The sequence below is a fragment of the Ruditapes philippinarum genome, unplaced genomic scaffold (assembly GCF_026571515.1).
Source record: "Ruditapes philippinarum isolate M1 unplaced genomic scaffold, ASM2657151v2 ctg2457_1_1_1_1, whole genome shotgun sequence".
Classification (NCBI taxonomy): domain Eukaryota; kingdom Metazoa; phylum Mollusca; class Bivalvia; order Venerida; family Veneridae; genus Ruditapes; species Ruditapes philippinarum.
In genome coordinates, this window is record NW_026861299.1 from 479,005 (window position 1) to 551,093 (window position 72,089).

At 31.1% G+C, this 72,089-nt stretch overlaps 1 protein-coding gene across 2 annotated transcripts; it reads left to right on the plus strand.

Annotated features, from left to right (window-relative positions):
• Positions 1-281: 281 nt before the first annotated feature.
• LOC132715175 (uncharacterized) lies at positions 282-46,088 on the plus strand. 2 transcript variants are annotated; one of them, XM_060698160.1, is made up of 30 exons: positions 282-831; positions 9,195-9,260; positions 12,685-12,912; positions 13,050-13,164; positions 13,591-13,738; positions 15,059-15,179; positions 15,377-15,569; positions 16,020-16,158; positions 16,648-16,873; positions 17,377-17,541; positions 20,066-20,208; positions 23,162-23,293; positions 24,307-24,385; positions 24,953-25,008; positions 25,781-25,930; positions 30,011-30,116; positions 32,543-32,596; positions 33,889-34,168; positions 34,389-34,626; positions 35,117-35,294; positions 35,617-35,754; positions 35,998-36,950; positions 37,158-37,400; positions 37,625-37,704; positions 38,147-38,252; positions 39,202-39,355; positions 40,486-40,677; positions 40,951-41,086; positions 42,074-42,274; positions 43,248-46,088. In XM_060698160.1, the coding sequence occupies exons 1-30, from the start codon at positions 724-726 to the stop codon at positions 45,188-45,190; spliced, it is 7,071 nt and encodes a 2,356-aa protein (XP_060554143.1). In that variant the 5' UTR covers positions 282-723; the 3' UTR covers positions 45,191-46,088. The 2 variants fall into 2 exon arrangements, with proteins under 2 accessions (XP_060554143.1, XP_060554144.1); XM_060698161.1 differs by having other exon boundaries at positions 23,162-23,284.
• Positions 46,089-72,089: the final 26,001 nt, after the last annotated feature.

The window sequence follows — 72,089 nt, forward strand, 5'->3', positions numbered from 1 at the left end:
AACTGAATAAAATAATGCCCGTAGGGCATCAAATGAATATTGTGTTTGTTGTTTAAATGAATTATTTGCACTACTAATTGTGCATTTAACATGTTTTATACGAGCATTTTTAATCAATTTACGGATGTTTTTTACAAAATGTATTTTAATGACTGAAGAATTAAAAAGAGATGTAGCTAAATATAGATAAACGTCGTCGATAAATCATGTGACGTGAATGAACCAATCAGAATAGACGATAGAGAAATGTCAAATGGGCCTGGCGGTTTGATGGATGAACGAAGCGTTAACAATGTAGGCAGACGACATCTTTACGACTGTATTTCTTAACTTATTTCGCATAATCATAATAACTTAAGACAAAACAAGAAGTGAATAATTTTCGGACATTTATTTTGGCACGTTTAAGCTTAAAGTTAAACTTACAAAACAAACGATTAAATAAAACAAAAATAAAAACACATCAGAATTAAGGATATAGTTTTATCATTAAAGATATATTATTTTGTAATTAAATTAAAGTAACATCATTTTAATTAGCGGAGAAGAGACGAAAATCATTTTGTTCAAAGAAACAGAACAAATGACATGTCAAATGGTCATTGTTAACAACAGAGAGTGATAAAAATGGATTTATTTGGATATTTGTGAATACAGTTCTTTATATTTAGCTATTTAGTGTCATTTTGACCCTGCGAAAGGAGTGAGGCCTCCTGATTATCGATGGCTGCAGGTTCAAACCAGCCGGATGACTTGAGCACTCTAGAAGTTCTCGATGAGAACACTATCGTACATGCCCTCCGGGGCCGTTTCATGCAGGAAAAATTCTATGTAAGTATTTCTTCTCGTTTAATTAACAACGTGATATCATTATTTGTCCTTATTCATTTTTTACATGTATTCTTTTATATTTAAAAAGTAACGTTATATGATGGAAAAAACTCTTTTCATTTTTCCATGTATTCGTTTATATTTAAAAAGTAACATAATATGATGGCAAACACTCTATATCGCATACGCATCATTGAATTTAATACTTAAATATCTTAAGCAATTAAACATATAGATAAAAGTGATTAAAATGTTTTAATTTAGACCTCGTTATTACGCGTCTTATACGGTACTTTCAACAAAAGACAATAACAAGCATACGATTTATCTTATCAAAAGCATAAAATACCATAAAAGCCCACTTAAGTGGATCAACCCATTCAATCTAATACACATTAAAACATCTTTACATTATATATAGGGTAAATAAATATGCAAGTATTTTATAATCATTTGCGGAAATAGATGCCGGGATTATTATATTCAATATTTGTATTAAAATGTATCATCAACAAACATTCATCTTAAATGCTCAACAATTATAAAATCTACTGATAAGATTTTTGTCAATTTTGTGAACAAAAACTTTTTGGTTTGATTAGAAATATATTTTATTTCAATGTCTGATTTATAAAAAAAGCATTGCCTGTTACAAGCCAACAGAGCGTGTTTTTCCTGTTTTGACATTTAAAAATACTGCCATTCTTTCCTTGGTCTTCCATTTCTATTTCTATGTAAAATATGTTATGAAAAATTAAGACTAACATCATTGGAATATCATGTTATATCAAAGTTATAATTTCTCATTCACTCATCGTAAGTGACGTATTGTACGAGTTAAATCGTTATTATCAGTTACTATACAATACGAGAAATTATGAAGACTTTTTCTCGTGAAGTAGTATAGTTCGATTGATTGTAAGATGCAAATAATTCGTATTCAGCATAAAGACAAATCCCTCAGTCTAATAAGAAATATTAAAAAGGTGTTCGGAAACAAATATGTTATCAAACATTTTTTATTGATCTCCGGCCAAAATTGTAGCTGGGTATACACGAGTAAAAATGTATAAGTTTAAGATGTGACATGTTTAAAAAACAGTAAGACCCCATCCTATAGTTGACAACATTCTGTCTTTGTAAGATAAAATTCATACGTATCATATAAATACATCCGTAACGTTACATTACGTAACGTACTTGACATAAATAAAAACGTCGCGTGCATCAATGAATAATTTAGTGCGAATTAGTATATACATAATTATCCTAGTTAAACAAAGCGTAACATTTCTTGTATCGTACTTTATTAACTTATAATCTATTGTAATAGATTCCGTCAATTATTATATCAACAATGTAATTTGTTATTTATATAAACTAAAATTAATACTTGTTTTAAATTAAACACACCTTTTTTAAGAATACGTGTGCATTGTATCCAAACAAGAAGGACAATAATATTACCCGCTTTTTTATGTGAATTTGCCAAAGAAGTTTGTGATGAGTCTTTGGCGAATCTGTGTTAAAATATCATTTATCATGTAAAATATGACGAAATTGGCTAGGGTGTTACATATATAAGTGTGGGCAGTTAAGACTTGTCAAGATCTTCGATCTTTTCAAGACTACTTTGCAACTTTCCGGCGTTCACTATAGAGAATGGGTGCTCGGTACAACCCCGTGCATTATTTTGCGGCCAACACCTGAATAGAGCCACCGTCTTCGTGTGTTAATCAATCACAGTTTCTCAGTGTTATTTAATAAATAAATTCAATACTGTTTAAATAAACACATTTTTTAGGAATATTGCATCGTACCACAAAAGACATATATCACTGCCTAATTATTCATTTGTCAAAGAGTTGTAATAGTTTGGCGATCATTTACATGTAAAATATGTCGACATTGGCTAGGGTTACATGTATAAGTGTGGCAGTAAAGCTTGTAAGATCTTGACTTCAGACTGATTGCAATTAGCGTCATATAGGATGGGTGCTCGTACAGCCCCGTGGCATCATCTTCGCTGCGCACACCCGAATAGCCATCATATTGGTAATCAATGCAAGTCTCTACTGGGATTCAAACGGCTGAAGCGATTTAAAATCAGCAACCTCATCTCCAACGTTACAGAGAAATCTTATTTTATGTTAGCAACTTTAAATATATGTCTTTTATATTTATCGTTCGTTTGTAACATGACATTTTAGTCATACACTGTCGGCAATTGGAATTACGTTTCAAAGCTAAATTTTTAAAATGATTTCAAACTTTTTTTGAAAGGCTATAAAAGTAAGTTGTATCGACATTTTAACAGTATAACAGGGATTTACCAACTAACTTTCTTAAGACATTAATTAATTACAAACGGGTTACCATTTTAACACTATCTTTGAAACAGAACAGTCACCCCTTTATCACAGATGTCATCAAGGAAATCGGCATCTGGGTCGGATTACTTTTGCAAAGTCATCCGCACATTATTTTCATATTAACTCCAAGACGTTTTTGAACGGAAAGGCACGTGATTGTTTTAACTTCGTTATCTCATAATGTCAATGAAAATTGTATTAACACCTTACGTGTTTTATTGCTCTAATATTTTTGCAAAAAGTAGTTAAATACTTATTAATTATTTTACTTTATATCTTAACACCCGAATTAACTGGTAAATGTAGACACGGGTAGCTATCAGCGTGCATCAAATTTACACAAAATGATTTAGCCTTACTTATTATAAAATGATTTATTTTCATTTTTATGTTAAATCATTTCACATGTTACCCTACGAAGATTGCAAGATATAAATTAAGAAATTATAGACAAACATTTATTAAAACAATGTTTATTACCTTATCCAGTTCAAATTTACAGTCAATGAACAAATAGCTTTTGTTTTAAAATTAATATTTATGGCCAAAAAAAAAATCATCCATAAAAATGAAAAGAATAAACTTTTTCAAAACAGGAATAAGAGTATTGTACTCAATTCAGTAATTTGATAAAGATATACAGAGAATATCTATACTTAAGTAACGTATTGTAAGAAGTTTGTTTTACGATGTTTAACTTTATTCACTCATCATTAAAGTGTTGGATTTCTTCATATTAAGATGTTTATTATTGTAACTATGATATGTGAAACAACCTTGTTTTTGGTTGTATATAATTCAGATGAACGATTTTCTTTGTGATCACTGCTATTCTACTAATTAAATCACACTTCCAGGATTGGTTATCCAGGGACCATTGCTTTTATTGCCACTAAATTTTGTAATGAGTGATTATTTTAAGACTATAATTTAAGTATAATATCAAGTTCAAACATAATGAAAGTTGGAGATTATTGGACTCATTTAACTCACTGTCAAGTCTGATTTCTTGACCAACTTGTACTAATACCATATGAAGAAACATAGTGTCTTGCCTCATATATGAATTTGCATTTAATTTACTATCCGGGCTGATGTAAGATACCACTTTGCAAAATCAACGACAAGTTATTTAAAGAGTTACTTGATTTCTTTATATTTAAGTTGGCTTTATTAAATATTATACTGGAACATATGAATACTATAGCCAGTTTAATAAGATTGTCTCAGACAGGAAAAGTCTTTATTTCGTAGAAGGTTAGTCTATATATAAATAACTGATTAAAATATATATCAATATGATTTTTGTAACAACGTTATTGTAAAAAAATCTGAAAGAAGGGCAATCCCTCGGGAGCATTAACTTCACAAAAAACTGAAAATTGCAGACTATGTTGAGTGGTACGTAATGCCCTTATTTAGAACAATATTTGAATTCCATTGGTTAGCGACATCTTAACACAGTTTCTTTATGAAGTCAGTGCATTTTGTAAATACTAATCAAATTGTTTTACCCTCAAATAATAATTATAATTTGTGGCACATTAGAAACCTTTAAAGTTAGTAAGTCTCTTCGAATCAACATTTTTATTTTGTTTACTGCGTACAATAAAAACTATTTTGTGGTTACAAAAGGTGTGAACTTTATTTCATTGCCAGTTCATAAAAAAGGATAATGTAAGAAATAACAAATGATTATAAGTATCATAAGTGCGACCGAATGACGTATGCAGTTCTATAATTGTTTGATCTCAAGGCTCATTAAGGATGATATAATTTTATTGCACCAAAATCCTTCTAATTTTTGGTGTCCTACAGTTACCCATTTACCATATATGTAGTTGAAACATCTTTTGCATTTATGCATTAGGTACAGTAACATTAAATGGAAGTTAAGTAACGTGTCTACTTTTGTGACATTTTTTTTCATATGCGATTCAGCGCTCCTTTCTCCAGAAGATAAGTGTTTAGCATGTTCTAAATTCATTACTAAAACAGAATAAACCACGCGGAAACAAATTAATTCGTTTCTTAGGCATAATGTGTCTATTAGTTTAGGTGTTACCTAAGTAATATCTGTACTTTATATATCTAAAACAATTTAAGTGTCTTTATAGAATATTAAAATATTTTGAACGAAATCTACTCATAGTTAAAAACAACATTTATACCATTGGCCCGTTCAAGTCAGGCAAAAGTCAGATCAGTTGAGGTGTTACAGTCAAACTGAAACAACTTGAACTATATATTTGTGTAAATAAAAAGCATAAATTGTATATTTGTAAAATGCTCGTTTATGTGTGTCAACTTGTGATTGTAAATCATCACGGACTCGTTGGATAACACATAGTTCCACTTGTTATTTCCTTATTAAAATTTGAAATTTTATTTGCGGCATCCATCACGCAAAACATTAATAATACTTTAATGTCACTCAACAACAGAGTGTGATCGCAACCCAAGGCAAAAATGGAGCCGTTAAGATTTTAACCATTTTCCTCACGCTGACATTTAAACCTACATTTTCCATTTTATAAACTCGTCTAAGTACATATCATGCAACATTGGTTTGTAAAATTTAAGAACTCTGCTGTCAATGTGTAGTCCTTGCTCTCATAAAATATAATTAATGTTACAAATGACATATTTAATATTGTTTATAGTCTCTCTTAGATGAATTTCTATGGAGAAGAGTAAAATGAAAACTTCTATATTTGGTTTTTGTTTAAGAAAGTCCATTTGTTACAACGGAGCCAAAGGTCATTTATAAAAGCATTGGACATGCTATGACATATGTAATGGACAAAGCTAATGCTTCTACCATTAACTTAACTTATACATAGATAGAAACATATATCAAAGGCAAACCACCTTCAGTAATGCACCACTTCTTTTTTTATATGGTTACTCTGTCCATTTGCAATTTTATACAAACGATTTCACCATCTCTCTTACAAACCAATTAATGTATAAATGAAAGTTTGACCTTGATAAGGCGATGCTTAACATTTTTTGTTGACCTGGATGTTTATCAGCTTTCATTCCATCATTAAGAAGTTGACGTAACGGGATAAACGGCGAAAAAAGTAAGTAAAAGAGCGGGCGAAAAATATCCATACATTTAAAATGACCTGTCTACCTACCTGGGTAATACACAAACAAGATAAATGGTGGTCATGATGCGGACGTCAGCATCCGACAAACTATGTTATTTATCAACATGAATAATGACTTAGTATATGTATATAGACAACACTGTGTGACGACAACGACTTTACTATACATTCTCGCATTCTATGAAAATGGCATATCGTCCAGTTTAATAACTAATAAAACTAACAATGCAATGCTATTATACTGTTCCCTAAGTAGAATATTTGGATTTTTATCAATAAAATACATTAATCTACACAATCTTCATACCACTTCAAGATGAATAAAATCATTGCAATATTTAATATCATAGTCTCAATGGCCGATGCCTGTATATTGGAACTATATATATTAGATCCTGATTGCATATTCGGACATTGTTTATTCGGACTTATATCGTCGATAAATGTATAAGCATTCATGATTAAGGTAGTTGAATAGTCTGACAAAATTTAATCTCATATTTGCTGACAATGTTTCGCTTATTTAGGTCAATGTATGGTGAATGCTGAAGTATTTAATGTCAAACTTTGAAACTCTGCATTTACTGACAACATATATACGGAATGCCGTTAGGGCCATCGCCTATGAATGTGTTGATCTAAAACGCGATAGTCGATAGTACGATGGTGAAAACGCGAAACCACGAAACTACGATGGTGAAAACTCGAAAGCACGATGATGAAAACGCGATAGTACGATGATGAAAACGCGACAGTACGATACTACGATGATGAAAACGCGATAAACTATCGTGTTTTCACCATCGCACTGTCGCGTTTTCACCATCGTAGTTTCATCATCACACTGTCGAGTATCGCGTTTCAGATCAAACCATTCATAGGCTATGGCCCTAACGGCATTCCGGAATGCCGTTAGGGCCATCGCCTATGAATGTGTTAATCTGAAACGCGATAGTCGATAGTACGATGGTGAAAACACGAAATCACGAAACTACGATGGTGAAAACGCGATAGTACGATGATGAAAACGCGATAGTACGATGATGAAAACGCGATAGTACGATGATGAAAACACGACAGTACGATGGTGAAAACGCGATACTACGATGATGAAAACACGACAGTACGATGATGAAAACGCGATAGTACGATGGTGAAAACGCGATAGTACGATGGTGAAAACGCGATAGTACGATGATGAAAACACGACAGTACGATGATGAAAACGCGAAATCACGAAACTACGATGGTGAAAACGCGACAGTACGATGGTGAAAACACGATAGTTTATCGAGTTTTCATCATCGTAGTATCGTACTGTCGCGTTTTCATCATCGTACTTTCGCGTTTTCATCATCGTGCTTTCGCGTTTTCACCATCGTAGTTTCGTGATTTCGCGTTTTCACCATCGTACTATCGACTATCGCGTTTCAGATCAACACATTCATAGGCAATGGCCCTAACGGCATTCCGTACATATAAGTGTAACCGTCTCATTTACAGTGAATGTAATTAATGGCCCTCTGAAATGACTCGTGTGTATTTAATATTTTATGCCTATAACTTGTTGACAAATTGTTTCAAAATTTTGTTGTTTATCATGTCTGTCCCGCATTGATTTGACCTAAAATATGTTTGCCTATAACTTGTTTACAAATTGTTTCAAAATTTTGTAGTTTATCATGTCTGTCCCGCATTGATTTGACCTAAAATATGTTTAATCTTGTTATTCATGTAATATTATATCCAAACATTAAAAAGAAGGTTTATAACGAAAATCATTATAACCATTTTTTACTATTTTTTTTAAAATAATATATGACCAACAAGATAAAACATATTTTAGGTAAAATCAATGTGACTAGCACCTTTGGTCTGTCCTATGTGTTTATTTGCATGTTAGAACGTGTATCATACTAAATAGCAATCAACATTATTTTCAGTTCTCATTTCACTTGCCGAACATATATTTATTACAGTTCTTTGCTGCCATTACGAAAAATAAAAAGCAGCTTTTAATTCTTATCAACATGTGTTACTCATCAATTATTAGACAAAAATAAACGTAAAAATAAATACCACTGTACTTTTATAAATATAAAAACATCCGAATGATCTTTAAGTGTGGTATAGTGTAAAAACAAAAGTTACTTATTAGAGTTATTATTAAAGTTGTGAATCATTCTGACCACGTAACATTAAACAATCATTGTTTTGTTATTCAATCATTATGTATTACATGTCATTTTGATGTTTTACAACATTTTAAAGTATACCCACGCATATGAAAAAATCCTACATTTTTATTCATATTTATTACTATTTTTAACTATGATATTATTTTATTCTCTTATGACAAATACATGGGTTAGGAGACTTAACGCTTTGGTAAATGTTATGGGATGAATATGAAGAAAAACCAAACAACCGAACATACGATAGCGCTTACAACTGGAAAATTAAAAAATGTTGTAGGAGCTGTTTGATTGAAACTGTTCCTTGGGTTTCGCCCGACTTAAGCATATCCAACATTAAAACAAAATAATGATGACAATATGAATAAATACATCCCATACAATTAACAATAAAGTACCATAGCTTTATGTCATTTGATTTAAACTGCTACAATTGAGTTGCAAAATAAAATGCATTTTTCAATATAACAATGTTCGTATGTAAAATAATTTTCTGTAGGACACATATTAATATTCACAGGCTAAATTTCAGATCGTTTTGATTTTTTGCAACTAAATTTTGTTGCTATACGCTTTCAACACTCCCGCATTTCTCCCGCAGAAATGCAAAAGAAGTTAGAGATATACAGTTTTATTAGAAGATTATGTTTATTTATAGTATATTTTCTTTTATATTACAGACATATATAGGAGATATCCTTGTGGCAGTGAACCCATGTAAGCCTATACAGGTTTATAGCACTAAGGTAAGCATAATTGATTGTTTCAAGTTAAAATATTCGCGACATATTGATATTTCCTCGTTCTGTATGGTACATACGTAATTTATAAACGCATATATGCTTAGTAAAATGCTTTGTTTATATGCTGTCTAATCCAAAAATTAGTTTGTAACCAAACAGAACAGAATAGAACGTACATTTTATTTAAGAATTGTACATAGTACATCGCCATGCAAATAGACAAACAAAACAATTATCAAGTCACGTAGTCATTCGGACACAAAACACAATATGACGCTTAATCAGGTAAGAGAAAATAAATTTGTTTACAAAGAGAATGTCAAGAAATGGTATTAGATAAAATTTTCTCAAACATACATTAATAGAAATCCTACTGGCAACCTCATGCAAAGGATATTGTTTATCATTGTATATTCCAAACAAGAGACATATAACTAGATAAACGGGCATAGTAAAATGTACAATTGTACGAAATAAATTTACACTTTTAGTTGACACAATATATTTTTTCAGCTACAATATCAAAATCTTAAAAGTGTGGAAAACTATGTATATTTTATGAGTAAATGATTTTTGACATTAGACTTCCCGAAGAAAAAAATGTTTAATAAAATAAATATGTTAACAGAAATAGCGCAGAGAAAAATTGGGAACTAGTCTTGTCAGACGTTTAGGAATTCACACATTTGAGTAATTACATTTATGACAAATATCATTTAAGTCACTGTTTTAGTTTTTTGCAATAAAATCAGTTAATGACAATAACTAGTTATATCACTCTTATATTATGTCAGATAATTCGTATATATTATTCAAAAGTAGGCAATATTTTTCCGTATCAAAGCTAATGACTATCGTTTTGATACGGACTCTTTTGATAAAAGCAATCTGTGTCGCATTGGTGATAAATTGTAAAAAAAAATGTATCACATTTTAAGACAGATCGGTTTTTTTGCTCTAAAAACTGATTTAAATATACTTTTAGTGATACAAGTAATAAAATTGTTGTCAAACACCATACGTTTTCTATAATTGTGTCACCGATGAAAATAAAAGGCGCGACTTCTGTTCTTACTTAAGGTTTCTGACAAACATGAGTATCTAAATTTAAGGAATATTTCAGATAATAATAATAATACGATTCAAAATAGTGTCGCTTTTCCACCTTGCACCTGGTGGTTTAAAGCTGATGTAATTTGTTTTGAATGCGTTCAATTTGTTCATTTTTGTATCAAAACGATGTTTGTCTGCTGTTTATGTGTAACAGTCTGTGTGTCATAGTGAACTTGTAATATCTGACTTTACACAGTCCTTACATGCAGCCTAGCAGACGCAATCATGGTTCTTACACGCTGTTTTACAACCGTATTCAATTGTTTATTGTGTAATTCAAGCCATATTTACCTTGATTTTCTCACCTATGATCTGTAAGGGCCTAAACAGTGGTAGTAGTATGATTCGCCACTCATGTATTACCTTTTCTTTTTCTTCGTCAAAAAACCTCTTGTCTTTGCCTTTTATGTCTTTATGACAGAGACTGTCATATCTAGTAATTAAACACGTTCCCGTAAGACATCAAATCACTTGTCTTTATTACAATACCAACAAATGACCTCAAGCGATAGATTCATTTGTACCAGGTTTGTTTTTTCCATGCAGTTTATGTAAAGTAATAATCACGTCAAAAGGTGTAACACAAGGGGCTATATTGTGTCATTGTTCATTGTATTTATTTATAAACCGATCAATACTTTTGATATGAAACTGTCATATTTTACAAAAATATCGTTAATTAAAACAATAAACCAACCTAACCTATATTTTTACAAGTGCTGCCCAAGATATTTTGTTAATTTGCTCTTAACTAAAATATGTTAGGGCCGTGTTTAACTTTAATTATATTTATATCAAACAGTTCATAAATTGTATGCAAGTTTAATAAACGTTATGCTTTAAACTTGATTTATACATATTAAGTTAGAATATTTGCATTCTTTCCAGTTTCACAATAATTCCTAAAAATAAATGTTTAAAAAATTCGTCAAAACCATTTATTTCATATAGATTTCAAATTACCGTAGATTTAAGATGACATGAACATGTGGAAAGCTGTACATGTACTATAATTCATTATTTAAAGAGAAAAAAATCAACTGTTGTTTAACATTCATTAGCTTCGATTTATAACTTGAATTTCTTATACATGATGCGAGATAAAATCAATCAATCGTCTTGACTGATTAGTACAATTCGTTATTTTTGATCAAAGCTTTTATAAATGTTCAAGTTTGTACAAAGCTCAGTTCACTCTCATAAATTACACAATGTTGTCATTTTGCGCGTGTAACATTCTATGTGAATGAATTCACTCGCATTATCATAGCTTTACCTACTGACCTATTGTTTGTATTTTCTATGTTTGAACGATACGCACTTTAGAAAGAAGAAAAGAAACTTGTTTAACAAGTTTGGCTAGAAATGGCTAAAACATATTATCACGGATATTTACATTTATTTTATGTTCTTATGTTTCGCCTACTATCTATTCAAAAGTGAATCAGTTACTTTACTTATCATAGAGACAGTTTTAAAATAAGATTTAGAATAAAAGATGTATAAATGTAGTCACTACTTTAAAAAAATCATTTCTAATAAAACTATATACACCGTATATCTAAACTCTTATAAAATATCATAATTAAAAAAAAAAAAAAAAAATCTATTATTTATTTTTATTTGTACTTATATTAATATTAATATAAGACATTTGCATTTTCTAGCAGTCACTTGGCGACTTTCTCTTAGAGCAGTTTAAATAATATACTAATGATTCAGCGTTTGGCATGTGTATATAACATTAAATCGAGATACATGTTCTTCAAAAGCTCTAATTTTACATAATTGTAACATTAAAAGCAGCTAATTAACATAGACCACTGGTTTAACGCTTCAAAGTAAGATAAGCAATATAGATATAAAAAAGACAGCACAATATATTTCAATAGTCTGACGGATATGGGATATTCAAGCTTGTATTTGCCACCTTCAGGCACTGACTTGTTAGCATGGGGTTGTATATGTAATAATTACCTATTTAGGACTTCCGGAATTTTAGCATACAATAGTCAAGCGTATATGATACAATCTTTCATATAATCTTCAATTTATCCGTTTTTTCTATTTTATTCAAAATTTGGTTTCATACCAGGGGAAGGGTTAGGTCCTTCAATAAGTAAGTATTAAGTTTCTTGAAAGAGGCATTCTACCTATATCTTTTGCTCTTCTAAGATATCTTTATATTTTTATATATTAATAGTTGGCCATTGATGTGACCTATGTACTTGTATATATTGTAAATATGTTGCCTTATGGACAGTCTGGTCTGCTGGCTTTGTGAAATAAAGATACATGCTTCATCTGTTTTCAGTATCACAATGACTACAAACATTTATTACTTCGGGACACAAGACCTCCCCATCTGTTCTGGGCTGCTGACAATGCGTTCAGAGAACTCAGGGAGACGGGTAAGAACCAGGTCATCATGGTGTCCGGGGAGTCGGGGGCAGGAAAGACAGAGAGTACGAAATATATGATCAGACATCTTATGCACATAAGTCCGAGTGATGACACGAAACTGTTAGATAAGATTGTACAGGTAAGAGTCAAACAAATATGTTAAATAATAAAATGTCATCTTGCTATTACACAGAATCGATTTAAAATATTCAATTGTTTCATCTTTTGTCTAGGATTTTTACAAGGTGTTATATCATCACATTATTATTTTTGCAGGTCAATCCACTTCTTGAGGCTTTTGGTAATGCAGCAACAGTCATGAACGGTAACTCTAGCAGGTTCGGAAAGTTTGTAGAGTTGTCTTACACGGAGAATGATGTTCTTATGGGAGGTACAGCTGACATATTTATGTTACACCTGTTTTACTGTAATAACACCTGTTTTTGCATGTACAGTACTTAAATTTCGAGTTAGTCTTTATCCAATACATCATTTATTACAATAAGACAAGTGTAGAATATTAAATGCATGCTTTAAGATGTGAGCGAATTATTCAAGATAAAATTGACTTTATTTTTCTTCAAAGCTTGAAGTGTTGAAATATGAAAATGATTGATGCAAACAATCGGAAAGTCAATTTCCTTTTTTCATATGTAAAGATATCTGTATTATCATATGCAAAAGCCATCCATATCCCCCACAAAAACAACAACAACAACAACAACAACAACAACAACAAAACCCACAAAAAACGACTAATGTTAAGAAGTTTGACGTTTAACAATACTTGAATTCTTTATTATTTGTCTTATTTCAGCGAAAATTGACGACTACATTTTGGAGAAATCTCGCGTTGTTCACCGGAGTCCTGGAGAAAAGAATTTCCATGTATTTTACGCGTTATTTGCAGGAATGTCTCGAGAAAGACTACTCTATTACTTTTTAGAAGACCCAGAATGCCACAGGTAAATCAAATATCAACCAAACTAACTACTGTCAAATTTCATGTAAATCACGCGAGTTGACACATGTACAACACTTCTAGAAGTCTTCTTAAACTGCATCAAACAGAGCTTGTTATACCTAACGTTAAAGATTATTTTAGACAAGATTAAATCTTTTTGCAAACAGTTTTAACCAGTGTGTGTATATAGACATCAATTTTTGAAACTAAAGAAAAGCTGCTAACACCTGTATTCATGTCGTTCATTACAATTCATGCTTAAATATGAATTATAAAAATTCTCAAATATGGAGTACAATAATGTTTTATGCCACTCAATCTTCACGCGAGAATGAATTTATACAGGACATATACAACCAGGAAATCGTGATGTTGTAATAGATATGCATACCTGGATAGTTTGTCATAACCCATCTATAGAAACATACTGGAAAATTTGATGCAAATTTATTTTTTCTAAATGTATAAAAATATTATGTAGATGCGTTAAGTGCAATGTATAAAACGTAGCTTGATGGTTATGTAAAATGCGTTTTGATTGGCTACTATAATAGAATGAAAAGTTCAATGTATGTTTTAGCACTCTCGCATTGATTTAAGGGATGAGACAGGTGTTTTGTTTGATTAATGCCTCAATTGATTTAACCAGGAATAGTCATGTGATTGCATAAACCAATTAATATCAGTCCTACGTAAAACAAAGGATTAATGATTCATTATTTAAGGCAAGACACAATGGCACGAACTCTGATATAAAAATTACAATACTGGAAAAATCATAAAATGATAAATTCTATGCCCAAACACAATGTACACAATTATATGGCATTTTCTTTAATATTTATGTAAAAAGTCGACGAAACTTGATTTATTTTCGTCCTATTTCAAATTTGTTGAACGTGTACTTCGTCGGAAAGTTGACACGTCCAGAAGAATTATATCCGTCCGTATCTGTTATACTTTTCAGTCATCCAATTAAAATGTCTTTTTTGAAATGGCGATTAAATGTTAATATCACAGTCCAAAAATTTATGAAGCTGGCTTCACTTTTCCGTTTATAATGACCAGTATTACAATGTATCTCTTTATAAGGATAGTAAAATACATTTAAAGGTAGGTTTATGTCATGCATGTAACCAGAATGGGCGCATATTGACTTTTTTAATATTATTTTCCTGCAACGTTCATGTCCCCATAAATGTACACCAGTATTTATCATAAATAACTACTTTTTTTTATAAAACTATTGCCTTCCTCTCTTCATCTCTGCATAATTTGTCATTATTCACATTTTAATTGTCATAAAAATTGTTTTCTTTAGAATAATGAGAGACGCAGATCCTCGCCTTGGTGTATTCCGTGATCCGGAGGAATTTCAGTTTTACAAACGTATGTTTCACAACCTCACAGACATTATGACAGAGGTTGGATTCTCAGATGAGGTAAAAACAGTCTGTTTTTTTGTTCTATGAATGTTGCAGACTTTCTTTTATTTGTAATAAAACATAACATAAATTGATAACTTCATATGTTACTTAAAAATATCCACCCGTCTTGGCCATTCAAACACTTTTAGACAATTATTTTTTTAGATAAGCAAAACTACATAAAATATATTGTTATATGTTTATTATTTCAGCACATCACACTGATATTCCTGATATTAGCGGCGATTTTGCATCTGGCAAACATAGTGTTTGTGCCATGTGAAGACACAGATGGCGTAACTGTTGTCGACGAATACCCCTTGCATGCAGTTGCTAAGCTACTTGGTATTGACGATGAAGTTCAGCTAACAGAAGCATTAATATCAACTATAAATCATATTAAAGGTAATGAATAAAATAATACTGAAAATTTAACAAACACCCTTTTCCTTGGTTGGGTTTTACATCGCACCAGAACAGTAAAGGTCATCTTTGCGACTTTCCAGCTTTACTGATAAATAAAGACCCCATGTGCCCTTCCATGACAGCAGATGAGCAGAACCACCGACGTTCTGTAAGCTCGTGGATAGCTTCCTCACATAAAGAATCCAAAATCCCTGGAGGGACTCGAACCGTCGGCGGTGAGGGGCACATACATCACATAACTATTTCAAAATTCACTTATACGAAATCCGTTTTGTTTGTTTAGTGATAACTTTTTTTACGATGCTATCAAAGAAATAAACGATTATAAATGCTTTTATAAAAAATCAGCCAAATTGTTATCAATACATCTATTTTTAACGTAAATAAAATGATAACAAGTTGCTGTAATGGAGTGTTTGGTAATTGTAGGGGAGAGGATACAATCCTGGAAGAACTTGCGCGAGGCAAACGATTGCCGGGATGCGCTTGCTAAGGATTTATACTCAAGACTGTTTGGTTGGATTGTTGGTCAAGTCAACAGAAATCTATGGAGCTGTGAAAATGAAAGGTCTGAATGTTATGCTGTATTTATATATAAATTCAAAACAGTTAATATGTCCATTTTGTGCCGAGCTGAAATGTTTATTAGATGAATTGTCGACTGAACACAACCACCATTGTTCTGTATTCGTATCGTTTTATATTACAAAACCAAAGTAGTCCAGCTCGAAATCTATGACACTCGTTGGCTCTTGAAAATTATCAAAAGCCATTTTTCCTTGAACTTTTATATAAAAATCACTTGCAGAAGTTGTCAGGTATGTGTGGATAAAACATACTAGTATAGCTCAAAGATGCAGGGATAGTATTTATACTTTACTGAAGGAAACAAATATTACAGTTGTTACCTTTTGTAATAATCAATTTATTTTGTCCTCTTTGATTTGCTTCGGTATTGAGTATTACTAAGTATTAGTAATAGAAATATTATATTTGTATATATATCAGGTTTGGTAGATATTAAAATAATAGATTTGTAAAATATTTGGTTTTATAGTGTATCACGTGGGGCATCCATAGGCATCTTGGATATGTCGGGCTTCGAGAACTTCCCTAGCAACGGACTGGACCAATTCCTTATCAACGCAACTAATGAAAAGTTACAGATGTATTTCATGGATTATATATTTCCACGAGAACAGAGGGATTATGAAATGGAAGGAATTGCATGGAAGGACATACTTTACCATAGCAACGAAGACGTTCTAAATTTGCTCTTTCAGGTCCGTTGCATTCTCGCTTTAAAAATAATTATATACGATAATTTTCAATACTGAATCGATTAAAGATAAAAGTTTGTTATGCAAATATAAAAGATAAATTAAAGTTCACTTGCCCTTAATTAAAATGTTGGTCAACATTTTAAATTGTTTTACACTATATATCAATGAAATGAAGTTATTGTTATAGGGAATAAAGAATGGAAGTCAAAGTATAAACAAAATTGATTCACAGCATATCATTCGATAAAGTACATCATATTTTGGACAAAAAACTACTTATATATGTACATTGGTAAATCTAATAATGAGTTTAATGTATGACATTAGATGATACGCGTGTTGTTAAAAACAAAGAATACATTTAAAATTAGATTTTGTAGTCAAATGTCGCAATTTGATAAAGTTAACCTTTAATAAGCAATTACAAAAATGTACCATAGCGCACTGACGCGGAACATGCTGGATTATTAAGTGTGTTAAATTTCATTTTTTTATATTTCTAGAAGCCACACGGAATAATGCCCCTCCTGGATGAAGAATCTCGGTTCCCGCAGTCCAGCGACTATACCTTGGTGCACAAACTTAAGAATTATTGCTCAACTAATAGACGATTCATACCACAAATGGGAGACAAAGTTTCCTTCGGAATCAAACACTACGCTGAAGATGTATGTAACATTTCTTAAACCTTTGTGTATAGCGCTGGATTTAACATATCTATATCTTGACTCTAATGTTTAATGCCGGGTCCGACCTCGCATTTTTCTTGCTGGATAGGCCCGATTGTTTTGTCGCTAAACATATGAATGACGTTCGTGGTACATGAAAACAAGATACGTTGGAAGAAAGCGTGGAACAATATCATTTTAAAGATTGTGTTCCAACTCAAAACGCTGCATGGTCTCTTATTCATTCACATTCGTGTTATTTATGAACATCATGTCTTAAAACATTTTTGTAAGGCAAGAAAATAATATTATCTGAATGAACGGAACATTTTATATCAATTCATAATCATGATTATATATTTTATTAAAAGGTGTAATATTTTCATTTTTTGTCAAGTACTCTTTCTTATATTTCTATCTTGTTTCGGTATTTAGATATATCGTATAAATAGATGTTTATTCAAACGTAGGCAAGCCATATACAATAAAACCGACACTTACAAAAGAAAAGGAAACTCACGTTACTTTATACAACAACATAGATATTATTATGTCAACACCGTCTTTATTATAATTTCATTAGGGGTGATAGAATTATTGCATTTTTATAAATAAATGACGGCTATTGAAATCTTAATGACAGGGCATCTGCCTAAACTGTTTATGTATTTTTGGACAGTACCTAAATATAGAAATGTGTTATAATATTTAACGCATTATGACACTCCAACGCGACAGCAGATTGAAATATAAAGTAAATAACTTATAAATGTTTCCACATTTATATATAAATCTGAATTATCATTGTTACGAACATGATTTGGTACACAATTTTCCTTTCTTTAGATACGTAAATGTGTACACTTCTATTAATCAAATATATAAAGTAAATGTGTGTTACATCTATTTTAATGTTGGGAGTTTCTCTTTACTAATAGTACTTCCTACTTGTAAATCAAATACTTAATATGCTTTGGAATTTGCGTCAATTTTGGGCTATTATATTTTGTTTATGTTCTTTTCTTCAATATGAACACAGAAACTAATTATATTATGATGCCATCAATTCAAATGATCAATGAAAGTGAACAAATGAAAGCGAATTGTTCTGTCCAAGATTAAACTAGTGTCCAATAACAATGCCAGTTTTGTCATCACTTTTATCACACGATTTGTTTTTGTCAAAGTAAGTAAAAAAAGTCACAAAACATTTGTCGAGTAAATGCTCTTTTATGACATTAACATATTAAGTTAGCAGTTATTAGTAATGACAGACAATTACTTCAAACAATAATGTATTCTGTCGAAGCCATGGTGTCGGTATACAAGTATTAATAAAGTATAACTGTTCTCTCGAAACTTGATTATCACGTGAATTATACTAAGATAACTCTACATTTAGACGGGCATGTCATTAGTTAAATTCATTTTAATGTTCCCTCGACATGTTAATTTATAATAAAAACACCATTGTAGGAAGCTGGCGATAGCTATCGCATTAAATAGAGGTTTTTTGGTCAGACCAATGACATCTTAAATTGTATTTCAGTGTTTTGCTCATTTTATTTCTTTGACCTTTGCTTGTAATTGTATTAGTTGTTTCAAAATTTTATTTACAAGGTACAAAAAGAAGCGTTAAATATAAAAAGAAACTGAATACATCCCACCTGGTGTCTTTTTTTCTTTTCAAAAGTTATAAATTTATTCAAGAATGAGGTTTATAGTATTCTCTTATAACAAGGTATAGCCAAATCTATATCTTCTTTCATTCGATATAAAACTTCTTTGAAATACAAAAGCGGTGCACGTTTTGAGATTTTTTTGTAATAAAATATATCAAATGAATTAATTATTAACGATAAGTAGATTGATTAATTCTTAATCAAAGAATACAGTGTTTAATATGTGCATATCGTATGCACATTACTGTTATAAGAAATATCTGTGTTGACAATAACGTCTTAATAATTGATTCCTTAATGTTCAATGATTAAATACACATGTCAATCAAATCTGATTTCAAATAACAAATTAGCAATTTTTAAACTAATTTTTTAGTTAATACACTAGCTGGTGCATTACAAATTAGGGTATTTTACTAAAAAAGTAAAATTGAAAGGAAAAGAAACACCCAGCACCTGGATGGTATATGCTCTGAACTATGCAGCTGTAAACGTTTGCTGAAATGAAATGCATAAAATTGTTCATATTTTTGTCAACGATTGCCGTTTTACGTATTGCAGTTCATGTACCATTTTGTTTGAAAGGGAATTCTGATTATTCACCAATCTAACTCTAGATGTAGATAAGATTGAATTATATTAATTATACATTCACAGTAACATTTATAATTTTACAATTGACAACGATTGCCGGATTACATATTTCAGTTCATGAACTATTTTGCTTAATCGGTAATTCCGATTATTCACCAATCTAAATTGATAAGTTCATTGTAAATATGAATAAGATTGAATTACATGTATATCAATTATACATTCACGGCAACATTAATATTTTACAGGTAACCTATGATGCGAACGGTTTTCTCGAGCGTAATCGTGACAATCTCAACCAGGACCTCGTGTCTTGTCTGTTAAACAGCAACAATGAGTTCATCAGAGACTTGTTTTCAGCTTCAATGTCTGCAACAGGATCAATAGCGGAGTATGTACATTATAAATTTAGTCTGAAAGCATGTAAACCATTAATTTAGTCTTAAAGTATGTACACTATAACTTTTATGTCTGAGAGTATGTACATTATGAATTTAGTCTGAGAGTATGTACACTATAAATTTAGTCTGCGCATTACAAATATAGTCTGAGGGTATGTACATTATGAATATAGTCTGAGAGTATGTACATAACACATTTAGTCTGAGAACATGTACATTATAAATTTAGTCTGAGAGTGTGTACATTATAAATTTACTCAGATAGTATGTACATTACAAATCTTGTCTGAGAGTATTTACATTACAAATATGGTATGAGGGTTTGAACAGTGCAAATATAGTCCAAGGGACATTGTCCATTACAAACGTAGTCTGAGATTATGTACATTACAAATATAGTCTGAGAGTATGTGCATAACAAATTTGGTCTGACAGTATGTACATTAAAAATCTTGTTTTAGAGTTTGTACATTACGAATTTAGTATGTGAGTGTATACATTACAGATATAGTCTACGTGAATTTACATTACAACTTAAGTCTGATAGCATGAACATTACAAATCTTGTCCATTTTGTTGGCATATATATGTTTTTATCACAAATTTGTCTTATCTTTACAAATACGAAAATTAATAAAAATGAACTATTTTCTAAAATGTAAACGAACTGAATATCCTAAATGTCTATTTCTGAATACATTACAAATCGTACATTACAAAATTTGTCTTAACATCTCTCTGCAACATTTCACAATGTTTCTTAAGTTAGAATTGGTTTGACTTTTGTATATTATACATCATAATCAGTATCATTGTTTATTAGAATATACTGGTATGATATCTACACACACTACAAAATATTAGAATATCCAGATCAACTCAACTTTTAAGAGGATGATACAGAATTTCACAAAATATTGTTCACTACCAAAATATTTCAAGAAAAATAAACTTGAGTAATATGTACTAAATTTTAAGAAAATCAAAATGATTTAAGACTCAAGTAACAATTTACATGTTTTGTGCGATAAAGGGCTGTTTTGCAGTATTCATCACCATATTTCTACTGTGTGGCTAACGCAGTATGGGTGGATTTTGCTTATTTATACCGCTTTTTGATAATTTACGTTGATTTTAAGTGCTGTTTGCAATGTGTAAGTAAATTGCTTTGTTAACTTCACACTATTTTACTTTTAAATACATATTATAAATTTTCATGAAAATAAGCATGAATCTGTTTTGTTTGTTTCATTTTACGCCTTTTCCCAACAGTATTTCAGTCATATAGGCGGAATCTGGAGGCATGCTACTTTAATCAATAATTATAATGATCCTTTAATCGTAAGGAACATTTTCCTAAAACAAATCTTAAGTGAGAGAAGATAAAGTGAAACATTAATCGGAGTTATTTTGAGGGCATATATGTTTCAGATGTCACGCATATAAACATTTTAACAAATCACGAAATCGAGACAGGAAATTGACAAAACTTCACTTTGCATTTTTCCACCTTTCCGTTTTTCACCACAATGAATTGTTTCTTGTTTCAATTAAACTTTTATATTCTTCCCCTTTTCAAATGGGATATTAACTGATGTTCCGAACATTTTGCGACAAAAAACCAATTTGTTAACTTGTTTTTATAGGTTTATAAAGTATAAAACGTGTTCAACTTACATTCTTTCATTCTAAATTTCTACAATAAATGAATTGTTGTTATTAAGAACAGCTTTACGCCACTTTAAGAGGCTGCTCATAACTGCAAAGTGGGCCACATAAATGACAAGATATGAAAAGTATCTGATGCGTGAGACAGCTCGTGACTGTTATAAAATGACCTCTGACCCTTGCTAAATTAAGACGACGAGGTAAAAATATTATGAATAAGAGAATGTTTGGTAAATCTTTTCGCTGGCATACACATATTTACATTACATTTTCAATTTTTCTTTATCTTTTCAAATGAAGAAAATTAATAAAAAATGAAATCTTTTCGAAAAAGTACACGAAATAAATTCTACAGTTTGAATGAAAAATACTTTTCGTATTTTTATGTTGCGTGGTCAACATAGATGGAAGAAGAAACAAAACATGTTAAAATATAGTTCTAGTGTGCATAATAAATATAATTATTTCGTTGGTCAAGAAAATCACCAAATACATTGTTGATTTTTAACATGACATCACCCAACCCGCATCCGAAACCCCCACGCCGACACACAAACGAAATAAAGAAAGACTGAATACTTTCTCATCGAATAACGTTAACAGATCTCAATCTTGGGATTTAATCTGTTTAACAACAAAATACTAGAGTTCACTGTTCTTAACTTGAGTAAAAAAACTTATTCGGTCATCATTTTCTTCTAACAGATAAAGTAATTAGATTGAGAATGACCTGTAGGACAATGCCTTATCGAAACAAAAATTAAAATCTAGTTAAATCAAATATGTTCAACCCGGCGTTTGACTTAATAAACACCGAAAAATAAAAATGATAGTTAATTCTGACACTGTAACATATTTAATTTGACAGGTCGGTCATATTGCTAGGTTAATTAGCATAGAGCGAAATTTGGTAAATTTAAACTATTTAAAGAAACTTTAAATTAAAGGGGAAATATTCACATACAAAACAACCTATTTGCTAAAGTTTTGTTTATCTTTTTTTGTGAATTATCCATGTCACAGTTGTACATCTTATTACCCAGATTGAGCATTTCAGGTATAAAGATTATGTGAATGGCTTATTAAGCTATCTCCTTTACTGGCTGGTAGTTTTCTATCGATATGTTCTATATGAAATATCGCACGGAATCAATTATTTGTAAATCTTTTAAATGTGCTCACCTGCAATGTGTTGTAATGCCGATATAAATCTCAGTTGACCATCACTTCTGTGAATATATGAACCGCAATTTACTTTTTTCTTGTATTTTGCAGTTTTGCTCGACAATGCACCAGTAGACCAAAGCTGCCGAGTGCCTGGCCATCCTCTCTAGACCTCAGGAAGCAACTAAAAGAGTCCGTTTCGAGGAAGGCGTCTTTACGTATAAAGACGAATAGGTTAGCAATGTAATGTATCGACTGTGGAAAGGTCTATTTATATATATCTTTTTGTTTGCAATTGTATTTCATTGTTTGTTACAAGTTTTTATAAGCTCAGTGCAAAGCGGTGCCTGTTAACTACATAGATAAAAATGGAATGATAATATTTCTTTCGGTCAAATAAATGTATTAGTCTTACCATATAAAATAGAGAACAGAACGCCCAGAACGACGAAATTGAAATTGTTGCAGGCTCGATTTGATTGTGCAGCCTAAATGAACTATGAAATAGCAACAATGTCTACTTAACAAGTTGTAGAAATGTTAAGCTACTCAAACATTTGCTGATTAAAAAATAGATGAACGATTGCTGCTTTATCGTTATTATTACCATCAATATTTAAAAATTTGGAAAAATAAACTTTTGAAAGAACACTTAATTGCACTGAGTTTATCAAAATTTGCCGATTATATACATGTTACTTTATATAACACAGCACTGTTATATGACAAGTGTATTTCGTAAATACAGGTATGTTGGTATGTTTTCTATGTTACATTTACACGTCCACTGCATGATGTATTGTGATATACATACTTGATTATACATGTATATACATACGGATACGGTATACATTTATCAATAACCACAATTCATAGTTATATCATGCATAAACAATGTATAGAAACACAATGCATAGAAAATGCATGGTTCCACAATGCATAATAAATAGACAATGCGTAGACAATGCATAGTTACACAATACATGTTTACATCAAGCATAGAAAAGGTATGGAAACAAACTGCATAGAAAGAAGACTATTACACAAATAATTGTTAACTTTAAGTTGTCATGGCACAGTATACTTTTATCGCAACTTTTACTCTTGAATGTGCCTATTTTGTCATCGTTCTAATTCTATGAAGATACATATTAATAGAATCATATACAATTTAAAATATACACAATTCAATAAAAACACTAAAGTAATAATAGAAAGATATAGATTTTACTCTGACGTTTAATTTTGTATTTCAGGCCCCGGAATCTTTCAGGCGACACACTAGATAGCATGGCAAGTGCAAGGTCGTCTCCAACAGTGACCAACCATTTTAAGGTTCGTACATCTTATTAACGTACTCAAGCCCCAATTGCAGAAATAATTATTTTCAGAAGTAATAGGACTGTTTATGTCTTTAGCTACAAGGTTTTTATTTAAAATATGTACATGTATAAGAACTTTATATTAATGACGTTTGTTACGGTCAATCACGACGCTTATATTAATTATATACACGCTGCAGTAAATTTATTAATTTATTTCCATAGTTATAAAGCAAAAATTGTGCAGTATCATGTAGTAGTTAACAGTATATAAAAGCCCGGGTTATATAAACTAACAACCGTTACATGCAACACACGGTTATATAACCTGTTATAATATCTTATAACTTGTAGTATCATTGCAATTTTGCGTTAATTTCACTAAATTTAAATTCTTCCGTTTTAACAGGACAAAGTTGCGCTATTTTACGGCATTTGCTTAGGAAAAATTATAACAACGTGTAACATATTCAATGTAGTAGACAAAAAGCTGGAAAATCTGTTTTGGTTTATTTTGAAAGACAAACTATAGCTTAAAAGTTCTAAATGTAATGCTGATTATCTAATGTTTTATTTTCAGCGTTCCCTTACTGACCTTATGGAGAAAATTAATTTGGCACAGCCTATTTTTGTAAGGTAGGTTCATTCTGTATTATTTCCGTTCTCTGTTACGGATAAAAAGACAATTAAACACGTGGACAATTTTTTCTGAACATTATTTACCTATATTAATCGAGCTTACTGTTGTAATTAACGATTCAAACAAACTATGAGTATGATTGCATTTGGCAATTTATTTCATGTTTAATTTTGTTTGACATTTATGGCAAATGTTGTTATGACGGTCGTTGTTGCTAAATTTATTGTTCTGCAACAATTATCTCAAAACAATTTGTTTTCATACTTTTTATGCTTTGCAGTTTAATGTTATCATAAATTACGCTAAATGGACAATTTGCATCATTTTTTATGATTCGGGAACTAACACTATTTCAAGTTAAGTGTTGTTATATCCTCGGCTTAAAGTGATAAATCTGTAAAGATTCACATGAAATTAGCAAAAAAAAAGACAATGAAAAATAAATTTAGATGCGGCTTTCATTTGTCAATTATTTCAAAGTTAATGTAATAAAGTAGATACCGCTATTTTTGTTAATGACATGATTCATCAAACAGAGGCGCAAAGGTTTCATTGCAGCGGAACTCCTTGGTTAAATTAGATTGGTTTTTATCGAAATATTTCCACTTGTCAGTAATTGACGTAATCTTGCCTTTAATCGTGTTTTAAACCACACTGTTTTGAATATGAACAATACGTTATAATTACAATGATTTTAATAATGAAGTAGACATGAATGAGGTTTAAACTTGTGCTGGAATTATAATATTTTCGTTTCGTTTATTAAAGATGTGTTAAGCCGAACCATCATTTGTCGGCTAGTAAGTTTGATTCCGAGCTAATTCGTCGGCAATTATCGTGCAATGGATTAATGGAACTTGCACAGCTCCGTCGGGATGGCTACCCTGTGAGAATTGTGTTTGAGGATTTTGTACAGAGGTAAGTCTTTGTTCATTTGTTCTTATTCATGAGTTTGAAACTAAATCATGTTACTGATATTATATTTCTAGTTGCCAAATAAAAGGTGACTTTAACCGGTCTTAGAGAGTTTGACTGAGGTTGCACTTTTCCATTATACTTCACGAACAGACACGGTCAAATCCAAGTCTGCAATTTTCTTGTCGTTTTGCGTTCATTGAACTCCATCTTTCCTTGATAATCTTGTTCATCATATTTTTTTAATTTTCATTGCCTCTAAGGGATCTCCCATTTTCCATATTATGTACTATAATTATTCAGATATTATATAATTATATATGTTTTTCTTTTATTTTTACCGCTATTACTTGTTTACAGTTTTTTCCACATCTTTCATTTATTTTTTGTTAATAGAAAATATTGGTTGAAATTATAATATATATTGCTTATTGGCAAGATTGGCTCTAGTTTCATATTTTTATTATGACTCACTTTATCTAATGCATTTCAATTTACTTCCATCTTTCCTTTGTTACCTGATTTTTCATAATGTTTTTACATATAATAGAATTTCTATGTTTTACCTGCAAGCATTTGTAGATTTAGTTTGTCTAGCTTGATCTAATATTTTGTTCTTTGAATAGATTGCATTTGGGAAATAAATGTTCATTTATTATATAACTTTAACTAAATTGCCTGCTGTTATATATTAAGTTGACTCTCGTGCTTATATTATAAAATTATATTCTGAACGGAAAAAAAACATCACCACAAATAATACTGTAAAGGAGAAATGCCCAATGAGCAATGAAATCACAAACAAAAAGCTCGGCTTATGGAGTGTGTTCATTTATCATAACGATGGTTTATAAAAAGGTTTCAAGACTATTTATTACTGTTTTCTTTAATAACGGACGTACATAATAGGATTGTTCTAAAACTACATTTTGTACTCACAACAACATATTTCATCGACTTACATCAGTATAACAATTATTCAATCATTTTCACTTTACCTGTGGTTAAATGTCGCCATTTTGACACGACTCTTCAAAGGTGGAGGCGGAAGAAATACCAAAGTCTATATCTCAAAAGTTTATTTTTAACTGTCAAATGGTATCATTAAATGACAGAAGTAAAATCTATTTATAGACATTTATAACTTATTTTACATATAGTTTATAAGTAGCTATAAACTTATTGATATGATTGTTATGAAGTGTTTTGGACATGACAAGGTGACGCCTTGATTTCATTTGTTTTTTTTTTTGGTCCTTCGGGATCATTGATTCAAACATTTTCAAGTGAGAAAAATGCAGTTGCGAGGGGGCGTCAGGAATGTTGCACTTATTTATTATCCCTCATATACAGACTCAATCAAACCGACTCTGCAATTTTCATGTATTTTTTGCGATTAATGCTTCCGAGGGATCACCCTCTTCCAGATTTTTTTACCGATTTCCATTTTTATTATTTAAATGCTCTACGACACTGAATACCACAGTCACGTACTTGTTCCGATATAAGACAGTATCTTTTTGCACATGTGTTCAATGACTTTATGGAAATGTATGTTTGATTAACATATGATTAGCATAAAGAATCATTAAAACAAGCTTAGTCGTTTTTCAGGTCAATAATGTCCTGACCAGGGTTTATAATTTATGACATTCTCCGCCTATACAAATCATTTATATTCTGGTATATTAAACGTATTTATTTCCGACTTTACCAACAAAGAAATAGTGTAAAATACTAGTAGAAAAAAGTCGGCTATATAAAGAAAAAAATAATGATCGAAAAAAAAAAAGGAAACACAATGTATCATATAACAAAGAAGATATATCGATAGATCAAATAATATTTATGATTAATGTATGAGAAATCGATATATAAGTCATGCATGAGTCAATATTTTTTCCATAGCGAAAAAGATGGACTTTTTTTATATAATATGAAAATCAAATTATAGAAAATTGCCCATTTTTATCAATTCAAATAACAACAAAAAATGAAGAAAAACGCGTCACTTTATCTCTGAGAAGGCGTCTTACCTAGAAATGTGAAAAAAACGGAAAGTCTCAAACGCATTTCTCACCCAATAAAACGACAAAAAGACGAAATTAATTGCAATAAAATACGTATTTAGAAAATGAATTGAAGTTTTTAGATACATCATATTTATGTTTTGTAGATGAAATGTTGTGATATGAATTGAAGTATATTAATCTACGATAAGAACCGATATTACCACAGAAAAGACAAATGAGAAAAGACAATGTTGAACTCCATTACATTCAGTATCATGCTCTTATGTGTAATGGAAATAAAAATATTCACATGAATCATTCATGTTTGAGTACTCGCCATTACTGGTATTATATGAAGAAACATGGTCAAAACCCGAGTAAGATTTGAATCCACAACCGCCCCTACCATCAAGGATCAAAGGTTGAATATATAGGAAAGGAGAGTGAAATCTGAATATTAAGACATTTGCGTAAATAACTAGATATTATACTTACTTAAAAACTTGATATGAAAATGAAATGGTTAATTGAACGAACCTATAGTCAAAAAGAACTTATCATAAAAATGTAGGACAATTTGCTAAAGTTTGCACTAATATTTTATTGTTCGTCAGTATGTCAAAATTATTTTTACTGTCCGCAGTGTCATCTTTATGGTCATATGAGGTTTTTTTGCAATAAGCGATGTCATCTTACGTCATGTATAATTGATAGGTAGATGAACGCTAGAACTTGACGGTTCATAATGTTGTCATATATAACACGTTCCTTATTCCCGTGCCGAATAGTTTTATTGACACATTGGCCAGTCATAGTAATAAACCAATAAGTAATAATGACAATATCTACTAAGTATCCATTACTTCTACTCAACTACTTTCCTTGAAACATGGTGAGCTATTCAACAAAAAGGATTTAAAACACACAGCTCTTAAACGTGAGTAAGAGTGGACTATTTAAATCTAAATAAATTTAAAATGTTTGTACGTTCGCTATTAAAATAACATAATTCATAAAATGATGGAAAATGTAAATTAACATATGAATTGTTCTGTCTTATGATTGATTGAAATAAATGCGAATGACTTCACTTTTATGTTTAAGAACATTGTTGCCATTAAATATCTTGGTTGTTGCTAATTACTTCGCGTAATCTAAATGGAACACGCACGTACTACGCGTGTGTTTAAATATTAAATATAATTATGATGATATAATATATGAACCAGTTTACCTCGGATTTCCCGAAACAGTCTGTATGTGTCAGGGAATAATAACTCAATCATTTGATAAAGGAAATGAAAATACAACCGTTAAATATGTGTTATTATAAAGACAAGATAAGATAAGATAAGATAAGATATTTTGGCACAATGTACATACATGGTAATACTATTACATATGGAGTGAGACTTAACACAAACATGAGCACAAGAACCATGACATACACATAACACAAAAATGGTTTAAACCTTATTTCCATTACGGTTAATATTAAAAGCACATTGTGTAGACCTTCTAACTTCATACACAGTACAAAAAAGTAAATCCAGGCAAGTTCAATATTGGATCATTTGTTTTCCTTCCAAATTGGCATGCATGAACAAGCTTTTATAGTACGTCTTATTGTATCTTTTTTACATTCTGTGCAATAATGTGTTCTACTTAATAGGTATGTGTTTTAACAAAACGTAAAACAGAATCACAGCAACCAACCATTTAAGGTTTGCTTTTATTATAAAGTCGCATTCGTCATCTAAATATCATTACAACAACAAATCCCATACAACAATCTAACCACGATTCGTATTCGCACTTTCATACGACTAGTTATGATTTGGGAATGGTTACTATCCACTATGATTGCTATATGGTAGATACCAGGTTAACAGACCAGCCTGCCCGTTCATACAGTCCGATAATAATAGAGCAATAGAGCATTACTGTTGTCTAGTCAGCTTTAAAGTTATCAACAAAATTGTATTAACTTTCCCAAAATGACACTTGGGCAAATCGATTTTTAAGGGAATTACGCACGCTAAGGTTATTTCATTTTATTTTATTTTTTTAGATACGGAATTCTTCTTGATGATTGCATATACGCTGGTGATTATGAGAGAGCTATCCAGATTTTAGAAGAGACGGGTATTCAGGGATATCAAGTTGGCAAAACTAAGGTAATATAATATTTAAATGCATTAAAATTAAAAACCTGATGCCTTATTGTTATCCAGTTTATTTCACCCGTAAATTCATATAGATTTTTTTGGATTTAATACCAGTTACGCAATTTGTACAGCTGCATGGAGACAGGTTATTGCTTAATTTAAAAGGACTAATTTTTCCTACCAAGATTTGGGTACTTATTGATGTTTGTCCCAACATAATGCAAATGTTCAGATCAGTTACGTTTTATCAGAATAACCATTTTCATTGTACAAAATTACTCCAAAATGAAAGCATTTCAACGCTTTTCACTTCACTATAATCGGGTAACGAAATGCATTATCTATTGATTTTCAAATTCATCATTTATAGTTCTTTGTTACCCGTTGTAGGATTTTATCCATGTTAAGTGCATTACTTGATGTTTGCAAAAAAAATGAATTTTATGTTTTTGGCCTTTTTTACCACAGAGAAGCTCCTTTAAGAAATAAAAACGACTACGTGAATGAAGTATTGTCATTTGTTTTTTAAAATGACAAATCTTAAATATAACAAATGGATTTCAAACTAACTTATTACAAAATATTTCACTAAATCTTAAGCAAAATAAGTAGAGAATAATTGTTATAAAATGTGAGTGACAATAAATCATATATAGAACATTTTTTATTCCAAAATAACAATGGATGCGATAATTTGACATAATATGTTATATTCATTTTACAAATTAATGATTGTGATTTAATGTGTGTAGAAGTTTGTTGTTTCTTTCTAAAACACCCGGTTAGTACAAGTGTACAACATCTGAGTTTGTTAATCAAATTTAGGCTTGAGTTTGATCCGGGCGGTGTACCAGGGGCAACTTTCCATTATTACACAATGATGTCGTTCTGCTGTCTGCTTTATTATTACTTTGTTTAAATATGGAATTACTATGTTTAAATATGGATAAAATGATGGAGTATGATAGAGTAACCGTTAATAGGGAATAGTGTTCAGTTATTCTAATATTTGTTATATTGATATATGAAATTGATATATTGATATATGACAATAACTGAATTTATTTGTATTTCTTTAACAAGTTATTTTTCTGTTTAATTATGAGTTTCAAATTCATAAGATATAAATGTTTCATACTTAGTTTGTCCCTTGGAAAAAAGTATGTGTGACTTCTTTACACTGCATTTTGTCATATATAATTTTGACTTTATATATATGTTAAATGACTACATATAGACAAAAAAATCGTGTTCACGAGCTAAGATTGATCGATGGCGATCGATTTTATGAGGTTAAGTCAATAAAAACGCGATCAAAGGCATGCCTCAAATATTGGTCGATGACATCATGAACTGTTATCGTGTAATGATATAAAAAAAAGATTTATTAAAAAATTACCCTATTTGTATAACACAATTTTGTGCTGTATAATATGTTGCATGTGGTTTTCTCCCGGGAGATGCTTTGGTAGTTTAGCACGGAGGAAGGTAGTCTAGTACTGGTGTAACTCTCCAGGAACGATGGTTAGGAAACTACCCACCTATATGACTGAATTACTGTTGGGAAAAGGCGTAAAATGAAACAAACAAACAAACAAAGCATGTGGTTTCTTATCATTGATTCAAAAGAATTCTGTCGACTATTTTTCAATGTATTTGTATCTTATCATAAATGCCTCTGATTTCTGAAAACAATTGGTAGAAGATTAAAGTTTGACTTTAATGCGAAAAGCAATTGTCATATCAAGCTTCTAGTTCGTTGAGAAATAAACTATCAACTATTTCTATAACCATAAAAGAGATTCATGCAGTCGATCGTGCTTTTATCTATGATTTCAGTCAGATGAACTTTATTAAATTGTTAAAATATGAATTATATTCATATAAGCCATCTCAGTGTTTTTTTTACTGAAATTTGAAATTATTGTTATTCTGTCCAGTTACGGTTGGATTTAAAATTCCAATACCTTACTTAAAGTGTTTAAAGGTACATATATTTATATGATTACAGAATATTTAGAATGAAAGATATTTGTCGGTATATCTTATCAAAAAACGTGAATGTGAAATAATCACCTAACGTACTTAAAATAAGAGCGGACAATTTTGTCCGGGAACATTTTAATGTTTACGTATAATATTCATATATATTGATTTACATAGACATTCCATGTAACAAATATTTCAAGAAATAATCAATAGGTTATGAAAAGAAAAAGTCCATCATTTATGTATTTTGAATTATTATACAGTTTCTTATAATTTACTCTTAGAAGCTACTACCACCTGCATACCTAATTGAAAGGAGCAAGTTAATATCGTATTACTAACGGTTGACGGAATGTGTTAAGATGGGCTTTCACCTATGTTATGTTTTCATGTACTGTTAACAGTGAATTTTAACTAAACATGTTTCATTTGGTTATATATTTTAGGTGTTTATGAAATCATGGCAAAAGGAAGACCTTGAAAATTGTAGACGAATAAAGGTAATGTTGATCAGTGATGCATTCAGACCTTTTTTTTGTTGTTCCACAGGAGAAAATTAATCATTTTGTTAAAACAACAATTTGATGATCAAAGGTGTTAAGCCGATGCAAACAAGAACAATATCAGCATACAAATTACCATTAAGTGATTTACCCACGATGAAATTAATTCAAATAATTGTATGCTTAACAATGCGTTAATTTTTCAATATGTAAACACTTGCTATAATTATTTATTAGCGTTTTTCTAATTTTGTCAATTGTTTGTTATATCTTAGTTGGATACCTCTCTATTAAAAATGTGTCGAGAGATAAATCGTTTACCTAATTAACTGGAGTGTAGGTATAAGTTACAGGCACTCCACTGTCGGGAATAAAAATAGAGCATGCTCGTTGATTGGCGACATTTTTTGGGGTTTACTTATTGTCACGACAGGGAAATGGATAACGACAGAAAAGTAATTTTTAGATGCTCGTACATTGGTTACTCTTTTCTGAGGTTTCATTTTTATTTCTGCCTACAATACAAAACAGAAAGAACATTAAAACACTCGGCAATCTGATTTATACTGAGGGGGTTGGGGGTGTTGGCAACGCCCCTTCATACAAATGAGAAAGTCTGGTAATTCGATGCTCTTTATATCACTTATTTATAATATCATCAATATCATTAGCGATAAAGTCAAACAATAAACATGATGATCACTAAGAAGCCTAGCATGACTCATTGACCTCTATTTAGGATATAAATTGCAATATGCGGCCATTCTTTTTCATGAGGAGCACAGTTTCCCCTTATACTATTATTAATACATGCACATATAGACAAGGTGTATTCAAAAGTTACCATTGAAAGTTAAATATCTTACATTAATAATTTGTCAAATTTACAATAAATTATATATATTTACAATGTATATGTAAGAATCCTCCCTCCTGACATTTAAAATGACATAGTTGACCATGAGTCTGGCTTATATTAAGTCAATAGGTCATATTGTTCTCGACCTCATTATGTCCATTAGTGTAACATGATCGTGCAAACATGTTACTAAATATAGATTAATTAAACATTAGATATTGCTGAACTAGATCTTTCTTTTTATTTGTTAATTTATTAGTAAACTTGACTCATATTTTAAGATGAGGCATGCTTTTTACCATCAGTAGTATGAATAAACATATTTTTGATAACAAATTTTCATATTCAACACCTTATAGAAAAACATTGGTAGCTTTACAAGGTTTGATTATTACCCGAAAGTTATTACAGATATATTCATATGATACAGGTTGAAGAAATTGAAAGAATTCAGCGTGAACGAGAATTAGAATTAGAACGTCAAAGGCTGTTAGAATTAGAACAGGAACGTCTACAACAATTAGAGATAGAACGTCAACGTATCGAAGAAGAGAACCGACTTGCCATACAGCGACAACAAGAAGAGTTGGAAGAATTAGAACGCCGGAGAGCTTCTCGAGATTCATTGTCGATGACGTCAGAAGATACGTCATATATCAGTGATGACCACATCACAAGCACTCCGAGAAAGCCCGAAGAAAATGATATCAGTACGTCTCAATCAAGAAATTCAAAAACAAACTATATAAACAATTTGGTTACTTAATATACATCCCTTTTTAAGAATAACAAGTGTTATACACATGTTTACAATTGCTCCATAATCTGTGAAAAATACACAGAATCAAACAAACTAAATTTTGATATCAGCAGATGAAATAAAATAAAATTGATAAAGATATATTTCTATTTTTTAAATATATTTTCCAGGTGGCTATATCAGAACGGATGATCTGTTGAAAGAAAAGCTCTCACAACTTCATACAAACGAAGATGGAATTCTTGAAGGCATTGGTGGACCTGTCAAATATGAGGATTGTAAACTCCCACGGTATATACCTACAGGCCAGGATGGGATTCCAACAAAGCGCCAACTTTCAAACACGTCCGAAGAAAGCAAAAGCACAACAACAGGCTCCTATGAATCTGAAATCACCAACGATCAATGGTATATTTTGTTTAATTTCCATATTAAAGCATCATTTTTATATACATTTATAGATAATATTTCAATAAAATTTAACACAAATACATTGTTTCTGAAAATCAAACATATTGCAGCAACTATTAGAAATGAACAAAAGAATAATCAGGGACTCGGTTTTATTTAGTCTGCTTTAAGAGGCAATGAAATGTAGAACATGTTGCAACCTTACCCTGCAGCAAACAAAAGTGATACGCATCTGTCTTCAGTGTAGAGACAGGCCAGTCTGCACATTATGTGGTGCCTGACCAGCCCCTATACTTTTGGCTGGACAACTTTTCAAAATTTCATCTTGATATTAAAAAAATTGATAAAGGACAAATGGAAAATGGAAGTCGGACATGTCAATATGACAAATTCGGCAGATTAAGGGTAAATCTTTTATACCACAAATTAACATAAAATACAGTGCACTTTTCACTAAGTGTTTAATAGATAAGGTTTATCTTTTCAGGCGTCCTTACGACATATTTCAAGTTTCGGAGAGGGAATTTGAAGAAAATGATGCCATATTTAAAGAGATTATGAAACTTGTACGTTTAGTTATGTACGTCATCATGTTCTTTGCTATCCTAGGAGGCGCAGTGGTCAACAAACTTTCTCTGATGCTTCTCATATCTGGGGTCAACAAGGTCAGTTACCAAACGTATTATAACCTGAACAAACAACTTTGAAAAATAACTTCTAATAAAAAGAGAATTTCAGCAGTAGGTTTAAAATCAGATTTTAAGAAATGTTTTCCTCCAATGGTGAAAAAGTCTTGAAGGAAATTCATTTTAATCATTTAAAATAAATGATTGCAATATCACTTGGAACCTGTTTTTGCATTCATTTATGTTACAAATTGCATAAAATTTATCTTTGTATTTCGATTTGCCAAAATGAATATACATTCTTGAATAACAAATGTACGTCCTTGTAAAATATGAAACAATTGTTTTCTCTTTAATGCAGGATGAAGAAAGTCGAGGGGAACACGTGACCACGCTTCTGTTCTGTATTTGCGGACCACTTGCGTTCAATTGGTTTATGTCGATGATGAAAACTTTGTTTGGAGGAAAGGAATGGCCGTCAGTTAAAACATTCTTAATGGTAATAGCAGTACAAATTTCACAGAGTGTTTAATCAATACACCCTTGATTTTAAAGCAATAATATTTAAAAGTGTATATATATTTTTTATTTATATCTAAGATATATTTCAAACAAAAATTTGTTTTATTTCTCATTACACACAGAATTAATTTACATGTATTGCTATTAAGAAACGATTATATTTCTTGGGTACTATGGTTTTCAACTTTATTAAAAACCATTCGTTTTTCCTCATTTTCAGCTACTTGTGTTGGAATGTCTTCAAGCGTTTGGTGCATGTTTAATCATATACCGCATCCTTCCATCGACTGACATGTTTCGTGGAGTTATTATTAGCTTTGCCGTGTGTCAAATCCCAAGTTTGTTGAAAGTGATCGTTCGTGAACGCCGACCAAACCCAAGCATTAGTGAAATCGTTGCTATCGTCCTAAATGTATTAGCTTTCGTCGTTCAAATCGGTATTCTACCGTTTCTAACTACAGGTTTGATCTTGGACGGTAATCATACAATCTTAGAGGGAGTTAACTCTACAACATATGAACAAACGCCTGTTACCATTGTCGGCCATATTGAATGGGAATTGATCGTTGGTTTGCTGTTATTCTCCCTAGGCTATTGGGAAAACTACGTTTCAGGCGACTGGACAATATGTGGAAAGTTTCGAGTACCTTTCAAACACTGGAGGAAGATTTTACAAGATTCAAGAGACACTGTAAATATTCTCGTTATCCCGTGGAAAATAGGTTGCATGATACTTCTCTCAAGATTATTGACGGAGAACACAGATTTTCGATTAGCTTCCACTGCAACTGAATATGATAATACTACGGACACAGTACCAATGGACAGCGTTGAGGACCATTTTCACTCATACAGTTTGATGTACTTACAGATAGGATCCGGCATTGTTATAACCTACCTTTCTGGGTTGGCTTGTAAATTACACATGCAACGAGTAGCGTTTTCCTTCTCAATTACACTTGCCCCACCAGTGACATTGGCTCTAATCTATCTACAATGTCATTTTGAATTCATCCCAGCGCATTGGCACATGGGAGGATGGTTTTGTCCTGGCGAGGATATAAGTGATTTGTTTATACCGTTAGCATGTGCTCTTGCTCTCTGGCTATCCTATTGCATCACAGTGTCTCACATATGGTTCCCTCAAAGTGAAAGAATGGCTAAACTAGAAAAGTAAGAATTACATTTAGTTTTTGTTTGTTTATTTTCATTTTGATACATATTATTTAATATATCAACTCATTTTAATAGTAAATGTATTGCAATATATGAAAACAGTCCAAAAGTTGTAATTTCATCTTAACATAAGAACAGAATGCATCTATAAAAAACTTGAAAGAATACTAATAGAATACATTAAATATACTTTTAATTTCAAAGGTTGTTTGTGACTCCACATTTCGATGGCATATTCCCAGACTTTACACTCACCCTTCGACGCCGGCGCAATGACAAAGAGATCAAACTGACTGGGTTTGACACTTTCCGCTATGTTGGAGAAGAGAGTTACGAGGAAGGGATATACAACACTAAGCCAAACGTTGTTCCGCAGATCTACGCATGCGCGACAATGTGGCACGAGACCAGACAGGAGATGACACAGCTTTTGAAATCAATGTTCAGGTATATATAATTTTGATATTGCAACAGGCAATGTTAATATAATCAACTATGGTTTTAAAATTTGCTTAAAATGCACATATTGCAACTGTTTTATTTCATTACATTTTCGATCTGGATTTGAAATTATAAATACATAACAGTGCTTTATTATAACATTATATATAATTGATGACAATTGTATGTAACATTTCTACATGTATAAAATTGTTTTTATTTCTTTACAGACTGGATTACAATCACTGCGCAAGCCGTCTAGCTCAAGAAAAATTCAAAATCAAGGATCCCGATTATTATGATTTTGAGAGTAAGAATTTTCTTTTCTTTGACAAATTATAAATATTTCTATCTATTTCATTAAGTTTTGACGGAAAATGCCGTCTTCACTCTTTGTGTATTTTATTGTTGACGTCAACGGCGTCATTTCCAGTAAAGATTTCAGATAGCATATTGTAGGAAAAAAGTGATTTCGAAAATAAACAGCAAACTACTCGATAAAGAGGGTTGTAACCCCTCGAAATATTGGAGGTTGACAAACTTTGTGAAATAGATATTTATTAATTGTTTCCAGAGTGTTTTTTAAAAATATTTCATTTTGACATTATTTCAAATATACATATACTCTTAGTAAATTAAATCATTTACATAGCTAATTTTGAAATGTTTCAATAATGAAAATAATTTTCTGCTTTTCCACATAATATATTTTTATGTACACGTTTATTTGAAATAATGATTCTTTTCTTCAGTTCATATAATATTTGACGATGCGTTCGAGTTAAATGACGACGTGGACAAGTTTGTACCTAACAGTTTTGTGAAGCAATTAATGGAATGTATGGAGGATGCTGCACGGTTAGTTATACATGAGCATTAAATAGTTCTATCACTTTATCATATTTGAGCATGAAAAGGTTATACAGCTTTAACTTGTATGAGCATTAAATAGTTATACACCGTTATCTTGTTTGAGCATTTTATTCGCTATTTAAAGAATAGTTGTGTTGAAAGATGTTTAATATGCTAAACAGTTATGTAGTATGAAGAAGAACAACAAAACGACTACAACAACAAGAACGATAGCTTAACAAGGTGTACGCTAATATACCACTGCAAGTTCTTCTTCTTGTGTTTGTAGCGTGACTATAACATAAACATGCCCGATAAATTGACAGATTTTATCACTTTCATTTGCTAGGATAAACGAATTTTGTTGCAAAAGTTCAATAATCGACATATAATTGGGCAAGGTTATCAGCAATTAACCGAGTTGGATAAAAATGAAATACCGACTAAAATGGAACATTGTTCACAAGAAAAATATATATTTATCTTCTAAAATTGGTAAACAAATCAGAGAATTTAATATGAAACTGGTTAGGTTAATGTCTGAAATATACATAACTAGCTATACTAAAACAAGGCGCCGACTAAGATCAGATAATATTTTACAGTAGATGCTCTTATTTCGATTCTTTTAATTCAATCCGTAAATGTTATCATTAATCAATATCTGCGGAAAGCAAAATTAATCATATATTTTGTGCTTAACTCTATGTTTTAAAATGTATTCTCACGTTATATGGATATGTTTAAAATTGACTATTTAAAACTGAAAAGATATAAATGAATGTTTTATTGACAATATGTTCAATATATTTTGCATTACACGATCTTTTTATTAACATAATAGTTATACATTTGCTTAAACTTCTTTCTTATTATTAACTTAATTGGTCAAATGAAAAAGGCGTAGGCAATAACAAAAGAACATCGACATAAAAAATGCCGCATAACATTACAGGTCTGTAGTAAAAGGTCCTATACTAATATCACCACCGACGAAGTTCGTTACCCCATACGGTGGACGACTTGTATGGACCATGCCTGGACATACTAAGATGGTTGTTCATGTGAAGGATAAGAACAAAATCAGACACAGAAAACGGTGGTCACAGGTAATATGTCTTAACGTTTATAAATCCTTAAATGTCCCTTTCAGCCATGACATGTTTTTCATGTTTAAATGTGATTATGAAGAAAAGGATCATATGGTATCAGTCTTCAAATAGCCAAAATAATAGTTACTAGCAATCTTGCCATTCACAAATGAGGTTAATGGAATAAATATTTTAAATAACCGAGTGCTTAACACGTCGGAATATTACTCTAAGAATCGCTAGCAGTTTGGGTTCAAACCCCATCAAGAGCATGCCATTTCTTCCTTGAGCGCAAAACTTTACACTCATTGCTCAGTTATGGCTAGTTCAAAATACAAACTATGACGTGTTGTTCCCATTGCCTTTACAAAATGCGCTTCAAATGCTACTTGCTTTTTAATAAATTGTGTTTTTGCACTTTAATCTACCTTCCAAATATGAAAGTCTTTGTTCTTTGAAGAATATAATGTTTGGAAAAAAAGATCTGTTTTCGTTTCTAAACTGAGATTGTGTTGTAAATAGATGGATTACAAAATGCGAAAATTCCACCGAAGTTGATTTAAAAAATTTAATAAGATTTGTACAAAACCTTCGTCTGAATGTCTGTGAAAAGAACCTTTTTTTGAAAATCTGATTACGAGACGAGATAACAATTTATTCCTGTAGATCCATTTCAACTTGCAAGGATGATGTAAAATTACATTTATAATTGCTGATTGATCGGAGAGGAGGATGAATTTAAATTGAGTTTTATTGATAACAAATTTACTAAAGTAAGAAATGGGGAAAATGCCATTGAATCGATACTTGATATAAAGGTTTTGATAACAGCTTGATAGAATAAATACTAAGACAAACAATCTTATTTATTTAGCCAATTTAAGAAAGGATAGCAACTTAAATAAGTGGATTTCTGAATCAAAATTAGAAAAATTCAAACCCCTTTATTATTTATTCTACTAGTGAATGGCCAAGATGCTGTATTTTGCTGAATAGGCTATATATTCTGCTAAACTAATATGAATTAATTACATTGATATCACGAATTCAATGTCATTCAAAGTCTCCGACAAAGTTAATAAAACTTTCAAATCAATAATTTATGTATTTTTATTACAATATAATATTATTTCATTACAATTTGACAGTGTATGTACATGTATTACCTGTTGGGATATCGGCTGTTTGGATCAGGGGACAATGAAAAGGCATTCACTGAAGAGACTGAAAGTCGTATCTCAAAGGCTCGAAACCGTAAGAAGGGCAAGTCCAAGAAAGATAATCTGTCTCGTCCTGTCAAATCACTTTTCAATAAAATGGACAGCGAAAAATATGAAAAGGTTAGCAATTTTTTTTTCGTTTAACCTTCTTTGTCTGAAGCAATATAGAGCGGTATGTGTTTTAAATTACTGATGCCTCTTAACTACATTCTTATATGTTATAAAAACTAAAAGAACTATTTAAGCACGTAATCACATTAACATTTCCAAACAAGTTAATAGTTTTGTTTTTTTCATAATAAGATAACATGTTTGATACGAAATTATATTCATAAAAGACATTTGTCCGAGATATGTTGTAGAAATTTATACTATTGGTACTTCTTTAAATAGGCTGAAAACACCTTTATTCTCACCTTGGATGGTGATGTGGACTTCAAACCCGAATCTGTCAAATTGCTTGTGGATCGAATGAAGAAAAACAGGAAAGTCGGCGCTGTATGTGGGCGTATCCATCCAATCGGCTCTGGTATGTAGACAATTATGGTCATTACTGAAAGCATTGTAATAAATCTCAATATTGCACGAAAAGAGGCAGAAAGTCTATAAAATATAAATAATTAGAGTTTAACAACAAAATTTATAAGTAGAACATGATTTATTACTCAAAATGAATCAACAGAAAATGAAAGTTTATGTATTTTTGTAAAAACTGATTAACCAGCGTAAAATTAGTTATGATATATAGCGTATAAAATTTAAGTGAAATAAACCTGTATTTATGGCATTAATAAACCTTTAATGTTTTCCAAATATCACATTTTCTACCATGTGCACGTCTTCATATGTCTGCTCGTTTTCGTTTGACAAGAAACATGTGCCCGTCGTCCCGTTTATTAGATGAAGGAAAATATATGATAAACTAAACTCTTTTGAAGTATCAGATAAAGAAGATTGATATATAAGTTTCTAGAATTTCAGTAGTCAGAATATAACTATTAAATTGTTAATTGAGGAGGCTAGTTTGTTCATATCCTTCAATTATTTTGCGAAGTTATACTTGCCAAATATGACATATAGATACGGCGGATGTAATAGATACACGTGATTATTGACAATTCTTGCGCCGCGACATATACATTTGACTTATAAAAATTGGTCTATCATATCATTTCATATTTCCAAGTACACCTCCGAGATTTTCAGTGATTTTTTAAAAAATAAGTGATATTTTGTATTTTTCAAATATATTAATGATTCTGAAAATCAATTGTTTTTTTCATATTGCACTAAAATGACTAATGGGCGATACATTGTAGAGTGTTAAAGAGAAAACATATTAATAAATTTGCAGAGCGATTTCAGTGAACAAAACAAAACAAATTAATGATTTGAATGTATTAACAACATAAGTTGAATAAAATTGATATATGGATCAGATAGAGACGTGCATATTAGTATTAAAATACTTTTATTGATGAAGAAAATCTAATTATGGGGCATATTACTATTCAAGGTCCTATGGTATGGTATCAACAATTTGAGTACGCAGTTGGTCATTGGCTTCAGAAAGCGGCCGAGCATGTGTTCGGTTGTGTACTATGTTGTCCTGGTTGTTTCTCTCTGTTCCGTGGTTCTGCTCTCATGGATGACAATGTGATGAAAATGTATACAACCAAACCGACGGAAGCGCGGCATTACATACAGTTTGAGCAAGGTAATTGGTGAACAGAACTTTCACAAAAAAAAAATTAGCATGCTTTTACAAGCTTTTCCTTTCTTGTAGGAAAGTAAAATTAAATCTTTGTCCGTAATTATTTTCTTTACTTTTAATTCTGACATTTGAATGCATTAAATACAGATGCTTTGAGTATAATGCAAATTGCATAAGTTTTTGTCTCTCATTGTGGGAAATTAGATAAATTGTTATTTGATTATATCTTTCACAAGGATTTCTCATTTCTAATCAAAGGACAAAAAAATAACATAAACAAAATTTCATACTTAAACGTGATTAAGTAGCTTTAGAACTGTCCTAATTGGAATAAATCATTTAAAGTAACATTTTTCGATGTTAAATACTTTCACGAAATCATTTTTTTTCTAAATTCAATATTATGACATTAACAAAGATTTCTGTGGTATTTCGATTGCAAAATCTAAACACAGAGAAAACATATCCCATAAATTGTGAGCATGCTTCATTACACTGAAACTTTCTCTGAAGTTTGATTGATAAGTTCATCAATTAATGTACATGATAATTGCATATGTAACCCTACTTAATCAATGGACTTTTTAATTGTTGAAATCAGCAAAAATGAATGAGTGATAAAGATTCATTGAAAATTCTTAAAGTAAACTCTAATGAACTTAAATGAAAAAGAAAAACTTAATCAAAAGGTTTATGTTTTGGATATATAAAATGACCGATACTTTTTCACTTGATTCGATTAATAAATAATATTATTCCTTTGGAATTGTTTTGTTGTCATTAACTGAAAAGTGTTAATCAGATTTGTGTATGATTTGTTTCATAAGAAATGTCCAACTTTAGATTGATTCATATTGTATTCCATGGAAGGAGCAAATTGATGAATACCATAGCCTTACATATAACCTTTTTCTTTTTTTAACCCGCCGAAACAAACTTATTATATTCATCAATACATATTTTTATATTTTTTCAGGCGAGGATAGATGGCTTTGTACATTGCTCTTACAACAAGGACACCGAATTGATTACTGTGCAGGCGCAGACGCTCTTACGTTTGCCCCGGAGACTTTCAATGAATTTTTCAACCAACGTCGTAGATGGGCTCCCTCAACACTTGCTAACATGATGGATCTGTTATCTTCTTGGTATGATACAGTTCGTATCAACGACAATATCAGCCGACCTTACATTCTGTACCAATTTATCCTAATGGCTTCAACAATTTTAGCTCCTTCGACAATCATCCTGATGATAACTGGTTCATATCACTCAGTACTTGGTCTTGGTATTTGGGAATCTTACCTTCTGTCAATTTTACCAGTGGGTGTGTACATTACAATTTGCATGACGATGAAGAATGATCACCAGATCACAGCTGCCGCAGTTCTCAGTGCCATATTTACAGTCGTGATGATGATTGCGACTGTCGGTACTATTATCAGCATTGTAACGGAAAATTTCGGAAGCCCTAACGTCGTTTTCCTGACAGGCCTTGTAGGAGTTTTCACCATAGCTGGTATACTTCACCCTCAGGAGTTCTTTTGTTTGGTGTATGGTTTGTTGTACTTCTTAACAGTACCCTCTACATTCATCCTTCTGACAGTATACTATCTGTGTAACCTGAATAACGTCTCATGGGGAACTCGTGAAACACCCAAGAAACTTAGCAAAGAAGAACAGGAAGAAAAACAAAAATTGGAAGAGGAAAAGAAGAAAAAGAAAGAAAGTAGATCTCTATTGAACAGAATTGGTTTAACGAAGTTGGTAAATGATTTTAGAGAGCTGATTCAAACAATGGTCGGTATCAAGGTTGAGCGAAAGGAACAGAAAACGGCTGCGTCGCAAACGGAAGATACTAAACCTCCAACGCCTATACTAAAAGACAAGCCTTCTCGATTTGAACGACAGATTAGCAAACCAGTTACTATTTTCGAAGATTTGACACCGTCAGGTTGGGAACCAAATCCCGATAGACCCTACTGGGTACACCTTGAATATATGGGGAATGGCAGCGTAGAAAAACTAGACGAAGATGAGATCGACTTTTGGCGTTTCATTATCAAGAAATATTTGCATCCATTGGACGAAGATAAAAGTCACAAAGAGAAAATTGCAAACGATCTTATCAGCTTGAAAAACAATGTTGTTTTCATATATTTCATGATAAATTTCTTATGGACGATTATAACACTCCAACTTCAGACAATGGAGGACAAACTGAAGGATTTTTATATCATAAAGAAGTATGAACCTCTATCGCTTATGTTTTTATCTGTCTTTGCATTCTGTATTACATTGCAGTTTGTCAGCATGTTCGTCCATCGTTGGGGAACCTTTTTGCATTTGATGTCTAGCACAAGAATTGATTGGTTTAAAAATGTGTCGACAGAAGAAGATTTTGTCCGATTTGTTGTTGCTGAGGCACAACGTTTGCAACGAATGGAACCTGCACCGGACTACGATGAGATGCCACCTGATTACGATGATGATGACGACGAAGATGACGAAACAGTAACCATGACATCAATGCGGGAATCAGATACTCATTATAACCAACTACGTGAAACCGAACGTTATGCACAAGAGCAACCGCATGAAGGGCACAGACCGGATCGGCAGAGATCAAGCAGAAAAAGTAGACACCTGTCAAGTAATTCGAGGCAAAATGATGTACCAATATTGCAGCAAATCTTTGAAGACAGACTTGACAATATTCACAGGAAGTGGAAACAGGGATCGCTTGCATTTAGGAACAATAGACCAAGTGGTCGTTTTGAAAGGAGTGACAGTCACCGTTTTTCGAGTAAATTTAATGACATGAGACAACGAATGTTGAAAAGAAGTTTTAAGAAGAATAGCAATGGAAGTGGATATGACAATGGTACATTTCAAGGTGTTGTAGTTGAAACATTATGAGATTTATAACTATTTTTGTATTGTACAGTTCTATCAAAATAAAATAGAAAAAAATAATCATCTTGCCAAGCTAAAGATAATAGCAATTAGGATAGGTTATATCTATCTTTAATTGGGAATGTGGTCATTTAACCGGAATTTCAAACTAAATTGCTCAATGTGATACCTATTATCGTAATATTTATTTACAAAGACATATCTTGTTAACTGCTTCTTATGTATTGATTCAGTATGTTTTCTTTTGATAACATAAGGCATATTTTGAAATACATTAATCCGTTTCCATCTTGAAAAAAATGTGTGCAAAATCCTAATTGAACGCTTTTGAATAAGAAATAAACGTATAATTTTAGCCTCTATCTCTTATTCACTTTTCGAATAAAACCATGTATAATCTTGAATACTCTGCAGTGTAATTATGCGTATATTTATTTGACGTTTGACGAATGATTATCACATCATTTATTGAATGAGTGCCTTCGTTGTGCCAATATATAGTTTTAATAGATCATAAATTACATTCTTGTTATTTGAATAATAATTTACCAAGTGTAATATCTTCGCTTAATTGTTTACATTTTAATTATTCAATATTTTAGAAAACTTCAGCATTGCAACGTTTATGTTTATGTGCTAAGATGTCTTATTATGTTTGCTAGTTCTTTGTAATTTACATATTTTGTTTGACAGTTATTTGCGATTTATATATTATACTTTATTTATACTGGGCGAAGATATATAACAAGACGCTGGAAAGTCAACGCATAGTATAAATATTTTGTGCACTTTTGCACGTGTTAGAATACTAGGTTTTAATTAGTAAGTTTTGTATTATACTGTTATTTTAGTCCATTCATGTTGAATCTCTATAATAAACAATAAAGTGCTATATAAAAAAGATTAGGTTGTCTTTTAATTAATGAAGTATTTAACCATAATAAACTTTTCTGATATGATTATTTCAATATCGATAAAAATCTATCACAAGAACAGAAAAGGGTTTTAGCAAGCTCAAAAGCGTAAGCCTCGGCTAGATAAAAACGTAGTAAAAAAACTTATGAAACATACAATACAATGTAACAGAATCAATTAAGCTCAAGCCGTTAAAGTCATCGAGCTTGTTTTCGACTTTAAATAAATTGTTTGTCTGCCTTGAAATTTTACTTTTTCTTGCTAAGTCAGGTCATTTAAAGGGTAGGGCAAAGTCGCTCCTCATTTTTTTTGCTTACTTTTCTCTATCCTATTTTAAGATAATGCAAATAAATTACATTTGTCAAATCTAGAGAATTCCATGCTCTCTTTTTCATGTTTTGAAAGTAATTTCAGGATAAACTACAAACAATTTTGTCTTAATCATATTATTGTCGGAAGTGAAGTTACTGAATTCAATGGCATATTGTTTCGTTTAAAGCATACTACTTTCGGGATATAGAATTAACCTTAGGACCGTCTCGCATTCCGTCCATAAAGTGACAACACAAAAAGTAATTAGGAGGCATCCGTGTCCGATGGACACATTTCCCATTTTAATATAACATGATAACTTGTATATTATCTAAACTGAGTAGTGTACAAATGTGTCTAGGTAGTATAATTTTTTAGTGTATGTAATAAGCTAAACTGGTGAAAATAATAATATGTTGGGGAAAATACAATCACAAAAGTGAAACGATTTTTATACAAGCTCATCGTATTGAACTATCTAACGTAAGAAGCATGTGCAGTAAGCCTGTTTCTGTTGTACTAGAAGTTCAAAAGGTATTATAAATCCTGTCCAATAAATTGTTAAAATCATTATTCTCTCATGGCCTTTACCCGGAGTATGAAATTGCTATTTAGGCATGCAAGGAACCAAATCATAGCCCTTTGCTAATTAAATCACAGAACTACGACTAGTGTGAGATGCTCTGCCCTGAAAGTCTGTAAACTGAGTCCCAGTAAGGTAAAGTTTGTCTAAAATATATTGTAATTATTTGTGGAGATATATAGATGATGAGATGAGAAATGATATAGTCTACGGATTTACACATGTACATCGGAGTATAAAGAAAGAAATATATAATAACGAGACACAATTCCACATAATAATAATTCAATATGACATAAATAAGAAACCACAAGAAACAATTATCAAATCAAAACATTAACAACAATGTTTATTTGATTGGATTGTCTTTTATCGGTAAAAGACGTATTTGATTCTTTTCACGGACAAGTCAAACGATGAAAAATTATATACATACCGGTAATACACTGTAGATGGCGAAGAGAATGAAAGCAAAAAATAATAAAAATAATAAAGTGACTATTGTTGTTTTACCCAACTCAGGAATCGTCCGTTTTGTTAAATAAAGTTTAACATTCAGAAAAATCTGCCTGAAACACATATATCTTGCTTTAAAAATACCATATGTTTGCAGATGGGGATGACGAAATAAAAATAATTAAAGCATGTATATAATGTCATGTATATAACAGTAAGATGCATATAAAACATAGCTAGTAGCAATGATATGATCATGAGGTTTACTGTACCAAAATATATGTACAAGTAAAATGGTTTTCTGCGGGAAACATTTGTAATGATATAAAGATATTTCATTTAACTATTTTCAACATTGTTTGGGGAAAAAATAAATAAACGTTTGTATCAGGAATATAGTTGAAAATAATCGATAAATAGAAGGAGGTCTATGGAGACTGGTGACAGTTGAAGACCGGAGGCCGGAGAGAATGTCGAACATAAAACAATTACGGTATTTCTTTTTAAGAAATGATTAAATACCATTGTATGAATAATTCCGTGCAAAATTTACACAAATTTACGCAGAAAATATCTCTATTTATTATTGCAGATGCCACTACGAATGTTTTGTAGATTTTCACTATAAACAATTTATTGTTTGTAAAATTTGAGATCATTGATAATATTTTTTTTCAAACACATCATGTAAGATTTTCCACCTTAAACGGTAAGATAATTATAGAAAATTGGAAATATCACGTAATGGTTCTATGTTCTTAATCAGATGTAACTCGAGGTAAATCCGTAACGTACCGGCTAACGGTATTTAGCTAGGTTTTCGAAAAGGTCAATTAACCAATCATGTACGGTTAATAGATCACATGCTCCTCCGGTCTCAACCCGGTACGGAATTAGACCGAACCCATTGTAGTCTAGAAAGTAGTTCTTTAAAATTATGAAATGGCCCAATTTAAGTCATCTCTAGTTAGATTGGTCATAATTAAAGTGTATTTATTGCATGTGTGTAGTTTTTGTGTGTTATATGATGACTTTAAAAGTTGTTTTTTGTGTATTCTCCAGGATCTCATTTGTTGGTGGAAGGATTAAAGATGTACTACCCACCAGCTGTCAGGAGTTTTTAAAGTGGTGAATTTAAACAGTGTTACAACAGAATGAAGATTTCTGGAAAAAGTAGATGGCTAACCTATTATATTTTGGGCATCATTTGACTTAGATAGTGTTAATGTTTAAAGTTGAAGACAGTATATAATTCATCAAGAACAGTGGAATCCAGAATTAAACCTCAAATTTGACTGATTTACTATAGAACCAATAGTACGAAAATTCACCGGGCCGAGTCCCTCCATGTACCGAAAACAGGTCACGTGCTCCTCCATGCATCAAAAATTAAACGCGTACCAATACCCTGCGGGCTCCGGCCCGCAGGGAATAATATATTTTATCAATACGATTGTAATGTTATGATTCACAACACTAATTATAGTTGTATTATAGTTTAGGGACCTTTCTGTTGAAAATTTACAGAGTTAAATCGTATACATTATACATGCACAGTGCGTTAAATTGAGTGTAGGTATTAGTTACCCACACTTCTGAGCATGTCCATTGATTGGCTCATTTTTGCTGTGTTACTTAATGTGGCGGCAGAGAAAAGGAAAGCGATAGAGATATCATATTCAGATGCTCGTTTATTGTTTACTTTTTTCTGGGGTTTCATATTGTGATAACATGGAACGTGTTTTTATGTTTGACTATGATGCAAAAGAGAAAGAGCATTAAAACACTTGGCTATCTGATTAATACTTGCGGGCTACGCCCCCTCGTACAAATCAGATAGCCTCGTGTTTCGATGCCCTTTCTATTGCGTAATATGTTTTTGTTTCAAAGCCAGGCAGTCGGTTTAATCTGAAGCAAAAATATGTCAATGTTCATGGAAATGTGTCTGTCTACATAAAAAGCGTCGTTTGAATCCACAAAAGGAAAGGCACCTGCTTATAATCACCATCCGTCTCTCAAATAACTTAAATTTAGATTACAAAATGTTAAAACTGTCTAAGAATGTATCTTCAAGCCATAGGTTTATATTTTCTATTTCGTATAGGCATATTATGAGAGGAAAATAATATTTTATGCCTCATAAAAACAAGCACAGACATATGTTTGACATTAGGACATATATGTGTTGTCTTTTTTCAGTTGTGGAAGATCGAACAGGATATTAATGCTGAAAAGAGTTGCTGAAAGTCTATGCAACTATACATCATTGCTCGGCTTAAAACCGATATACGCAGACATAAATCTAGTTATTTTCCTTTAAATTTGATATATATATATATATAACTTTGACGAATGTTCAGTATAAATGTCATACAAGACAAAAGCAGTGTACCAGGTGTTTGTGGTAAATTCTATTTATGTATTGAACATTATTCATAAATGTAAGATCGCTGTTTACTTCGTGAAATTCTAAAAAAACGGCATTAAAGTCGTATACCCAAGTATGACACTAAATAGTTACACTTTTTGACACTCAAGACTCGTATGTTGTTTATATGAAAGAAAAACCTTATACCATTTTTATATATAATTCTCGTACATGTTTATATATGATAATAAATACTCAGTCCTTTTTAACATATGACAGAAAATCTCATTACAGTAAAGCATCGTACTTTCTTATATATAACAGTAAAAAATTAATTCGTTTTTCATATAAGATACTTAACTCGCGTACATTTTATATATGGCAGCAAGGACTCATATGTTTTTCTATATATGACAGTTTAATTTCATACCTTTTTATATACGAAAGTTAAGACTAATCTCTCATCTATATTTAACAATTTAAAGCCTGTTTTCAAAACTAACCAGTTACGCCTGGTACCTTTTCTTATATAACAGTAACGACTAATAGCTTTTTAATACATATAACATATATATATATATACATACAAATAACAATGAACCCTCTTAACTTTCTTTTATATACAGTAAACAGTTAAAATTTGTATACCATTTGGTATGCAATTGATATATATTAACAATAACAATTTGTTATATTGACCTCTGACACAAATGTTTATTTCAAATCTATCGTCAAACCGTACCCGCCAGATTCAAGATATAAAATATAAAATGTGAACAAGGTTATTTACTCTTCGGTTTGCCAACATTGATTTTATAACACTAACAATTCGTTTGCAAAGACTGTCCAGATAGTGTTTCATAAGATTTTTAAAGGATCCACCGGTAAGAGAAAATCCGAAACTCTGTGAATTTTTCGGTAACAACAACAACAAAAACAACAGCAATACCAGCAATAACAAAATAAAATAAGTTCAAAATATATGTCAAATATGTTTTTACATCAGTATCCAGTCGTGCCATTTTTCAGTAATATATATTTAAGGATATAAAGCCATAATTATCTAGTGGAATATTTGTATAAGAGTTTTTGGTTAACAGTATGGTCGAAGGCAGATTCTCGTAAGAGTTGTAAAATAGAATGTGTACATGAATATTGTTCCAAAATAATATATATAAGGTTCCGGAATAAAATATATTGCTGCTATTTTAAGTGTTTTTTAACCATGCTTCAATAACTTCTTGCATGCGCCTTTCCTCTTTTTATGATATATACGTCAAGCATAATTCTTTCATACAGGTATTTTTCAATTGTACCTTTTCAAAATTCAAGCAATAGCATTTACATCACATACTCGTATATTGCTGTTTACATTTTGCAGATATTAAGAAATAAACAATCAGGTCAGTAAGAACGTTATCAAAAGCTTTTGTTGTACATTTTACTTCTAATGGAACATCACACATTTTTTTCTCTACTAAGGGATATATCATTATTACGAATGGCGTTATTAAGTATTAATATAGAAGATGAAATACAGCAGGAAATATAGGCGCCGATGATTTAGGATGAAGTATAATGAAGAGTAATAACATGTGTGTTATTCATATGTTATATTATAATTGTAATGAAACGTTGTGTTTCTTTGATATTCTATAATCATAAATAATTGTGTAGGACAAAGGTAGGTCGGTGTTTTCATTTCTTACAGGAATGTAGATATTTAAGTTAACAAACTAATTTGTTTTATTATATTATGTTGCCTCTCTTTTGCTAAAGCCAGTGTTCTAGTTTTAATATATAAGATATATATGAATATGATATTATGGACATATAAAATGAAAAAACATTAGGCCACAAAACAAATTTATTTAAAACAGGAATACAGCAATGTTGACGAGTACCTTGATAAAAATCATATTGGACCAGAGCTAGCTGACAATGAATATATTGTAGTTGTCAGCTGGTTACAAATTCAAGAATATTTCCTTTTTGTACAGATTAGATTTAAATAAGGTGATCCTGTTGTCCTTTTAAGAACATCGTGACACACAGTCACATAACTCGAAACAACCAAAATTCGAAAATACGATGACGAAAACGAAATCAATATGTCAAAAACTTTCAAACTTTCATCATCCTGATTTCTTTATATCGTTATTTGAGTTTTCACCATCGTACTTACGATTTTTCATCATCGTACATTAATAAAATGGATCTTCCTCCAAAATACTCTGTTCTTGTATGTTGTAATTCAGGTTGGTACCACATTTCAGTGAAATTTTATATATGTATATAATTATGCTTATAAAACAATTTTCAAACACCGAAGAAATGTAAAAATATGTTCTGCAAATGTTTGTCTACATTTAATGTAATCATTTAATTATATGCATTCATTTCTTATTGAAAAAATAGACTTAATAGAAAATAAATTTCCAATAACTTCCCTCTATTTACATGAAATGTTAAATTCGGTAATATCGTTATAAATAATGCTTTTTGGAATTTACAATATTGATAAATCTTAATTTGAGCATTATATTATGATATAAAACCATAAACATATTGTGTTACAGGATCTTAAAGGAATTATATACTGAAATCTGTAATTTTTTGGCATTTTTCTTAACGTTAACATTTAACGCTCACTGAAGCTGGTTAGCTGATATACTAAATACGATATATGATTTTATATTAGCATTCTTAACCACTATTTCTATTTTGTATAATGTTGTATAGTTATACAATAATCCTTAAATCAAGATAGAGCTAGGAGTGTTCATAACATTACTGTAACAAATGTCCAACGTTCTCAGTATAAAAGGAATTGATTTCACTTATCTATTTTTTCATGTTGTTCTGTGATTGATTATAGTGTTAAAATGGATAATTGACTTGCTGGGAAATATGACTGACACATAATTTATCATTTTGCATTAAGTAGGTAATGATAGTCCTTCCGTTCAGATATTAATATACAGTATAAGCAGGCATTAAAGGATGATTTCCGCGTATTTTTCACAATTATGCAAAGCTACTATAATTGCTTTTAATTCTCCGTTCACTATAATTGATAGAGACTGGCAGATATCATGTTTCCTTGAACAGCAATAGAAGTCCACAAATACAGACTAAACAAGCTGTTTATCGCTTTCATTTCAAAAGGTCTGCTTGAGATCAATATTAATGAATACAAAATCTAATGACTTGGGACATGAGAGAAAAAGAAAAGTGCAACACCCAATACCCCTTTTAAGCGGTGTTCTGTCCCTAACACTAAAAGTACTGAAACCAATGATCATAAACATAGAAACAATGATATTTGGTTTATGTTAAACAATTCACCATAAACAGAGGATATTGAATGAGTGTAAGTTCAGTGCTGTATTTATTGAACGAGTTGAATAAATTTATCTATGCCAGCCTCTGGCGAGCACAATATTTTTTGTTCTACGAAGTAAAGGCAATGACATCCTCCTCCACAAAATGAGGATTGTTTTTTAGAAAACAATTGTTGATGTTATAGTATAACGCGCACATACGCTATGTTTCTAAAATGCAAATGACATCGCGTCAAAGAATATGCACGACCGTGCAATACCATTAAAGTGGCACGTGTATGAAAAAAGTACAAGAATATTACTTTTTGGTTTTCACTCTTAAAAATAAATCGAACTCCAGAGGGTAAAAGAAGAAAAGCCACTATTGTAATGCTGTGAAATAATGTAATATATCTTATATATTTTTGTATATTGTATTAATTTTAAAACTTAGGTGAGAAGTTTAAACACAGTTATTCTGTTTATTTAATAAATTCTTTCATCATCTAACAATTCATATAAATTAATTGTTTTAACCGGCAGACATATTGATGATTAAGTTGCACAATAATGATTTGAACATTTTTAAATTGTGTTTTATTGTATTTTACAAGTAATTGCATCAAACGTCTAATATATATTTCACATAAATAGCTGTGATAAAAGTGTTTTATTACAATGACAATTTTATTTATAAAGGAAGGATTGATTATGAATTATGAGACACAATTTTATATGAGAAACGGACACTTTGTTGTTTCTATTAACAATATATATTATAGCTTTTTTATAACTTTGAATCCTTATATATGCAGACAGAAACAAATTAAAACCTTGTATAAGAAAATGCTGCATGGTCAGTATATCATAATCATAGATGACTTTGTTCTTTAAAACATTAATTGTTTTATACATGGCCCGTTTGAAAAAGGGGGATAACTCGAGAGCAAATAAAATTAATATGAATGACATCGCATTCTTAGTTTGAGAAATATGTTTATGTTTTGGCTTTAAATGCGCCCTGGTGCTTTTGCAAAATATGTGCATTAGACTTCTATTAGTGAGATACACGTTAATAAAATATAAAATTCAGTTTCCACTCTATAATGAAAGGTAATGCAACTAGAACACACGATGAATGAAGCTTTTTTTATAAAGATTTAATAATTTTATTTACTGTTGTGAATTTTGTTTAAAATCTAGAAGTTGAGTGGCAGCAGATGGTTCGTGCTGACGTATTGGCCGTATAAGACCGTACGAGGACGTGTGAGATCGTGTATACCCGTACTACACCGTGTCTGACATTTACGATTCGTACTTGAACCGTATTGGTCGAATGGCGATGGTGTTGGATGTAGGACTCGTGGACGGTCGTGACGATTGCATACGATTTATATACGATCTTGACACGGTTGGGCTCACTCTTGGAGTGGACTTCAAATACGGTTGAATATACGGGCTCATACGGTTTCACACGTTCTCTTTCGGACTTGTACGGTCGCTAATACGATCATACACGGACATGACATCCGTACAAGTTTTTTTTAAAAGTTTTAAAACACAAAAACGGTTTACACGGATACACTCGAATGGCTCGAGTGTTACTCGGATAACGCCACGATTGGTTCGGTTGTATGTACGGTTCACGGGTGGCCAACCGTATAAGCCGTGTGTTCTTTGTGAGACGAGCTTTAATAACTTTGCTATATGAATACATTAGGTCGAACAAGAACGTGCGTACATTTGAACACACACGAACTGGTATTTGATCCATAAACACATTTGTATTTTATTTAGAATGATACGTTTTTGTTAATGTCTACAACGGATATCTGTATTGTGCTACATTTGAACCAAGGGCGTATGCTAAAAAGAAATTACATACTACATCCCAATATATTAATTATAAGAAAATTCTAGTTTTGATTGAACATCTTCTGAATGTTGATGAAGGATACACCGTTTCGTCGCTAAGAATAAATTTAAAATAACTATACAAAATAATAATATGTACGGCACTCATTAGTTCGTGAGTTTAAAGATTATTTCATTTGTTTCAGTACTCTTCAGTATGTTCTGTATCATATTCCCGAACCCAAATATCCTATATATATACGTTTTGAATGTTTGAAACGATAATCAAATTATCTTTTTTGTTATTTGTTATTGCTACTTTCGTTTCTTTTCTCTCTTATCAGCCCGTCTTATTTCATGAAACGAGATTTTTTCGCTACTTATGAATGGATAATTGTACAGGAAAATTATGTGTAAGAATATCCAGACCGGAATCGAGTCACATAAAAAGATATGTATGTTGGTCTTCTATTATTTATCTTTATTTCTACATACCAATTTTGCAATTCATTCATACGGGTCAATCCATGTATCCAATAATGTTCAGTCAAGTAAGAAATAGGACACATTCGTATTTACATTAGAATGGCTGAAAAAGCACGAGTTTTGAGTGATTTAGTTCTCAATATTTAAATAACAAATACTGAAATATTTATATTATTCAACATGGACATTGATCTCAGGAGTGCCACATATTTTCTTTATACGATTTATGCCTCTACAATAAAAAACTTTAGTTCAATAATTCAACGCATACTGGCTATGAACTTGAAGGTTCTGTATGTTACTATACGGATTAAAAAAAATCAGGAAAATGCAAACATTTGAGTCAGGACACTGCACAGATTTATCTTAAATAAAAACAAACACACGCACAAAAATTATTGTATAAATTAGAAAGATATTTTATGATCTGACGAGACCACAAAACCAGCGTGCCTTTTACTTCGTGTGATTTATAAAATTAATTTAAAATATTCAATTGGTTTATATGATCATTAAATATATTATAATGGATTTAGGTGAGGTCATAATTAGTAAAAGATAATGTGATACTTGCAAAACGATATCATTACACTGTAAAACTTTTCTTAAACATTAGACTGATCTTGTCTTTGTTTTTTAAATACTGGCCTATCTCTTTCAATGAAAAACTAGATAAGTGTATTTTTCTCAGAATTCGACACATGGATACGAAACGCACCTTCTTTTTGAACACATTATGCCACTGACGTGTTGTTTAACATTACACATTTGAAAGGTCGACATCAGTTGTCGTATTGTTATACAAGCACTCTTATGAAACTTTTCCTGTCAATGTTTACCAACGTGATGTACATGTTTCCTTTGCTATATGTTTGTACTTTAAAATTTTACTTTGAACAATCATGTTTGGACATTAAGTGAATGGTACATGTCTGAGTAAAAAGGCTGAGATATTTTTGTAACGTTAACACAAATTTTTTTAGTATTCATAAACGAAAATTCATTTTTGGGGACGAAATGAATGTCATGTTTATCACTGATGATATGTACATTTACGACGAGTCCGTGTGAACTTTGAAATAGTTAAGTGGAAATGTAGTTATAAAATGTCGGTTCAAGAAAATGGTTATGTAATATTTACCTATAGTCCATCCCGTTACTTTATGTTTTTGGTCAATGCTAACGTTTTGCGAAAACAAAGTGTATCTTAATTATTTGATTGCAGATGTTAAGTTACTGGACATTATTTCATAAGGGTAATTTTATAAATCTTAGGGTAGATAAAGCAAGAAAGAGCCCCCTGAAAACCAATGTGCAAGGAGACACTTAGGCAATATTTATAAGGTCAAGATCTTGTGTTCCTTAATACATTGAATTAATAACTTCATACACTTAAAGAAATTATTGAATAATTCGTTGCATACCAAGTGGTAATAAGTTATTGTAATAGAAATGTAAGGCGTGATTCAATAAAATAAAGTAGAATATAAATACGTGTCAAACTCACAAACTATATATATTTGTACACATTTTCATTAAATCGTATCATTTATGACAAACAAATCTCTTTCAATGGCACAGTGATATGGAGTATATACTTTTGTCATAATCAGATTCAATATAGCAACTCTTAAAGATATTAACAAATGAAATCAATGGCCTAGGCAATATCAAAAGGATATTGAGATGAAAACTTCTCATACATATTCAAGTAACACTGATGATCTTTTACGCATTTAATGCATCGAAGAAAATGATTTCCTTGAAGTGCAAGTTGCATAAAATTGCATCCCGGAGTAACAGATATCGATTTATTATTGGTGATTAATTATTGCAACAGTCAGTTGCACTCTGTAATGACATTGTAAAGACGGAGCAATACTTGTTTGCTCGTTTATCAAAAAATTGTTTTGTTGCATATATAATACGTGTTATTATATTGCCATACGTGTCATATTTTTATTATCCAAATACATGTATGTGATATAGGTAAAATTATATACACTGTTTTGCTCAGAGTATTTGTCATATATAAGCTGTTTAAGTTTCCGTGTTTTAAATTCATGGAATAAGATCAAGAATAAATGACGTATAAAATCAAGACAAAATATCATCCACTCATGCTTACAGAGAAAAAAATATATTGTTACAGTTTTAAAAAACAAAAGTCATTTGTGTTAGGTCTATCATTTTTTATCTTATTGACTTAGAAAGTATTAGTAATGCTCTTCACAGCAGAGAAAAAAAGTCAATAAAATAAAGTAAAATAAGAGCCTTGTATTTGTTCAAGACAGTAGGAAGTGGCTGAATACTGTAGCAAAAACTGTGTATAATTTCGTTCAACACTGCAAATTTAATGGCAAGCAAAACAAAGATAACATACTTCCCGAAGATTCTTTGCACAATTTCAAATCCAATAAAAAATTATTATTGTGAACAATTCTCTTAATAAACATCTAAGATAATTTCTAAGAATATCATAACAAGACAATCATGTCTTTTTAAGTGAGTGGGTTAAAATTGAAACAACGTAATTTCAATTTTTAGGAGAAATCATTTTATACATTGACAAAAAGGACTTTCAACATGCTAAATTTCACATTGTGTTGTTAAAAAAATGTTTATTTTTTCCTTCCGTTCGCGATAAGTACAATAGGATGCAGATCATCTCTTCAAAAGTGACTGTTTTCAGGAAGGAATTGAAATAGCTTAAGGCATTTGAAATAGATTATCTTTCACTTGCAATCATTTCGTATTAGCAATTTTCACCTTTGGATATTGAAACTTACAAGGAATATTCTCTTTACGTAATGTCTAAATCCACAACAACAGGTGTGGCAGCTTATCAAAAATTGTCTTTAAAATTATGATATTTTTCATATATTTTTTTACTTTCATTGCTCCCGAGCACAATCTTATCTTGACATAAATTATATAGTGATGATCGAATTGCTTATATGAATGAAACTTGCACTGTAATTTAAGGTAAACAACCTGAAATAAAATAAGGTTGGTAGTTTTGAGGTTCAATTTAGTTAATGCATTGAAAATAAAAAAACAAAACATATAAACATATTGCTCATTTTATTATATTTAACACCGTAAAAACAATTGTATGTTAGTCTGACTATTTTATCACGAGGTTATGTTTCCTATGTCACTTCTTGCATATATAAAAACATTAGAAATACACCTTGATTACATATTCTTTGAAATCATTTTTGTTAATGATATATTGACTCGGTCGACTTCATTATTCTTTAGATAGATTTATTTCGGCAAAGGAAGCATATACATAGTTGACAATATAACATATTCTTAGGATAAAATAATGAGCATTATTAAATACTATATCACATACGAGTAAAACTATGACATGCTCACCAAAACCAAGGATAACACAAAAAAGGGCAAAAAAGCTCATATTTCCATTGTGGTCCTTTGTATTGGCGGCATGACATAGAGAGGCAAACCTAAATATAATCATGTTTAAAAATACAAATAAATCATAAAAATGTATAACACAGTCAAATCTTGAGTTAATGATACTACTGTTTACAGCTAGGATTTAAAACACATTACTAAAATTGTAATAAGATAAATGGCAGACAATTTAAAATCCTGAGCCGAAATATGTAAAAACATGTTTACATTTTTTTTAAATACTGTTCATAAGATGACTTTCGATGGCAACCTTTAAACTTTGTAACCTGTTGATCTCCGTTAACTTTACAGGTAAATCATTCCATAATTTAATACCAGAGAAAGCAAAGGATTTAGAACCCTGGCCTTTGACCTTAGTAATAGACAATATCCACCCTTTTGACTAAGTCTTGTACTATAATAATGAATGGAATCTTGTGAAATAAAGTGTTCAGACATGTAATCCGGAGATAGGCCATTTTTTATCTTAAAAACATGACACAACATTATCTGTTCAACTCTTTTGTGACCGGTAACCAGTTAAGGGACTTAAAGTGGGATGGGTCAATGTGGGCTCTTGAGTCCAAGTCAAGTACAAAATATAATTATTTTGTTTTGACAAGTTTGTAACTTATCTTTTTTTAAAGACTGTGTCAAGCTATTATACCAAACAGAGCATGCGTAATCATAGTGACACTGAATAAGAGACATAATCAGAAGTTTCTTGCGTATGCTGAGTAAGAAACTCTTTCTTGCGGTAAAGAAATTTTAACCGAGAGTTGGCCTTCTAAAGAACAGACTCGGCCATGGCGCAAAATGACAGATTTTGGTCTATAGTAATCTCAAGATACTTGATAGATGAAGTTGATTCAATGAATGTACCAGAACAGGTTATATGCAGGTTAGATTGGGTGACCTAAACTTTTGCCTGGCCCCCCAAATAAAATTGATTTGGGGTTTTTAAAACCCAAGTGCAATGAAAAACCCTTATTGTCCACTAACCTTTGGGGCTGCCCAAATTTTCCATATATTTGGTAAATTTCCCTTTTTAAACAACAAGATAAACTTTTACCAGATAAAAAGGATCCCAAGAATATCAGCTTTACAAAAAAAATTTTAAAATTTTTGACCCACAGCTTTCATATCATTTCTTTAATTAAAAAGAAAAGGGGGGCCCAAGGATTTGACCCTTTTGAGGAACACCATATGTTTTTTTTGGGAAAATTAAAAGAATAATTTACCCAGAGACCCCCAAACCAAGCTGCTGTCTACTGATAAATAGGGGATTTAAACCCAAATTTAGGGACTTTCCAAGTTAAGCCCTTTGATCCTTTGAAAGTTTCTTTTTAAAAGAATTTGAAAGGGTTTCAAACGGGTTTTCCAAACGCTTTCGGGCAAATCCAGCGGGAAAACCAAAAACCAACAAATTTTCCCTTTTATAATTTTAAATACCTGAAAAGGGGTCTTTTAAGGTGAATCAGACAATTTACCCAGTAGAGAACCCACTCCGGGAAACCTGATTGAAATTTATACGGGAGATTCTTTATTTAAAAAAATTTCAAAACCCCTGGCCCTTTAAACCCACCTTTTAAAGGTTTTTTGGGTTTAAAAAAAATTTTTAAAGATGGCCCACAGGCCGGAAAATTACCCCAACAAAAATTTTTGTCGTTCTTTCCCCTTCTAATTTTTTCCAAAAAGTCTTTAAATTTTTTTTTTAAATTGTAAAAAAAAAAACGATTTTTTTTAAGTATGTAAATTTTGCTTTTGCCCTTTCTGATATTTCAAAGTATTAAATTTCAAATGTTTTGGTTTTATGAGAGAATCTTCCACTTTCGTAGCATACTGTTGTACCGTTGTTCGGGCAATATGTATCCAATTTAGAATTAAAGTGCTACGTTCATAAATGACGTATATTGAATAAACGAAACACAAAAATTTCGTTTGAGAAATGATTTATTTCAATGGACCAATAATTTAGATCACTTTAACAGCAACAACATAAAAATACAAACCGAAATAAAAAGCCCATAAACAAACCAGCGATCCCCTCATTCTGTAAAAATTACGGTTAGAAAACAAAAATTTTAGGTTTTTTTTTATACACGTGGCCCGTTTTAAGTTCTAATTTTAAACTTTTTTAAACAGTATTTTTGGGGTGCAGTTAAAGGGAAGTTTTGTTTTTTAGGATGAAATTTGTTTCCATTTAAATTTCACACAAAATTTAAATTTGGGATAGAAATGAAAACCCGGCATGAAAAGGTACCTTCACTTTTAGAATTTTTGTCACGAAAATTGGGCAGAAAAAAATTGACGTGAATCATAATTATTTGAAATTGATATTTTTATTTTTATGATATTTATCTTTTCTATAAAAATTTTAAAACCAATAGATGGAAAACGCAGGGCATTATTTTTGTTTTGACTTTTAGGGAATCTTTTAAATAAAACCCCAAATTCAATCAATTTGGGGGGCAGTATTTGAATGTAAAAATACCCAAAGGTTGCGGTACCATTTCGAGCATATAAAATTCAGCAGATACTGCATTTTTGCTATTTGCCAATAACATTCTTTATTTCATATGGATATCAAAATTGCATAATTGTTTATTCGTTGACAACAGATCACAAATGATATATTAATCATTTTCATATGCATCTAAACCACTTTACATAATTATTATCAAAGACATGCATTATTCCATTCCATCATAAAACTGAAATTACAATGTTGCTATTCTATAGTCAATATAACCAACGAAATACGTTATTATATGAATGTTAAATATTTATTCATTTACTGTTAAGCTCAATGTGGAGTTAGCTTTAATCGATTCAAAATTGTCGTTCAATATTATGGCGAATATTTAAAAGTCCCTTTAGACCAATCAAAATGTCTAACATCGAAACTCTCTAAAAGTTTTTTTCTGACAAACTGTCCACCGAAACGTTTTTTAAAAATTTTATTTGAAATTTCCGTCATTCTGCATCCCCATATGCAAAGTCTACATGAAAAAGCAAAAGGCTAGTTTGTTTGGGAAATAAATGTCTTTAACAGTTTAAATTGGGACGTACCTCGCATTTTTTTAAACTGTTTTAAAAAAAAGTTTTTTTTTTTTCCCTTTTTTTAAAAGGCGTCTATTTTTACTATTGACAAATCTTTCTTTGTACAAATCAAAATTTGCCTTGTGTATCGATTCCTTTCTATTAAAATGGGAATTTGCTTTTTTTTCCCGTCAAAGATTTTTTTTGATTTAAAAAAAACCGAATGAAGTCTTTGGGGAAAAAAGGGGATAATTTTAAGGTTTTTTTTTTCATTTTGGGGTTTTCCCCAGAAAAAAAAACTCGAGACAATACAGGCCCAAATTTTGGTTTGAACCTTTCGATAAAAATACTTTAAAAGTATTAAAAAATTTTAAAATTTTTTTTGTTTTTTTTGGGTTGTTTTGATTTTGTAATATTTTCCTAACCTTAAGTCGGAAAAAACATATAATGTTTTTGTTTCTTTAAACAATTTATTCAACTTTTTAGAAAAATTGGGGGGGTAGACTGAAAAAAATTGATTAATTTTTGAAAAGTCGTTCCGTTCAAAATGCTTGAAAAAATTTAAAGCCAATTTTGAAAAAAATATTCGCCCTTTAAGCAAATTTTTTCTTTAAAAAAAAATCAAAATTGGTTTAGACCCGGGTTTTTTTCATTTTTCAGCTTTTAAAATATTTAGTTTTTTCTTTTTGAAGTTTTTAAATTTTTTAAATTTGTTCGTTAAAACGAAAAAAAATCATTTTATCACCTAAAAAGAAGTTTAAAAAGATCTTAAGTCTGGGACGAAAAAAAACACAAAACGACACCGAAATAGGGATGAAGAAACCTTCGCATTGTTTCAATAATCATTTTAATTAACAGCAATATGCATACAAAATTATATCACTTATTGGAGTCTTCGAAGATAAACCTTCTGAACTAGCGTCACACCTGTAAAATAAATATTATCTTGATTATCAACATGTCGATATCTACGGATAACAACAATAAATATTTGGGGTCACACGGAGGAGAAATATTACAATTCCTCTATAGACATGAAGAGGTCTTTACCAAGAGAATCCTCTATCTGTTAAGCACTGTAGGGTTAGTTAGGGTGGCTTTTGTCATGAAAATGAATAATTAGTTAGGTGGTTTGGACACAGTTTTGACTGTTTATTGATTGCCAATACATTATATTGACCAACAAATATTTCTGTTTACATGTTTTGTACAATATGGGAAATAAAAATGTTAATTACAAAAAAAAAAAAAAAAAAAAAATTTGAAGTCAGAACATATTTTTCTAAGACTTTTTCAACGGATAAGAGAAAGGGTTTGGGTTTTGGGGAAAAACAAAACGACCTGTCAGGAAAGGAAATCCCCGAGTGGCGTTATCTTATCCCCCTGCCCAAATTCATATAACACTTTAAAAATTTTAAAGAACACAAAAAAAATCGTGGGTAAAGGAACCCCGACAAAAAATTTTTTAAAAGTACCCTTCCCAAAAATATTAAAACCCGCAAAAAAACAACAATAGTTGATCCGTTGCTGCGATTCTGGTTCTACTTGTGAGAAAGAAAAGAAAAGATTTTAGAAATTAATTTAAAACTTTCCTTTAAGTGATAAAGCTTAGGTGTCTATTCTTAACCTAACAACCATTAGACATTTGTATAAATAATTAGCTTTTTAATAATCAATCAATCATAGGTATTTTTATAGCGCGACACTTTATACAGTTGTACTCTGATGCGCTTCACAAGATCCTATAATGTCAAAGTCATTTCCACAGTTTAAAACTATATACACATTTGACGAAATAGATCTGTCAGCAAGTCTAGTCCTGCGTCTTGGCACAACAAACTGTGTACAAGTGTCATCAGCAGCTGATCTTAGACTGTATTTTCTTCTCACACAATTAAACAAAGTTATGAGATACGTTGGAGCTGTTCCATGTATTACTCGGAAAACAATAAGAATCACTTTAAACATAATCCGTGCCTTGACTGGTAACCAATGTAGAGATTTTCTGAGATCAGCACAAGGTTGGTCATACACATTCATTAGTACCCGAGCAGCCTGGTTTTGGAGTCTCTGAAGTCGATCTATTTGATAAACTGGTATTTCTGCAAAAAAGTCCATTACAAAAATCGATGTGGGAATTGACTAAACCATGAACTAATATTTCCGTTGATTTCTGAGACAGATGCTTACGAATGGATTTCAGGTTCTTAAGTTGAGAGTAGGCTATTTGACACTTTTTCCGTATATGCCTGTCAAAACTAAGGTTGGCATCAAAGCAAACAACCAAGTCCCTTACATGGTCAACACATTTGACAAAACAACCACCTACATTCAAACCGGGTATATTAACCTTTGCTAACTGTTGTGTAGTACCATATAAAATGATCTCTGTTTTTGCATTGTTCATTTTCAATTTATATTTGCCATCCAAGAAGAAATATCATCCAAACAAGCAGATAATTGTTCAAGAACATAAGTTTCATTTTCTTTTTTTCCAGCTTGAATTTGTAGAGCGACTTTAGGATCATCAGCATAACCATGTAACTGAGCCGGGTATTTCTTGACGACTCTATTCAATGCTGCGATATACAAGGTAAAGATTACTGGGCCAGCACAGGAGCCCTGAGGCACCCCAAACATCAGGTTTTCTTGTTTTGATGATTCATTGTTTATGATAACTTTCATTGTCCTATCAGACAAGTATGATTTGATCCACTGTAAAGGAACGTCATCTATGCCAAAGTCGTCATGAAGTATATGAAGCGCAATGGGGATGTCGATGGTGTCGAACGCAGCACTGAGGTCAATCATAACGACTATTGTAATTTGTCCATCATCAACAGCTTTCAACAAATCATCATACATTTTTATCAAAGCAGTTTTTACTCCATGGTTTTTGCGATATGCACTTTGATACGATGGCAAAAGTTTACTTGTCTCAATATGTTTAGTGATTTGATTCAGGGCAGCTTTTTTCAGTATTTTGGACACAAATGATAAATTTGACACTGGTCTATAGTTTTTCAGCTCCAGAGCGAGACCTTTTTTCTTCAACAGGGGCTTATCACTGCACTTTTCCAAATCTGAGGAAAGATGCCAAAAGTAAGTGACCTATTCACAATTTCTGTGACTACAGGCAGAAAGTACTCAATGTTCTCTTTTAACTTGGTAGTTGGGATGAAATCAAGTTCACAAGTTGTAGATTTTGATTTTTAAAATAAACTTCTTCACATCTGTACAAGAAAGCATCTCAAACTGATCCAATCGACTGACACAAGACTGTCTTCCAACACTATAATTATTTTGATGTCCATTATCAACATGTTTATTATCAAGCTGATCTCTAAGACTTTTAATTTTGTCTGTGAAATATTGCAGAAATTCATTAGCAAGATCTTGATCATGGGAATATGAAGGGAGAGGATTTTCTTTTTCTCTGCCAAGGAGTTTAGAGGTGACGTTATACAGTTTTTTCACATTTCCTTCATCATTTATCTTTGACTGATCAAAGCCTGATTTTGCAGCAGAAACTTCTCTAGTATAATGATTCTTCACTTTCTTGTACACATTTTTAGTCAAGGTGGATTTGTGTTTCAAATGTATCTTTTCTATACTTCTTTTGAAGTGTTTTAATTTCTTCAAGTAACTTGAATACCAGGGGATATCTGGGGCCAGTTTCTCAAAGCTCTGTTACATTTAACCGTCTGTTAAATTAACAGTCCGTTAAAATAGCTAACCGACTGTTACTTAACAGTTGGTTAAAAACTTGTTGCTCAAAACTTTTTAACAGGAGTGTTAATTAACACCTCTGTTAAATTTTAACCAGCTGTTAACAGGTTCATTCAATCCCATAATTCCCCATTCTGTAGTCTGCAAAATGGCGTCTGAATTACCAGAGTTAAACAAGTTGTCTAAAATAATCATGTTTGAAAGATAAGAGCAACAAATTTCAATAAATATTAACAAAACTCTTCTTCTTAAGGAATTGGTAAATGGAAATTTTGATGTGTTAACTCAAATTCTGACACATTTCACTTTATACACATATATATACATTATGTACACGGCATAAAAAAATTTCCCTGCACCCCATATGACATCAGACATGACGTCAATAAACCAAATGACGTCAGGAAAATTACTTAGAACTACGCTATAAATTAATTAGTTCGGTTTATTATGCAAAATTAATGCTTTGTTATTTATTACCGATACAAGTCTATCGGCCCTGCACATTTGAACTCGAACCATGCATTATTCTACAACAACGCAATCAAAATTGATATCTTTTTCCTAAATCTACCAGTGACAAATTCACGGAAATTTGGAAAGACACAAGATAAGTAGCTCTAGGATATAATCAAAAATGTATTGAAAAGTGGGCCAACCTAAAAGGAAGGCTAAAGAAGACCAGGGCGAGGCTTTTGTGTTTAGGCCCATTCATGTTGCTGGAAACTGGCAATTCTATGCTACCTGCTGATTAATGAAATCAACTATATGTATTTATATTCAAAGAGCATTACCTCTTTTACAATAATAAACATTGAACTTTGACCTGTGATCATTTCCCATGTGAGTTTGATTGAGGATATTATTTTATTTAATCTCTGAGAGATCAGTGTGAAAAATGATTTATATGTTTGAAGATAATCGTAACATAATCGTAACCAATTATCATTACTGTAATACAGTACAATTTTTGCTTGGATCGATTATTTTTTACGATATCTCAGAATACCAATTAAAACTAGTTAGAAAATAGTGATGTAGAACTAAATAAATATGGTTACAGAATAACATCCACACAAAATTGTTTTAATGGACACTTAAAATTGAAATTACCTTATTTTATTCATTGTATGTATCATTGTGTGTTTTAAACCTGAGCAAAAACAAAAACCCTAACCCTTACACTATAATTTATGGTAATGATTAGTCTAAATACATTTAAAAAATTTAAACAGCGTCATGTAATAGAAGAAATTTCAATTGGAGAAAAATGAACTAGATTCTCTATAAGGAATTTGTTAAATTTGTTTCTTCGTTATATCTATTTTGATTTTTTGCATATATTTCATTTAAGTACGACTGTCAATGCATAAAAACAGATATCACACATACAGATTCATTTCTAGGATCCCTCCGTTAAATTTTAAGGGAGGTTCAAACCTCGATTAAATTAACAGACAGATTCAGCTGTTAAAGTGGCAGTTAAAGTGAGCGTTAATTTTGAGCAACAGAATTTAACACAACGGTTAAATTTAACGTCCGTTAGTGGATTTAACAGACGGTTAAATTTAACAGAGCTTTGAGAAACTGGCCCCTGGTCTACAAACAATTTGCCTTTCCTTCATGGGAGCATGCTTGTCAACAATGCTAGTGGTTTTCTCAGTCAAATCTTTCACTTACGTATCTGTGTCATCAGACTGATCAATGACAGACTTAAGTTCTGAGAGGTCTTTTTTCATATCACTAATGCATACATTTTTCCAGTTTCTTGAAATCACTGTTTTTCTGATCAGAGGTGGACGGCTTTGTTCTATATGACATGTTGTAAAAGAGTGATCAGAGATAAAATAGTCTGTAACTGGCTTTGAAACATTCAGCCTATCTGCTTTTTATCTGCTGGAAATTCATTCAGAAATGTAGCTTGAGTTACAGGATGTGACTTTGAGTAGGGAGGTCTATATACACCAACAATTTTCAATGCAAATATTTTTAATTTCCCATTCTGCACATTCAAAAGATTGAAATTGATCATTGGAAAGTCTTGAACATTTGAGGTTATCTCTGTACAGTAAGGCCAACCCTCTTCTTTTTCTCTCTGACCTAGGAACATCATCCAGGTTGTACCCATCTTGCTTAAGTTCTCCTCTAGTCTTATCATCGCCCTCAGGCTGCGTCTCAGTGGTGACACAAAAATCAATTTGTTCTTCATAGATATGCTGCAATAATTCAACCGATTTATTTTGAAGTGGCCTAGAATTAACTGTTGAAAGAGTCAAATTGTTTCTTCTCAGTTCATTCAAGTTTGAAATCTAGTCAATGTTTAGGCCAAAATAAGTACAATAACACTTCATGGTTCTAATCATAGATATCAGAGATCACTTTGCTTCAATAACTCATCCCAAGTCTCATTAATCACAAAATCCTGTCAGATCAAGAATTGTTAGTAGGCAGAAAATTGTTTGTAGAAGTCATTTATCTAACGTATGACAAAGTCTTCCAACAATTTGAACCTGACTGTCATTCTTAATTTCAAATGCTGAAAACATCGTCAGCTGACAGCTACCATATTTACAATATTAGATATTTTGAGATGTTAAAGAAATATCACACTTCTAAGTTAATAACAGCAAATGTTTAAAACATTATGATATTTTAGAAACAAAGTTTTATTCTAATGCTTTTCCTTTGTCTTGTAAATATAAAACAGGAACGAGCTTAATTTCATTTTTGTTTAATATGAGAAGCTATTACTAGAACGATTGAAGATCTTGAAGCTGTAAAATATTTAAAATTTGCTATCAGAAGAGTAGACCTTATAGATAGACATTCAAATTGATATGCCAACTAGAGGATTTTGGAATGTACTTACATGCAAAAGAACATACTTACATTCGCTGTAAAAAAAGTCATAAAATCGTTTAAATTTGATAAGAATATTGTTGTGCTTCGATACATGTCCTATGTATTATATATAGATGATATTGTATTCGCTGTCTGGAGCGTAATTTTATTGTTTGTAGGTCTTTAAAGTCCTCATTGATACTCTATCAAAACTTTTAATTATAGATTATTTAAGTAGATACTGATTACAAAGAACAATTCGCTTTGTGATTTTCATGTAAACCACAATTGCTGTATGTATGATGCACGGCTCTTCATCAAAAAGCATATGACGAGCAAATTATAAATTGTGCCATCAACACTCTTTTCGTCTGCATCATACGTATGTATAATGACCTCATTCTGAGACTTAGTAGAAGACAAAATCATTGATTTCTAATCAGATAAAGTGCGTATATGCTACTGGAAAGACAAAAACTACATTACATAGACACTAAGAAAGCTAATCTCATGTAAACATTAGCGAACTAAATCCCTTAAGACAAAACAAAATTTGTAGTACAGTGATTATGAGTTGCTTTCGACATTTTCATCTATTTCGTTTATCTTTTGGTTAGCTTCCTCCATGTATTTTGTGATAAAACACATTTAAACAATAGCAAACCAAAAAAATATAAAATCATGTAATGATTATCATTATGGTTATCAAAATAACTGTACAGTTGTTGTGTTGCAAAGAACAGGACAGATACATTGTGTGTGATTAGGCACTTTTTAAGGTATGGAGGCCAAAGAATACATACCAAATTTTTTTCATAAATGAAAACTAAACAACAAAAGATATATTTTCTATATACACATGTACTTCCCGAAGATTATTTGCATACATTCAAATCCATTATTGTTATAATAATTATAGATAATTCTTCTCATAAACATCTTATATTTTATATCAATATTTTCATATAACTTTATGATGACAAGAAAACGTTTAACTTTAAAGGGAGTCGATTAAATAAAAACAACATAGTTTCAATTTTCTATGGCAGTAATGCTATTATAGGTAGTTAGTTAGTTGACCTAAATCGAAAGTTTTAAATGCTGAAAACTTTATTGTGATACAAGACTTAAATAAAACATTTTGCAGGTCAGAAAAAATTGATTCCCTTTACAATGATCATTGCATCAGTACATTTTTCCTCTTCACTTAAATACTTCAGCCATCGTACAAATAGCCATATACAATATATGATTTAAAATTGTCAATAAATTTATTACTAGATAGTCTCAAACGATCGGGCTCAGTCAGTCATGTTTTGTATTTTCTACCTTTGGACATACATTCGTCTTTTATTACTCTCAAATGATAGCCCCTTTATAGAATGTCTTATCATACAACAGCAGGTGTTTCAATTGGTCATATATCTCAGTGTTGTTATACATTTTTATATCATTACTTTAGATGCTAGGGTGGTCCTTTATATAATAGATTCTACACTTTCGTTTATCTCGCAAAAACAAACTTTTTGAAACCGATCTCACAGCATTCACCTTTATAATTTTTATTTTTTATTACTCTCGAGCTATTTCTATTATCTTGAACTGTTTCTGTTTAATATCATATAAAATATACCTTAAATATTCATTTTTGCATACGTATGGATACAAGGCCAAATATGACGGTCCCTCTGAACCCAGCCTCTTTTTGTACAAATAACTATTTTTTTAATGAAGCAATGTTTGTTCAGAATCATTATTAAGTTTTTTTTCTTTTTGTTTGTAAATGTTTTAAACTTTGATCTAATGGTAAAATCTCACCACTTCTAAAGTCAAAGTACGTAGACCTATTCTTACAATGTTGAACATATTTGTTGTTGTTGTCCTATATACAATGTAAACATGTAACTGAAACGAAACCTTATAAAACACCTTTAAAAAGTGTGGTTTTTTCGTGTACATTTGTAATAATTTGTAAAAAATAATTTAGTTTAATAATGAACAATTGTATTTTACTTTTGAACATAACTCTAATAGCCTTACAAAAATAATTTGTATCATTCGACATGTTAACTACGCTGACTTAAAATTCTTATCATACACTGTAAGGACTTCTTTTTATGATGCCTTTCATTAAACTTCTCTGACCATATACGGTATAACGAAACATTTCTTTATATTCATTAAACTACTATTCAATGTCGAATGTAGTCTCAGTAACACATTATAATAGATCAAATTTTATTCTAACCTTTTTTTAAAAGAATATAAAAGGAAATGAGAGCGATCTGGGAAAAAGTTTGAATACCATACTATATTGAAATATAAATTTTCGATATATATTTAAAGTGTAAGATCGAAATAAACATATTGTTATTGTTTACTTTAAAAAGAATGAACAGGGTGGACATGGTGGCTAGACTAAAACTTTGCTTTCATTTCCGATTCAGCCGTTCAGTTCACATGTTTAAGGGAGCAACAATGTAATGTGTTACAACAGACATTTTCGCATTGAATAGTCTAAATTCAAATTCAATTGGTTTACACGGATTTGTCCATAAAACAAACATATTTCGAATTACTTCAGTAATCATGAAAGTAACATAACTGCTCCTTTGTTGCGGTTCTGATTGCTGGGAAGACTAAAAATTTTGAAACCTACTTTAGATGTATAAGTGGGTGTAAAACCATATGTTTCTATTTTCATCTTCCGATCTTTTGACATTTGTATAGATTTAGATTTTCAGGACTAGTATAAATACAATTTAACCCACAATACATTAAATCAGTTTACAGAAATTGCATAACCTTCATTAGTTCATATTTCATCTAAACAAAATCGTGAATTAAATTAATATTAAATTGCCTTTATTAGTTTAAAACCAAGGAAAACGAATTATGATGTTTTTCTATAATTCGTCAATCATGAGCTAAAACATAGTTAATAACATATTACAGAGCTTCAATAACAAGAGTGATTGATTCCTCCCACGTGTTATTAATCACAAAGTCCTGTCATATCGAAACTATTTGTTATGCAGGAAATTATGTCCGTAGAAATCATTAAATTATTTGATGACAAGTTCTTTCATGTAACAAATTGAACCTGACTTCGTATCAGTGATAGTTTCCTTTTGTAGATATGTCATGTTTAAGAAACAATTTACTTTTTAAGAATCATATCAGAGCTTCCATACATAATTAGGTTTTAGAACAAAGGTTTTGTTTAAATGCTCGTCCGGTCTAAAGAAAATATAATTGAGAAAAAAATATATACGTGCATATACATACACGAATAGTAAGGAACCGTTCGACTTGTGTGATTTTTCAGGTAAATTTTACTATACAACTCCTCATGGAAAGAACAGTAGACAAGAATTTTAAAATGGTTCCAAAGCACCTCATTATCTATTGCCTTTTGGTATGTTTTGAGTAGTCGTAATTACCAATGACATTACTTCAAGCGGTGGCAGGGCGTGAAGTTGTTGCACACTTGTTTCAATATTTTACAAATGACCTTTGGCAGTTCTCACTTGTCAAATATCAAAATATGTACATAACCAGTTTATATCT

What these genes read in the sequence shown, in the direction of transcription:
- LOC132715175 (XM_060698160.1), top strand. Translation starts at nt 724, where the DNA reads ATGGCTGCAGGTTCAAACCAGCCGGATGACTTGAGCACTCTAGAAGTT. An exon ending in ATCAAGTTGGCAAAACTAAG is followed by an intron (nt 30,117 to 32,542) that starts GTAATATAATAT and finishes TATATATTTTAG; the next exon opens with GTGTTTATGAAATCATGGCA. An exon ending in ACAGAAAACGGTGGTCACAG is followed by an intron (nt 39,356 to 40,485) that starts GTAATATGTCTT and finishes ACAATTTGACAG; the next exon opens with TGTATGTACATGTATTACCT.